This window comes from Nicotiana tomentosiformis, chromosome 5 (genome assembly GCF_000390325.3).
Source record: "Nicotiana tomentosiformis chromosome 5, ASM39032v3, whole genome shotgun sequence".
Taxonomy (NCBI): Eukaryota; Viridiplantae; Streptophyta; class Magnoliopsida; order Solanales; family Solanaceae; genus Nicotiana; species Nicotiana tomentosiformis.
Window position 1 is genome coordinate 102,241,743 of NC_090816.1, and position 72,089 is coordinate 102,313,831.

At 38.4% G+C, this 72,089-nt stretch overlaps 6 protein-coding genes across 6 annotated transcripts; 1 reads left to right on the forward strand and 5 right to left on the reverse strand.

Annotated features, from left to right (window-relative positions):
* Window positions 1-6,911: 6,911 nt before the first annotated feature.
* On the forward strand, window positions 6,912-8,890 carry LOC104106381 (uncharacterized). The gene is made up of 3 exons (XM_009614922.2): window positions 6,912-7,786; window positions 7,853-8,166; window positions 8,274-8,890. The coding sequence occupies exons 1-3, from the start codon at window positions 6,912-6,914 to the stop codon at window positions 8,888-8,890; spliced, it is 1,806 nt and encodes a 601-aa protein (XP_009613217.2).
* Window positions 8,891-12,468: 3,578 nt separating this feature from the next.
* Window positions 12,469-15,514, reverse strand: LOC104106380 (uncharacterized). The gene is made up of 5 exons (XM_009614921.4): window positions 15,261-15,514; window positions 14,541-14,767; window positions 13,736-13,816; window positions 12,780-13,130; window positions 12,469-12,682 (listed from the first exon to the last, which is right to left on the reverse strand). The coding sequence occupies exons 1-5, from the start codon at window positions 15,400-15,402 to the stop codon at window positions 12,581-12,583; spliced, it is 903 nt and encodes a 300-aa protein (XP_009613216.1). The 5' UTR covers window positions 15,403-15,514; the 3' UTR covers window positions 12,469-12,580.
* A 13,903-nt stretch (window positions 15,515-29,417) lies between these two features.
* LOC138892901 (uncharacterized) lies at window positions 29,418-30,191 on the reverse strand. Its single transcript, XM_070176655.1, has 2 exons — window positions 30,062-30,191; window positions 29,418-29,947 (listed from the first exon to the last, which is right to left on the reverse strand). Exons 1-2 carry the CDS (start codon window positions 30,189-30,191, stop codon window positions 29,418-29,420), a joined length of 660 nt encoding a protein of 219 aa, XP_070032756.1.
* A 36-nt stretch (window positions 30,192-30,227) lies between these two features.
* On the reverse strand, window positions 30,228-30,656 carry LOC138892902 (uncharacterized). The gene has a single exon (XM_070176656.1). It carries the CDS (start codon window positions 30,654-30,656, stop codon window positions 30,228-30,230), a length of 429 nt encoding a protein of 142 aa, XP_070032757.1.
* Window positions 30,657-33,812: 3,156 nt separating this feature from the next.
* Window positions 33,813-35,681, reverse strand: LOC138892903 (uncharacterized). Its single transcript, XM_070176657.1, has one exon. The coding sequence runs from the start codon at window positions 35,679-35,681 to the stop codon at window positions 33,813-33,815; it is 1,869 nt and encodes a 622-aa protein (XP_070032758.1).
* Window positions 35,682-40,396: 4,715 nt separating this feature from the next.
* LOC138892904 (F-box/FBD/LRR-repeat protein At5g56420-like) lies at window positions 40,397-47,748 on the reverse strand. Its single transcript, XM_070176658.1, has 3 exons — window positions 47,450-47,748; window positions 40,483-40,960; window positions 40,397-40,405 (listed from the first exon to the last, which is right to left on the reverse strand). Exons 1-3 carry the CDS (start codon window positions 47,746-47,748, stop codon window positions 40,397-40,399), a joined length of 786 nt encoding a protein of 261 aa, XP_070032759.1.
* Window positions 47,749-72,089: the final 24,341 nt, after the last annotated feature.

A 72,089-nucleotide genomic window follows, 5' to 3' on the forward strand; every position in this document is an offset into this window, starting at 1 on the left:
GGTATAGGTGATGAAAGCTCCGACCTGCCTCCCCCATACGTGCTGCCACCGAGCCGTATAGAACGAGCTGCCTTGGAACCCCAAGGGCCTGCCTAGATGTCTCAAAGGTGTGTCAAAGGTATCCACACGAGTTTGGGAACTCGTATGGGCGGCGCAATGCCTTCGGGCCTGCGTTGGGCATCAAAGTGGTGCTGGAGGCTCGAAGTGGGGAACGGCCAACCCCGCGGGCTGTCGAATGTTGGAACGAGACCTCCGTGCCGATTGGATACTTGACGCACCTGTCATAGGGGCATCATGTGTCGACTTGTGAGCATGGCTTTGGTTCAACCATGCAAGCAAGGGTCCGTTGGCCTAAAGGCGTAGGTGTGGGAGACACTGAACTACTTCGGAATGGAAGCGTGCTGTAAAACGGCTATGTATGGGCATGGCACGAAAGAGGCGCATGACAATGGCCAAGGGCTAAAGGTTGCCTTACTCGGGCGAGGCACGAGCTAGCCGCGGATGCACTAGGCGAGTGTCAAGCTTGAGGATTGGGATGTGCACGCGGGAGCGATGCTCAGTCTTGAGCTAAGGACAAGGCATGTCCTAAGCCAACCTCCCAGGGCGCGCATGGATTGTGATCCTAAGATGGAGCACCACGACATGCCTAGGGCCAAGGGCCTAGGCATCTTATGGGCGGCACAAGTTGGGGCGAGCCTACAGGCGAGTCCCACCGATAGGCACAAAATCGTGCTTGAGAAATCCTGGGACAGGAAGAAGGCTGGCCCGCGGCGAAGGGGAGTCGCGGGCGCCGTACGGGCGAGCAGGTGCCGCTACCCAATGTAAGGATTTGCAAAGGCACCAGTGAGTTGGAAGTCTACTTTGCATTCAACAGTTGCTTTGTCTACAACAGAGGCATAGTACATGGCTATTAAGAACCAGTCCTTGCTTTGTCTACTTTGCATTCACGAACCAGTCCTTGTTGGGACACATATGATAGCTACAAGCCGAGTCCATCAACCATATGTCTGATGATGTTGATAACTCTGTTGTAACTAATGAGAAGTCTGAATCATCACAATCAGCTACATTTGAATCCATAATGGCCTTTCCATTGTTATGTCTGGCCTTATTCTTCAACTTCGGACAGTCTTTCTTCCAGTGCCCCTTTTCTCGACAAAAGGCACATTCATCTTTGCTGGGTCTAGATCTCGACTTGGATCTTCCCTTCTTAGTCCTCGTTTGATTTTGAGGACGACCCCTCACAATTAGTGCTTCTCCTTCTTCGCCCTTCTGCTTTTCTCCCTTTCTTTGTTCATAGTTGTACAAAGCCGAACAAACTTCTCTGAGAGAAATTTCGTCATTTCCATGGAGTAGAGTAGTTTCAAGGTGCTCGTACTCATTAGGAAGTGACCCCATCAACATCAAGGCCAAGTCACCATCATCAAAAGTTGCATCCATATTTTGCAAATCTGTGACCAACTTATAGAAACTGGTGATATGTTCATTCATTGTGGTACCAGGAACATAGGTGAAGCAAAACAGTCTCTCTTCATGTACAATTTATTTTGATTGTTTTTCTTCAAAAATTTATCCTCCAGTGCTTTCCATAATATACTTGCAGAAGTTTCCTTTGTGTATGGATATTTCTGCTCTCTAGCAAGATAGGATCGAATGGTACCGCAAGCAACACGATTGATAATTTTCCAATCTTCTTCTCCAATAACATCTGGCTTCTTTTCTTCAATGGCAAGATCTAGCCCTTGTTGAAAAAGAACATCTAGAACCTCGCCTTGCCACATCCCAAAATGTCCTGACCCGTCAAAAATTTCTACCGCAAATTTCGCATTTGACACAATTCTTGTCATAAGCGAAGATGCCAACGATGACGTATTATTGACACTTGATGTAGATTCTTCTTGTTTACTGTCTCCCATTTTGACACAAATATTATTTAGTAGCTGACGACACAAATCAAGATTATTTCCTTTCTGGTGTGGAAGATCAGACTAAGCTGCAACCACAGAGCATACTCAGACAGAACCTTGACTCAGTTACCAAGATAGATCTTTTCTGATGTGGAAGATCAGACTATGCTGCAACCACAGAGCATACTTAGACAGTACCTTGGCTCTGATACCAATTGTTGCGGAAGCCAAATGTATATAGTGTGAATGAGTCACAACTACTATACCAAAAATTATGACAACCACTAAATAATAAACAAGACAATAAGACAACAATAAAAGAATACCAGAATTTACGAGGTTCGGCCAATTTTGCCTACTTCCTCGGACACAATCAATATTTTATTCCACTCCAAAATTACAAGTGAAATAATACTAAAGAGAGAAGGTACAAATGCCTTAAGAAGATAAAAAAGGCAAATGAGAGGTGTAGTTTAATCCTAAACATTAGGCCTCCTTTTATAGGGTGAAATTTCCATTCAAAATTATCATCCACCGATGTGGGACTTTTGACAATTTCAACAAATCTCCACCTCTCAAAAACTAACCCAACATCTACAGTACTATGAATATACCGTAGAATCCATTTCACAGCTTGCCAATGCTCCTTTCCTGGATTATGCATATATCTGCTAATAACTCCAACGGCTTGTGAAATGTCAGGTCTCGTACAAACCATTGCATACATCAAGCTACCAACAACATTTGCGTATGGTACCCTTGACATATACTCCTGTTCAGTTTCATCCTTTGGCGACATAGTAGTACTTAGCTTAAAATGGGGAGCAAGTGGCGTACTAATTGGCTTAGTCTTCTTATCTATGCCAAAACGCTGTAGTACTCTCTACAAGTATTCTTTCTGAGATAAACAGAGTGTTATCAACATCATCAGACATATGGTTGATGGACTCGGCTTGTAGCTATCATATGTGTCCCAACAAGGACTGGTTCGTGAATTTTCAAGAAGGAGAATATGGAGTCATCCACACAGCGGATAACAGCCCTCTTACCTCATATGGCATTGGTTCAATAAGATTAAGGAGCCATGATAGAATGATCAGAACATTAACAGATGTTCGATATGTACCGGGTTTGAAGAAGAATCTCATCTCTGTGGGAGCCCTAGAATCAAAAGGGTTCAAAATCATTGCTGAAAATGGAGTGATGAGAATATGCTCCGGTGCACTAGTGGTAATGAAGGCCAATCGGAAGAACAATAACATGTACCGCTATCATGGTAGTACCGTTATTGGGACAGCGACAGTGACATCCAGTGATGACAAAGAGGCAGAAGCAACCAGGCTATGGCACATGCGCTTGGGACATGCTGGAGGGAAATCCTTGAAAGCTCTATCTAATCAAGGATTTTTAAAAGGAGTAAAGACTTGCAACTTGGAGTTTTGCAAGCATTGTGTCAAAGGGAAACAGACAAGGGTTAAATTTGGTACAGCGATCCATAATACTAAAGGCATTTTGGATTATGTACACTCTGATGTTTGGGGTTCTTCCAAAACACCTTCATTGGGTAGGAAGCACTATTTTGTAACCTTTGTTGATGATTTTTCCCGAAGAGTGTAGGTGCATACAATGAAGAGGAAAGATGAAGTGTTGGGAATTTTTCTCAAACGGAAGACGATGGTGGAGAATCAAACAGGCAGGAGGATCAAGTGTATTCGCACAGACAATGGAGGTGAATACAAAAATGATCATTTCAATAAGGTCTGTGAAAATGATGGCATCGTCCTACACTTCATTGTTAGACATATACCACAACAGAATGGAGTGGCAGAACGTATGAACCGGACCTTACTGGAGAAGGTACGGTGTATGTTGTCCAATGTTGGCTTGGGCAAAGAATTTTGGGCTGAGGCAATTACATATGTATGCCACCTCATTAATCGTCTACCATCTGCTGCCATTGATGGCAAGACACTATTTGAAAAATGGTATGGAAAACCTGTTGTAGATTATGACTCTTTGCACGTGTTTGGCTCAGTTACATACTATCATGTGAAAGAGTCAAAATTGGATCCGAGAGCAAAGAAGGCTATATTTATGGGGATTACTTCTGGAGTTAAAGGATACCGCTTATGGTGTTCAGAGACAAGGAATATTATATTCAGCAGAGATGTTACCTTTGATGAATCTGCCATAACAGATAAGGCGACAGTTGAAGATGTCAAACAAACTGGTGGTTCATCAAAGCAGGTGGAGTTTGAGGGAAAATTTATTTTTCCTACGCAAGAAGCAGAGGAGGAAACAAATGAAGATTACCCTCTGGAAGAAGAGCCAGTAGAGAGGGAGATTCCAACTCAGGAACCTCGACAACAACTTGAATCAATAGCAACCAACAGGCCAAAAAGGACAATAACGAAACCTGTTCGTCTCATAGAGACGGTTGCTTGTGCAACCTCAATTGTAGCTGATGGTGTTCCTACCACTTATAAAGATGCAATCCAAAGTTCAGAAGAAGATAAGTGGAGGATTTCCATGAATGAAGAAATGCAGTCCCTTCATCAGAATCATACATGGAAATTGGCCAATCTCCCGAAGGGAAAGAAAGCAATTGGGTGCAAATGGGTATTTGCAAAGAAAGAAGGATTTTCTAACCAAGAAGATGTACGCTACAAAGTAAGATTGTGGCCAAAGGATATGCTCAAAAGGAGGGAATTGATTACAATGAAGTATTTTCTCCAGTTGTAAAACATTCCTCCATTAGAATTATGTTGGCTTTGGTAGCACAGTTGGATTTGGAACTAGTTCAGATGGATGTAAAAACTGCATTTTTACATGGAAACTTGGAGGAGGAAATCTACATGACTCAGCCAGAAGGATTCAAAGTTGCTGGAAAAGAAAATATGGTATGCAAACTTGAAAAATCGTTGTACGGATTGAAACAATCTTCTAGACAATAGTACAAGCGATTTGACAAGTTTATGTTGCGGCAAGGGTACCAGAGAAGCAAATACGATCATTGTGTGTATTTGCGCAAATTTAATGATGGTTCCTTTGTATATATTCTCCTATATGTTGATGATATGTTGATAACTTCCAAGAATTCGGAAGAAATTGATAAGTTGAAGATTCAACTGGAGGAGGAGTTCGAGATGAAGGATCTGGGTGAGGCAAAGAAAATTTTTGGCATGGAGATAATAAGAGATAGATGTTTTAAAAAACTCTGTTTATCTCAGAAAGAATATTTGAAGAGAGTACTACAGCGTTTTGGCATAGATAAGAAGACTAAGCCAATTAGTACGCCACTTGCTCCCCATTTTAAGCTAAGTACTACTATGTCGCCAAAGGATGAAACTGAACTGGAGTATATGTCAAGGGAACCATACACAAATGTTGTTGGTAGCTTGATATATGCAATGGTTTGTACGAGACCTGACATTTCACAAGCCGTTGGAGTTATTAGCAGATATATGCATAATCCAGGAAAGGAGCATTGGCAAGCTGTGAAATGGATTCTACGGTATATTCATAGTACTGTAGATGTTGGGTTAGTTTTTGAGCAGGAAGGCAATCGGTCTGTAGTTGGATATTGTGACTCAGATTTTGCGGGTGATCTGGACAAACGAAGGTCAACTACTGGTTATGTGTTTACTTTTGCAAAGGCACCAGTTAGTTGGAAGTCTACTTTGCAGTCAACAGTTGCTTTGTCTACAACAGAGGCAGAGTACATGGCTATTACGGAGGCTGTGAAGGAGGCAATTTGGCTTCAGGGGTTGCTAAAGGAGCTTGGTATTGAACAAAAAAATATTACAATTTTTTGTGATAGTCAAAGTGCTATTCAATTAGCGAAGAACCAAGTTTATCATGCAAGGACGAAGCACATTGATGTTCGGTATCATTTCGTACGAGAAATCATAGAAGAAGGTGGAGTCACGGTGAAGAAAATTCATACTACGGAGAACCCTGCTGATATGCTGACAAAAGTGGTGACTGCGGTCAAGTTTCAACATTGTTTGGATTTGATCAACATTGTTGAACACTAAAGATTGAAGATGAAGACACAACCAAAATTTGTTATTGAGAGAAAATTGAAGATGTGGAATTTTGCCAAGGTGGAGATTTGTTGAAATTGTCAAAAGTCCCACATCGGTGGATGACAATTTTGAATGGGAATTTCACCCTATAAAAGGAGGCCTAATGTTTAGGATTAAACAACACCTCTCATTTGCCTTTTTTTTTTATCTTCTTAAGGCATTTGTATCTTCTCTCTTTAGTATTATTTCACTTGTAATTTTGAGTGGAATAAAATATTGATTGTGTCCGAGGAAGTAAGCAAAATTGGCCGAACCTCGTAAATTCTGGTGTTCTTTTATTATTGTCTTATTGTCTTATTTATTATTTAGTGGTTGTCATAATTTTTGGTATAGTAGTTGTGACTCATTCACACTATATACATTTGGCTTCCGCAACATAACCCACATAAAAATCCTATTATATATTTAAAAAGTACACTCGCCTATTTCCTTCATGCAACTCTTTGTCATGGTTTGTGGGAGTCGTTAATTCAAGTTTAAGCAGAGTTCAATTATAAAAAGGCGGAAGGGCCTCTTTGCAAAACCCGAAAAATTTAAGGGTCGAGATTAGAATAGCCGATATAGATCAACGGCTCAGATCATCTTCAGCAGTATCAAATAACGACTGAAAGAGAGAGAGAGAGAATCCAACGAACTTTTGGTATTAGATTTCTCCTCTCTCATCTAAATCTATTTCTTCTCTTCCCTTTGCAGAATTGAGCTATCATCAATGGCGATTATCATTTAACTATTGTTGCTCATTCTATATTCTCATTTTAGATTGTAATATTTCAATTCAGTCAATAAAATCAAAAATTGTCCCAAAAATTACTTGTTGTCTTAATTAGCTGTAATTGTGGATTTGAGTTGGTTTGAGCTCAGATCTTGACAATTGGTATCAGAGCCTTATCGATTTCACACCAAAACAGAGGTGCTAATGGTTAAAGAAACTCGCATGAAAGTGATGGATGAGAAATTAAACCACCATGACGAGCTGTTGGCTGAGTTGAAGGATGGGCAACAAGCTTCGAAGGACACCCAAGCTGGTATTCAAGGTACCTTGGAACAACTGTTAGAGAGATTAAATAACATGGATCATAGGCCACCTAGGCCACCTGAGCAAATTCCCGGAGTTGGAATTGGACTACTACCATTACCTGCTGAAAATGGAGTAGCTAAGCCACAACAAGGGCATGTTCCTAATCCTAAATGGGAATTACCAAGTTTCAATGGTACTAACCCTAAGGTATGGATTCGAAAATGTGATAGATTCTTCAATTTATATAAGGTAGCTGAGGATCTTAAAGTAGAAGGGACTGCTTTATATATGAATGGCAATACTGAATTATGGTACAATTCACTAATACTAAGTAGAAGAGTGATTACCTGGGAAGAGCTGAAAGATGAGGTATGCAATAGGTTTGGGGAAGTGTTAATAAAAGATGTGGTGGAGGAATTTAACCGACTACAACAAAAAAGTAGTTTCGAAGATTATATGGTGAAGTTTGATGACCTTAAGGCTCAGATGATAGTGAGGAACCCTGCACTAAACGAGGCACATTTCCTTTCTAGTTTTGTAGGGGGCTTGAAGGATGAAATCAAATATTCAGTGAAGCTGTTTAAACCTAAGACTTTGAGTTGTGCCATTGAACAAGCTAGGATGCAGGAGAAGGCAATTGAAGCTGCCTTAAAGAAGAACCAGCCAGTAGCAAGGTTGCCCATTGCTGCTAAGGCTTTAATTCCCGCAGTAGTGCAGAGCCCAACTGCAGCTGTTCCATCCAAACCTAGTCTTTTGAGACTGACTCCAGAGGTGTATGAGTATAGAAAGGCCAATTAACTATGCTTCAGATGTGGGGAAAGGTTTGGTCCTGGTCACAGGTGCCAATTCAAACAACCGCAATGCTTGACTGGAGAAGTGGAGGAAGTGACTACTATACATAAAGAACTACCACTTGAGGTAGAGATTGAACTAGACATAGGACCAGAAATACATAAGGCTGTTTACTTTAATGCTTTGTCTGGTACTAATATGGGAGTCAATACTATACTAGTGAGAGGAGTGTTTAGAAAGAAAGAGCTAACTATATTGGTGGATTCAGGGAGCATACATAGCTTCATTAACGAGATTACTATCAATGAGACTGGCTACACACCAGTGTTTGCTAATAGACTAAGAGTAACAATGGCTGATGGTAATTACATGTATACTAACTCTATTTTTCCTAAGTTTAGCTGGAAGAGGGTGGAAAATTATTTGAAGAAAACTTGAGGATATTACAGTTATGATATTGTGACATAGTCCTTGACAACGATTGGATGAAGAAGTTCAATCCAACTAAGCTTGATTATGAAAAGAACTGTATTACTATTGGGAAAACGGGCAATAAGGTGGTGTTGCAGGGCATCAACCAGCAAGGGCAATTGGGATTTACTAGTGGAAGTACTATGGGAAAGTTGATAAAGAAGGAGAAAACTCTCATGGCACACTTGTTTTTGGTACAAGCAGTGGCAGCAAAAGAAGCAGTGGCAGCAAAAGAGGAAGAGTCAACTGATTCCTCCATCCAGTCAGTGTTGATCACCTATCAAGATGTGTTTGCTGAGCCTAAATCCCTACCACCTATAAGGGCCCTAGATCATGGAATTCTACTCAAGTCAGGATCTGCACCTGTCATCCTGAGGCCTTACGGATATAATTTTTTTCAAAAGGAAGAGCTAGAGAAACAGGTGAGGGAAATGATTCTTAATGGGATCATTAGAGATAGTCAGTCACATTTTTCTTCACCAGCTTTACTAGTAAAGAAGAAAGATAGGACTTGGAGATTTTTTGTGGATTACAGGGGGCTTAATGAGATAACCATCAAAGATAAGTATCCAATTCCAATAGTGGATGACCTGCTAGATGAGTTATATAGGTAAGTAATTTTCTCTAAAATTGACCTAAGGGCTGGTTACCACCAAATTAAGATGAGGAGTGAAGACATTTACAAAACTGCATTTATGACTCACTTAGGATATTATGAATTCAAGGTTATGCCATTTGGGCTAACCAATGCTCCATCAACATTTCAAGCACTGATGAACCAAGTTTTTCAGTCTATACTCAGAAAATTTATGTTGGTATTCTTTGATGACATCCTCATATATTGTAAATCCCTACATGAACACCTAGCACATTTAGAAATAGTGTTCCAAATCCTGAGAGCTTAGACCTTGTATGCAAAGAAGTCTAAGTGTTCCAAATCCTGAGAGCTCAGACCTTTGGAAGGAGTTTCTACTGATCCTGAGAAGGTCAAAGTTATGGTGGACTGGCCTACTCCTGCTACCTTGAGAGGGTTGAGAGGATTTTCGGGGATTAACAGGCTATTACTGGAAATATGTGCTCAATTATGGAGTCATTGCTAAACCACTGACTAATTTACTTAAGAAGGAAGCCTTCAAGTGGAATGAGGAAGCTACAATTGCCTTTGAAGCTCTGAAACAAGCCATGGTTAACACACCAATTTTGGCTTTACCTGATTATTCTCAAGATTTTGTACTTGAGACTGATGCTAGCCAGAATGGTATAGGTGCTGTGTTATTATAGAAGGGGAAACCCATTGCTTACCTGAGTAAGGTACTTACTCCTAGACACAGAGGAAGATCTATTTATGAAAAAGAATACATGGCTCTTTTAAATGCAGTAGAGAAATGGAGGCACTACTTGCAGTACAAACATTTTATAATAAGAACTGATCATCACAGCCTCAAATTTCTTTTAGAACAAAGAGTAACCACTGTCATTCAACAGAAGGGGTTAACTAAGCTACTGAGGCTTGATTATGAAGTTCAGTATAACTAAGGGGCAGAGAACAGAGTTGCTGATGTACTCTCAAGGCTGCTTAAAGATCAAGAAGGTGAAACCTTGCCTGGTGCAACTGAGTTCATGGCCATTAGTGTAATAATTCCTACTTGGATGCAAGAAGTCAGTAATAGCTATAAAGGAGATATACATGCAGCTGCCATAATCTCTGAGGTAACAATGACTACTCAAGGACCTCATATATATCATTACACAACTGAGGTTTTTAGAAAGAAAGGCAAAATTTACATAGGGGATCATGGTTCACTCATGCAGCAACTATTGACAACCTTTCATGACTCACCAATTGGAGGGCATTCAGGACAACTTGGCATTCTCAAAAGGCTTTCACAATTGTTCTATTGGCCTGGTATGAAACAAACGGTTATAGACCATGTGTCTGCTTGTGATGTTTGCCAAAGAAACAAAGGAGAAAATATTCCTTATCCGGGCCTACTGCAACCTCTACCCATTCCAGATTAGGTTTGGAAACATATCACCATGGATTTCATTGAAGGACTACCAAAATCTAAGGGCAGGGAAGTGATATTTGTGGTAGTTGATAGGAGGTCAAAATTTGCTCACTTTATGACACTTGCTCATCCTTACAGTGCAGTGAATGTGGCTAACAAGTTCTTCAAGAAAGTGCATACCCTGCATGGGTTACCTGATTCTATAGTTTCTAATCGAGATAAGGTGTTCTTAAGCAACTTCTGGTAGGCACTATTCAGGCTGGTGGGCACTCAACTTCACTTCTCCACTGCCTATCACCCTCAAAGTGATGGCCAAAGTGAGGGTGAATAAATGTATTGAGAATTATCTTAGGTGTGTGACTTCTCATAGGCCAGTACAATGGAAGCAATGGTTACCGCTAGCTGAGTGGTGGTACAATACCAATTTCCATACCAGTTTAAGTTGTACTCCCTTTGAAGCCTTGTATGGTTTTACTCTACCACAGTTATCAGTTGGGTCACTGTTAGATACTACTGTCCAGGCTGCTGGTGATGCTGTTATGAGGAGGCAACAAGTTCAACAATTGTTGCAGGATAACTTGATTAAAGCTCAAGAGAGGATGGAGTTATATGCAGATCAAAGAAGAACTGAAAGGGAATTTCAGGTGGGTGACATGGTGTTTCTCAAGCACCAGCCTTATAGACAAATATCCTTAGCTCACAGAAGAAACCTCAAACTCATTTTCAAGTTCTATGGGCCATACAAAGTAATTGCCAAGGTGGGGCAAGTTGCTTACAAACTGGAATTACCTCCTACCTCCAAAGTACATCATGTATTTCATGTTTCTCTATTGAAGAAGAAGGTAGGGTCTAAGATCACTACCCAGACTGCACTGCCCCAGACTGGGAATGATGGCCAGTTTTTGGTTGCTCCAGTTGCCATCTTACAAAGGCAAATGGTTAAGAAGGGAAATGCTGATGCCGTTAAGGTCTTAGTGCAATGGTCGAATTTAGCTCCTAAAGATGCCACTTGGGAAGATTATGCAAATTTGAAAGCCAAATTCCCTCATTTTGATCCTTGAGGACAAGGATAATTTTAAGGAGGAAGGGAATGTCATGGTCTGTGGGAGTCGTTTATTCAAGTTTAAGCAGAGTTCAATTATAAAAAGGCGGAAGGGCCTCATTACAAAACAAGGAAAAGTTTAAGGGCCGAGATTAGAATAGCCGATATAGATCAACGACTCAGATCACCTTCAGTAGTATCAAATAATGACTGAGAGAGAGAGAATCCAACGAACTTCTGGTATTAGATGTCTCCTCTCTCATCTGACTCTTCTCCCTTCAATCCAAATTCTTCTCTCATCTAAATCTACTTTTTCTCTTCACTTTGCAGAATCGAGCTGTCATCAATGACGATTATCATTTAACTGTTGATGCTCATTCCATTTTCTCATTTTAGTTTGTAGTATTTTCATTCAGTCAATAAAATCAAAAATTGTCCCAAAAATTACTTGTTGTCTTAATTAATTGTAATTGTAGATTTGAGTTGATTTGTGCTCAGATCTTGACACTCTTTCTTCTGTCCTCAGGTGGAAAGGAGTGGGACTGTAATTTATTTTGGTAGGATGTGGAAGACTTGAAAATGACAGGGAATACCAATAATAAGAGAGATCGAATGACAAACAATACTGGCCCGATTTTATACTAAACAACCCAAATTGAATACTTTGCAAAAAGAAGACAATCATTGTCTTAACGGAAATAACCCAAACAGAGGGTTATTAGAAAAAAATGAAAGTGAGAACGAAGCTTAATGGAGAAAATTGCTAGTGAGAGAAAGAGAAACCATTATCGGAAGATTGGAGAGAGAAGGGGATTTTAGTACTTAATGTGTTTTGCCCTAGACCTCTTATATGTTTTAGTCGGGAGAATAATTGAGATTAATATTTAAAATAAGTAATTAAGTTATTTTTTTATTAGGCTAATTAATATCCATGTGGAGTGCGATATGGCACATTTCTTACAAATTACGAAAGTGTATCACACATACCATTAAAAATGCGACAGGGGTGTTTAAATATGAAAGAGGATATAGTTCAGGGGGATTTTGGGGACAAACGATAATTTAGGTAGGAAACTGACAAAAAAGTGATAGTTTAGGCGGGTTTTAGGGTATTTACTCTTAACTAAAGGAACAAAAGGTATTTAGCACACGAAATATATTTTGATATGAAATCTTCCTCAAGTATGTATTTAGATACAAACATCAATTAATAATTACAATTATACAATCTTATAGCAATTTGGGAAAATGTCTCATAAAGTTGTTTTCAAGAACTGTACGACAAAATATATAACTGCTAGGAGCAATGCAATTTGGTAGAAATCCCTTTGGAAGCTGTCATCCCTTTGAAAGAACTGCATCATACAAGTACACAATTTTCATCAGATTACACTAAAATAATTTCATGAATAGAATTCAAGATTTGAGACTTAAATTTTGAAAAAGAAATACCTTTGCTGGATCACCATAAGGATCAGGATAGACATCCATGTTTTTATTATCTGAAGTAGACTTAGAATTCAAGTCGTTCACAAAATCAGCAACATCTTTCCCAGCTTCAACTGTGGCAAAGAGACGTCGCGATGCCCAGAAATAAGCTTGAGCGACGATGGATGATCCAGATAAATCCCAGAGCTCTTCATGCTCAACTACTTGCCCACTAATTTGGTTCAAAGTGAATTTTGAGTTCACTTTGATGATCAGATCCCCTCCTATGGCAGCAAGTATAGACTTTGGCTTTCCTTTAATTGTCCACTTAATGTTCAACACGCTCGTTGATAACATCACCATTTCTTGCACACTCTGCATAGCAATATGATTGAAAATGAAAAACTGTCTAGTATATGTCGTCGACGACTAAAGGAGTGAGTATTCTCATGTAAGGAAGGGGGTGCAACACAGAGGTAGATCAATGTATACCTATAATAATATTATACTCATTCTGAATTGACTGACTCGAGATTCTGAATTTGCTCCTACTCCTACTACCACCTAGATTCAGCTATTAAGCCAAGTATCTTGCATATGTCCTCTTTTATATGTTGTTAGAGGCTATAGAATAGGTAATATCATGATACTGGGAGGAGGTGCAACGGAAGACACTTCTGCACTCGATGTTTACACTACACCAAATAATTTAATCTCAAGAGTAACAAGTTAAAGTGAGAGTACACTTGAGTGATAAAAGTATATGGAAAAAATGTCTTGCATTCATTCGTTTGATGCAAACACTGGATACAACTAGACTTTATCCTGTGCGACGACAAAGGCTCATCTCATCTATTAGCACAAGTATTTTGCCTGTCCTCTTTTACATTAAAAGCTTGCAAGTCCAAAAGTTGAAGTATTAGAAAACCTATAACCTTATAGAAGTCAAACAAACATCAAAAAGCTCCTTAATATGTTACCGTTCTAGCATTCTGCAGTGCGTCAGTTATCCATAGTGGTCTCTTGTACTTCTCTCGCCCCGTGAAACTTCTGACTGGATCCTGCATTTGATTGTTTGGAAATAGATTGAGATACTGAAGGATGAATACAATCCAGTATATTAGTCCATATATATATCTAAGTACTTCCAAATATTGGTGAAGTAAAAGCAAATCCCCAAATAGGGCATGGGTTCTTTTATACTCTTATCACTCGAGATTAATACTACGGAAGCAACTTGCACTTTGTACATGAAGTAAAAAGAAGATACACCAGCACTGAACTAGTATAGGCATAGTTGACGCAACATAAGTTGCAGACATGAATCATAATTCTATAATAAGTGAAATTCGACACAAGTGATTATTTGCAGAAGTTGTTTGATTGATTTGGCAATTTGGCAATGTCTCATCAAATTAGTTTGAGAACACCTAAAAATGGTGGCAAGGGATTTCAGGAAATACAAAAAATGCTACACTTAGAATTCAGACCCGCAACTTAAAGCAATTTTTGAGCTAACTTTGTTGTTACACTAGAAACTTTCCTTATATTAAGGAGATTCAACATTGTATATACAAAAATATCTGAATAATTTTTCGGCGAAGAAGATTCAATTGAACCGTTGCCGGACCATTAGCTACGCCCCTAAATCTTTTAACACTAATATGCTAAAACCATCCAATTATCCAAAGAAGTAACCAAAACCAAATTCAACATTCGAATACAAGATATTAGAAAATGTACTAATAGAGCAAGTGAATAGTAGATGAACAAGCGATGGCCAACCTTGTATTTGACAGAAACAGCAAAGGTCCCAAGGGCACGATTGCCTTCACGAAGCTCAAGAATATCTCGAACAAGTTGCCTAGCTGTAGCTTCAACAGAAGGGCTGCTAATACATTCAAATTCATCGCAAAGTTCCCCAAAATCCATTCCATCTACAAGCTTATCGCCATCCGATTTTTCCAAAGTTGCATCAGTCGATAACTCTGTCCTATTGGAGTCATTAACAACTGCATACATTCAAAAAAAAAAATCATCAGATATTAATACACATTCAGTTTTTTTTTTCTTTTTGTATGACAATCAGCTATCTATCTGGTCCCATTGGTCCGACTAATTCAGACTCGTGCAACGTAGCATCCATTTTAGAGGGAAGCATTTTAAGAGACAAGCACTCTGTACTAGGGATTTCTCTATTCCCAGAACTCGAATTTCAGACCCTTAGTTAAGGATGGAGGGAGTCAACATCCTACTACACTACTTGGTCGTTACATATTCTAGTGGCGGAACTAGGATTTTCACTGATGAGATTCAAAATATAAAGAAGTAGACACGAAGAAGCCGAGGGAATTCAACATGCGCTATGTATACATTAAAAATATGACCTATCTACGTAATGTAATTTTTTCGACAAAGGAGTATCAATTGACTCCCCTCGCACAAAGGTAGCTCCGCCCCTGACATATTCAGTTCATATACAATAAAAAAAAGAGGGACATGCACCTCGCAAGGAGAATCTACGAATGGAATAAAACTTTGAGGAGACGCCATTGATGTTGTGGAAGGAGAAAAGCTTATTGTGATTGGTGGGAAGAGAAATGGTAGTAGAAGAAGAAGAAGGAAGAAGAATAGTAGAAAGGCTCATTTCGTTTGTATCCCCATGATTACTAGCTAGCCGATGGGGATGAGATGGAACCTCTCTTACTTTGATTCTCTATATTTGGATAAGGTACGATTTTGTCTATGTGGTTCTTGATTTTTAGTCCTTCATCTTTTTTTAGCTGTAATAGTTCATGAGTATTTTGGTAGGGACAGCTTATTATCTGGGCAAATTCTTGGTTATTATAATTTGCAGTATTTTCTACAACTTTGTGTGAGGGAGAAGTTACTAATTTTCTGAAAGATTACTAGTACACTTTATTAACTCTTACTTCCTTGTTACTGTTGATTTTTATATATTTTTACTTTAGTTCTATCTTAGTAATACATGTATTTGCTTTTTTACTTTTATCCATATTTTTTACGTCGTACCTAAAAGGATCTTTTGTTACTTTATTTAAAAAAGAATGATATCTATTGGAAAATATTTTTTATTTTAAATCTCCCATACTATTATACTTTTATACTTACGGAAATATCATGCTATATTTAACTCACAAAAAAATATTTTTTTTCCTTCTAAAATTTGTGCACAATCAAACACTACTAAATAAATTGAGACGAAATGAGTAATCAAGTTGACTGATATAAACTTTTTTCATGAAAAATCTAACAGAGGAAAATGCAGCCAGTCAATCTATAAGAACCTATAAAATTAGAAAATACTACTAAAAGAAAATGCTCAATAAGTTACTCAAGGTGTTTACCAAATTAGTAACTTGTGCTTCTTTTAACTCTTTAGAATTGGATTAGTAACTTGTGCTTCTTTTAACTCTTAAGAATTGGATAAGCACGAATTTTCAACTATTTAACTCCTACTTATCTCTTGGCAATAGCATATGGAAACCTCTCCTCGGGCTTAAAAAGTTCAAAAGAAATGAAGAATTCTGGGCAGTTTGCAATTTTGTCGTCTATGTACAATGATTTAGGAAAGTCTTTCAAGAAAATAAATAAATATTTTACTCAAATGAATTTTTGTGATGTAAACTTTCCAAGAGGAACAATCTTTTCGTCTTATACACTACTAGAAAACTGTCAAAAAACGTCCAAAAAACCCGACCGAAATCGGTCGGAATCGAATAAAAATCGAACGACTTCAATTCGTCGAAAAAGCAATAGTCGCTAATGCGAGGTGATCGCTGACAGTCGAGATTTCCGATCAAAGTCGGTCGGTAATATTCAACGCACTTTGACCAAATAATCTGACACAAATTAAATTTACCGACCAAATTCGGTCGGTATTCTTGAAAATAATTTTTAATTATTTTTAAAATAGCGACCGATATCGGTCGAAATCTTAATTATTCATTTTTTTGAAAATTGTTCATTTCCAACCGAAATCGATCGGTAAAATTAAAATATTTAAAATAAAAAATAAAAAATTCCGACCGAAGTCGGTCGGTATTATTAAAATATTTAAAATAAAAAATTCCGACTGAAGTCGGTTGGTAAATTTAAATTTCTGGGAAATTCAATTGAACATTTCTGAACGTCTTCGGTCGTTAGACGGTTGGTTTTCTTGGTAAGTTTTTGGCAGAATACAACTGTTTTACAGCAGCACCACCTGCCAACAACCAATCAACTCTAATGACAGCATTACGTTGTTGACATTCAACCAATAACAATAACAACTATCAAAATTATATTAACAATATTTATAGAGTTTCAAAATATCCAACAACAAAACGTTTCACAAGTTAAAAGTTCAAACATCATTCAATGAGTATTTTGTACTACATCATCTCCATCTCCACTACTAGAAGCTTCATCGTCAGCATGGTTCGAAGAATCACGACGAGAAGTAGCATCTGGGGAAGACTCACGAGACCGGGGAATCGGGAAAGCACCACTAGCAAGGAGATTGACCAGGTGACCTTGAAGGACATTAAATTATTCGTCCCTCTTTTCTAGTTGACTTTGAAGGGTATCAAATTGTTTATCTCTCTTTTCTTCTCTAGCCTTTGCTTCTTCAAGCTCTGCTGATAGCTTTGCGATCTTCTTCTCCATAGCCGAGAGAGTCGACCTATCAAGTAGCTCGCCTTGGGCGGAAGTCCCTATACCTTGCAATCCAACCTTGTAGCGCCGAAATGATCTCTCTGGAAAGCCGTATGCTATCCCCTTTTTAGGACTACCGACAACATCCAACCATATCTTCTGCGCTTCTTCATCTAAAATGGAAGGTCGCTTGCCTTGCTCATTCGGTGACAAGCTCTGAGTGTACTCCTCCACAGTAGTCTTGTACCGACCCTTTAGTTAGAAGATAGAAAATTATTAACTATATAATATTATAAATATTAATTTCAAGTTATAATAGTTATGAAACTTACATATGTAGTTTTCGCCCAATCCTCGAGCCATCTAGTTGGATGTCGGTGCCTTCTTCTTCTGGATTTGAGTCTCCACGAAGAACTCATCATGAGTCATCTTTCTCCTATGTTTTTTCCTACAAATATAATAAACCATATTAACTAAATTAAATATATAAATATAGTTCGATAAAAATAGATTTAAATATTTTAAGCAATTACCAGTAGTCTCCTCGCAGTCCCCATGCTCTTTGCACCCACACAGTGCAAGGAGCCACCATTCTCAGATGCTCAGGCCTTCTTTCCCTGTTCATTCTTCTTCTCGAATTTCTCAGTGGCCCACTGCCTCAACAGATCCTCCCATAAATGCAGTAGAATCCATGAAGGCTTCTTGCTCTTCTTCCGAGCATAACATAAGGAATCAGATAGTCTCTTATGACATTTGAACTCAAAATTTACAAGAATGGCACTGTTATGCCGGTCCTCCCATGCACACTTAGTCTGCAAATGAAGTGTGTAACATTAGATAAAAATATTATAATATAATGCTTAAATAGATAAGAGTTGTATTAAAACCTTAAATTGATTGAAAATTTTCTCGACGAGCTCCGGTGGGAATTCACTCCAAGTCGCATATGGTGCATTATACAACCAGCCAAGAGTTTCAGTGATTATTTTTATAGTCTGATGACTAGGTATAAACCTGCAATATAGCAATTACATTAAATAAACAAGACTAGCTATTATAATTCAGCAAAAATAAAGAAGTAATAAATAAATCTTACTGATTGCTCTCAGGCCTGATTATCATCCTATGATAACGATCATACCGCATTTCCTCTGGATCATCATCCTCCGGTGAATCTGAAGCAAGCGTAGAAGTGGAGGCATCTGGCTCAGCGCTACTATCTTGAAGGCGAAGTCTAGAAATGCTAGGAGACGAACTCCGTGGAGAGGGAGACGAGGTCGTTGATGAAGATGGATGTGATATAGACCCCAGCTGCGATCCAAACCACTGCTGCGATCCGGGTGGCTGAAATTTAGATGGATGCAATCCAGCTGGTGGAGAAGCAAATAGAGCAGATGACAAGCATTTAACCACATGGCCCTGTGACTGCTGACTCGGTGTACCCATGTAACTATATGTAGGATTATCTGGAGGAAGCGGGGTATAACCCTGTGGTGGAGAATGGTAAGAATACTGTTGGGAGGGCGAATTATAGGTAGTCTGATGAGTAGATGGATGTGGTGGAAAAGATATGTGCCTAGAAGATTGCTGCCGGCCATCAGCAGTGGAGGGATGCAAGTATGGAGTGGAAGGAAGGGAGGGTGTAGCACTATCCTTATGATAAATAGGCCTCTTATCCTTCCTAGACCTACCTCGACTCCTACCGGTCATTTGCATAAATTAAAGAAAATATTAGAATTGAAAATATAAATCTATATAATTTGAGAGCGGTTGAAAACACTAACATGCTAGTCGTCTTCGAAATATCCTTCCTCGTCCGAAAATTCTTCCTCTTCACTTATTTTATTTTTATCATGTGATTCTTCGTCCTCATTTTCTATGATTGTTATTTCCTCCATATCAACTTCTTCTAATATGCGTTGAGGATGCTCCAATTCATTTTCTAACTGATCATCCACCATTTAGTTAACACTTGAGGTATTATTTTGGTAAGCAACATCTAGCACATTCTCAACTTCCACCCTACTAGCAGGCTTAGTTTTGATTACAACCAACAAATCAGTCTTATCCCTCTGCAATGGATATGGAGCATAATACACTTGTCTGATATTTTTTGTAATTATAAAACGATCATAGCGATCATACTCCCTCTTTTTATTAACCTCAATTATGGTGTAATGTGAGTGTATATTTGTACCTCTTCTAGGCATTGGGTCAAACCACTTGTATCGGAAAGGTATGATCTTCTTATTTGGCCAACCTGAATATGATAATTTTAGAATCTCTTTGATAATACCGTAATAATTATTTTTCTCATCTTGGTTGCCTTCACCACATTTAACACATACACCACTGTTATTGCTGCTTTTATACTTGGAGCATTCCCCGGTGTGAAATTTGTAACCATTAATAAAATACTTACACATAGTTATAACCGTAGGTGCAGGTCCCCAAGATCTATCTTTCAAAAATTGATTAACACCGTTGTTTGGATTATTGACCTACATGTAGTGTTAAAAAATTCACAAGTGAGCAAGTATATTCACAAGTGACCAAGTATGTATATTCACATGTGAGAAAGTATGTAAGCTGTACTTACACACTCTTTAAACCATGCCTCAAATGGTAGAATATACATCATCATGGCCAAATTGACTCACGAAGTTACTGAGCGACACATTGAAAATTTTGTTAGTTGCATCATCCTAATTAAATAATAGTCCATGTAAATTAATTTTACGTCAACACTTACTTAAGAAATGGTTGAACTTCCGGACAATTTAGCAACACATGATTTGAAGCTGATTTATACTCCATACTACTTAGGCCCCCTTTTAATCAATCTTTAGAACCTCGTCCTGGTTGATTGAATATGGACATTGATGGATATAATGGATCGTTCTCAATCACAACATTGTGTCGATTGGGCCTATTTCTAGCATATGGCACATGACTGTCGAAGTAGTAAGAACAAAAATGGACAGTTTCCTTTGCAAGATAGGCTTCGCATATGGATCCTTCAATCCTATTCCTCTGTTTAACAAATCGTTTACACTTGCCGATAGTCTTGCACATTATCATATTAGACGATAACATTGATGTCACGCCCCGAACCTGGGAGTCAGACCGGCACCCGGTGCCTCACCTAACCTAGCGTACCAAATTGCGACAAAGGGACTCTGAATATATAATGTCATAATTTGACCATGGGGCCACCTTGCAAGACAATTTGTGAAGCAAAATATAAAACTGAATGGAAACTAGCACTGACTAAACATCAATATAAAGTTGGGCCGACAAGGCCGTCATAACTACTACAACTGACAAACCACCAAAATATACATACCAGGCCTGCAAGCCCAACATAGTGCACTAACTGACAGGATATGTCTACAAGCCTCTACTGATGGATATATTGTGATCAGAACAGGGGCCCGACCTACCCATAACATATATACATACATACAAAAGATGTACACGAAAACCTAGACCCGATAACTCCAAAGGACGTGGAGCTTACCGATCAGGCTGAACTCTGGAAACACCTACTAAGGAGGTCTACCCGTTTATCTATCTGAACCTGCACGCATGAAATACAGCATCCCCAGAAAAGGGACGTCAGTACAAAATAATGTACCAAGTATATAAGGCAATAACATAACTGAAAGTTGAAACTGAACTGATAATATAATAACTTAAAGTAACTGAGAGTCAAAGATGATCTAGAGATATACTTACCTGCTGATACTGACTTAACTCCTTCAATATAGTAAGTAAAATAATTGTACGGCCTTATAAGGCTCGGTATATATAACTGCTCTGCCGTAGTAGGCTCGCTCACAGGCGCTCGGTCATACTAGGCCATGTATCTCGGCCATGATGGGCTCGCTCATAGACGCTCGGCCACAGTAGGCTCGGTATATAACTTACCATTTGATCAGAGGTTTACCAATAGGGGCCTGCCCATCGATTATAGCTCGATGGTAATGAAAATGCTGTAATACTGTATATATAGGCTCTCTGCTCTCTTGACTGGAAGAAGATAATACTCAATTGAATATGAAGTCCCGATAAGGAGAATACTGTAATTCATGAGACTAGGATAATGTATATAAATTCGGGAGTATGAACTTCTCTTTATGCCTCGTTATCAAACATATATAATTACGAGATCATGCCAACATGAAGGAAGGGCTTAGCCTTAACATACCTTATCACAATCTTTCCAATCACCAAGTTGAACTCGCTTCTTCTCACCTTAATCTACAATAATTTAAGTTACGAAAGGTACAACTATCGCACAACGAACGACAAGCTTATTTTGTATAAAAACGGACAACATCTCCCCTATAATCCTTACTTCCTCCAAATTCAAGATAACACCAACAATACCAAAAACAACAACAATAACATATATACATTATTTTCCAACCTTATGTACACCACACAATACTACAAAACAACCCAATACGCCTCAATCTCTTCATACACAAAATGACCATCGTAGTAGTGTCAACAACCCGAAAATATTACGATGATTGACCAGCCCAACATCCTGCATTTATGTGGTGTTTCTCCACACCCTTCCTCCTCCAAAACTCCACAAAACAATAGTAAATCACGCAGCCCAACAACAACACCAAACAGTCCATAAAATAGTCCACTACAAGTGAATAACTCGAACTCACGGCTTCCGATCACCGTCCCATGAGTTCTTACAAATATAGAACAACTTACTATGCATCTACAACAGAAAAGAATGGATGAAAGAGAGCAGTAAACTTACCTTATTTGTTGGATAACTCAGCTCCTATCTTGGTTGTAACGACCCGGCTGGTCGTTTCGGGAGTTATAACCCTGTTTCCCCCATTTCTATTTCCTTTATGCTCTTAAGCTATATTATGATATACCGGGTTAGTTGGTTTGGGTCCGGAGTAGTTTCAGAGTGGAATGAGACACTTAGTCTCTTATTTAGAACCTTAAGTTGGAAAAGTCAACTGGATGTTGACTTGTATGTAAACAATCTCGGAATTTAATTCTGACGATTCCGTTAGCTCCGTAAGGTGATTTTGGACTTAGGAGCACATCCAGAATAAAATTTGGAGGTACGTGGTAGAAGTAGGCTTGAATTGGCGAAATTGGAAATTTGGCGATTTTTGGTCGGCAGTGAAAAATTTGATATCGGGGTCGGAATGGAATTCCGAAAGTTGGAGTAGGTTCGTAGTGTCATGTTTGAAGTGTGTGCAAAATTTGAGGTCATTTGGATGTGGTTTGGTTGGTTTCAGCATCGGTTGCCGAATTTAGAAATTTAGAAGTTCTTAGGCTTGAATCCGAGGGTAATTTGGTGTTTGGATGTTGTTTTGAGTGATTCGAAGGTTCGACTAAGTTTGTATGTTGATATATGACTTATTTGTATTTTTGGTTGAGGTCCCGAGGGCCTCGTGGTGATTCTGGGTAGTTAACGGATTTGTCAAAGTTGGAAAATGCAGCTGAAGCTGCTGCTTCTGCTATTTCCGTACCTGCGGAAGGAAGAGTCGCGGGTGCGAGGCCGCTGGTGCGCATGGGAAGTTCGTAGGAGTGGGAAATGCTGGGCTAGGCAGGATGCAGGTGCGAGTTGGAGGTCGTATCTGCGAGCCCGCAAGTGCGAAATCTGGGGCGCGGATGCGAAAAGGGGGACGCTGGGCAGGCTTCGCAGAAACGGAGGAAACGCACAAGTGCACCTTCGCAGACGCAGGGTTTTGGGCTACAGATGTGGAACCTGGGCTCCTAAGTGAGTTCCGCACATGTGATGGATTTTTCCGCAGGTGCGATGGCGCAGAAGCGTGAAATTTTCCGCAGGTGCGAAAAACCTTGGTAGAAACCATAAATAGAACCCTTCGTGAATTTGGTTCATTTCCACCATTTTCAAGTCGGTTTTTGGAGCTTTTGGAGTGATTTTTGAAGGGTGATTCAAGGGCTATCAGTGAGGTAAGTTTCTTGAGCCCTAATACTCGTATATATATATGGTGATTTCCCGTTGTTTAATCATGTAATTAGTGGAAGGTTAGGGCTTGGGATTTTTGGAGAAGTAATTTAAGGATTTGAAGGACCAAATGATGTCGGATTTTGATGAATTAGGTATGGTTAGACTCGTGAGTGAATGGGCTTTCTAGTTTTGTAAATTTTGTCGGATTTTGAGACGTGGGCTCGGGGGCCGGGTTTGAGCCAATTTCGGGTTTTGGTCTAATTTTGTAGTTTTTCTTGTGGAATTCATTCCATTAGTGTGTATTGATGGTATTGTACTGATTGTGAATAGATTCAGAGCATTTAGAGGCCGAGTCAAGAGGCAAGAGCATCGCAGAGTAGGGATTTGATCAGTTTGAGGTAAGTAACGATTGTAAATCTAGTCCTAAGGGTTTGAAACCCCGGATTTTTGAATCATTCTACTATTTTGAGGTGACGCACAAGCTAGGTGACGGGCGTGTGGGCGTGCACTATTGGGGATTGTGACTTGGTCTGTCCCATATCAACTCTAAAGTTGCATATTTTGTGAAAATTATATGATACTTATATGTTTTAGAAAGAGTTTCTGTAAATTGGGCTGAATGCCATGTTTGGGCCTTGTGCCAATGCTGTTTGGACCCTTAGGGGCCTTTTCTTACTATCCTCTCACTGTTTTCGATTGAAAATCTATACTTAGTCATGGTTATACTTGTTTACTTCATAACTCAGTTTTATGACTCTATTTTGATGCATATAAATGCTGTTTTGGGCCGAATGCCCTGTTTTTACTGAAATGCCCGAGTGGTTTGAGAGGTTTATGACTGAGTGAGGTCGAGGGCCTAATTTGTGAGGATATTTATGGGATCGGGCTGCACGCCGCAGTATGTTTGATATAGGCCGAGGGCCTGAGTAATTTATGCCATGATTTGGCTTGATATAGCGCTTGGGCTGAAGGAGCCCCTCCAGAGTCTGTACACACCCCCAGTGAGCGCATGTACCTACTGAGTGCGAGTGCTGAGTGCTGAGTGACTGCGAGGCATGAGTGATTGTGAGTTATGCCCGAGAGGCAAGAGTGATTGTGAGGTATGCCCGAGTGGCACGAGTGACTGTGAGGTTTGCCCGAGGGGCTGTATATGAGTGATGCTTTGCCCGAGGGGCTGTTTATGATTTCATCAATTTTGCTCATCTTTTCATTGAGCCTTTGTTTGAAAAACTGTTGAAAAATATCTTTAAATGATTTTTTTTTACTGAAACCGGGTTTAAACGAGATGATTTGATTCAAACACTGATTTTTAAAGCATGTTGTACTTTACTGAATTTTTGTGATATGAACTTGATATGCTTTATTGCTCGTCACTATTGCTCAGTCTTTATTTATTGTTGTTACTTACTGAGTTGGTGTACTCACATTACTCCATGCACCTTGTGTGCAGATCCAGGTGTAGCTGGGCACGGTAGTGGTTGTTGATTATTCTGGTTGTAGATTTTCTCGGGGATAGCAAGGTAGCTGCTTGGCGATCGCAGCCCCTGCTCTTCTCCCTCTTATCTTCCTTTAGTTGTATTTAGCTATTTTCCAAGCTGAGTTATCCTTGATATTATTAGACAGATCATAGTAGATACTCATGACTAGTGACACCCCGATGTCGGGCTTTTCTTTTCCACACTTTTGTTTTGATTTGAACTCCTTTATGAAGGTTTTTACGCTAAATAGCCTTGAAATTATCCTTGAAATGAATATATCGGTTGGTTTTGGAATGAGTCGGCTTTCCTAGTACCACGATAGGCGCCATCACGACAAGTTAGGTATTTGGGTCATGACAGTGGTTCTTCAAACTCTAGGCTCTACCTCCAACTAGAACTTGAAAGGGAGAGAAAATCAATTGGGGTTTGCGGGAAATGTTTGGGAGAAGTTTTGCAGAGATTAAGTTTGGTTATTTTGCCCTATTATCAGCCTAATATATGAAGGGGATAAGCATTTAAAAAGGCCTCTTTTAATGACCCGAACTGGCCCATTGTTGGATGACCTGAACTGGCCCAATTTTGGATTCTCGTTTAAGCAAGTAGGTGACAGTCTGCGCAGCCTCGCAAAAATATCCATATCTCTCTTCTCCGATATCGTATTGACAAAAGGTTTTATGAGTTGGAAAATAGACTCATAGATCTTTAATTTGATGAGTGTAACACCCCATAACTCTAAGTATATTGGGATAAAATTGTAGTTACATTTGACCCAAAGTTTTAGTAAAACTTATGAACGTAACTTGTGATGACTTTCATCGACTTTTGTTCCACCACTCGCTTGACTTTAAAACATAACACACGACTATCATACTAATAACATAACTCATAACATAACCTACTTATCATGTTAAACACCCTGGTCTCACCCCAAAAGTACATGCTATAACATTCCCAACTTGTCGACTTTCGACGAAACATTATTTTCTTCAATTCTTTTAGCTTCTGAACCTTCCAACCCTCTTTGTAATTGTTGTTCATGATCTTCAATATTTGTAACTTCAGAGGTAACATGATTAACTTGCTTTATATATTTTCAAATATGATCTCATTTTTGGGTCCTACATTAGTTTGCTCACGACACAGTTGTACGTACGAAAATATAGGGTGTAACATCATTCCCCCCTTGGGAACATTCATCCTCGAATGTTTACTTTTAGAGACTTTGGAAAAATTTTGCCAGAGTTTCCTCCGTACACTAGACTATAACCAACCTGCATGCAGCCAGAAAACATACTATGCATGCCACACGTGGCCAATGTCTATAAATAACAACACTTTGCCTCACACAGTCGTACATCATAAATACTGAAAGTCAGGAAATAAGAGCTTACCTGATGACCTACTAGCCTGAATAGAGTTGTGTTGTAGCATCCCATCTTGAGCCATATCTTTAGTTTGAAATAGTTGGGGGTATTTATACTTCATTTCTTCTTCCGCTTCCCATGTCATCTCTTCCACATTCTTGCTTCTCCATAAAACTTTCACGGAGGCTACCTCCTTATTTCGTAGCTTGCGGATTTGTCGGTCTAGGATAATAACTGGAATTTCCTCGTATGACAAGTCCTCCTTAATCTGTACATCATCCGTGGGCACCACTATGGTAGTATCACCAATGCACTTCCGTAACATAGATATGTGAAAAGCCGGTTGGACTAACTCCAGTTCTGAGGGCAATTCTAACGCATAAGCTACTTGGCCTACTCTCCGAATGATCTTATAAGGCTCAATATACCGTGGGCTAAGCTTGCCTTTCTTTCCAAACCTCATCACGCTCTTCATTGGGGATACCTTTAAGAATACCCAGTTATTAACCTCGAACTCTAAGTCTTATCGCCGCACGTCAGAATATGACTTATGACGACTCTGAGCTGTCAACAGTCGTTCTCGGATAAGCTTTACTTTCTCTATGGCCTGCTGAACTAGGTCTGGCCCATGTAACCCAGATTCTCCAACATCAAACCACCCTATCAGAGATTTGCACTTACACCCATACAAAGCCTCGTACGGAGCCATCTGGATACTGGAGTGGTAACTATTATTATATGCAAACTCGACAAGAGGTAGATGTTCATCCCAACTTCTTTTAAAATCCAACACACATGCTCGTAACATATCCTCGAGCGTCTGAATTGTGCGCTCGGCTTGCCCATCAGTCTGTGGATGAAAAGCTGTGCTGAGATTCACCTGAGTCCCTAGACCTCTATGAAATGACCTCTAAAACTGTGATGTGAACTAGGCCCCACAGTCAGATATAATAGATACTGGTACTCCGTGTAGCCGAACTATCTCCTTAATATATAACTTTGCATAATCTTATGCTGTATATGTAGATCTGACCGGTAGGAAATGAGCTGATTTTGTGAGCTTATCGACTATCACCTATATAGAATCAAACTTACGATGAGAACGAGGTAAACCCGTGACAAAGTCCATGTTTACCACCTCCCATTTCCACGTCGGAATCTCTATAGTCTGCATTAGCCCTCCGGGCTTCTGATGCTCTGCCTTCACCTATGGCAACTAGGACACTGGGCGATAAACTCAGCGATGTTCTTCTTCATATCGTTCCACCAGTATACATCCTTAATGTCATGATACATCTTCGTCGACCCAGGATGAATGGAGTACCACGAATAATGTGCCTCTGACATAATCCTGTCTCGTAGCCCAGCTACATCTGGAACACACAGACGACCCCTGTATCTGAGAACCCCATCTCCCTTGAGCTCTAACAACAGATTCTTATGCTGCGGAACTCGCACTCTCAACTCGACCAACTCTGGGTCCTTGTACTGACTTTCCTTGACTTCAGCTATGAGAGATGATTTTGCAGTGTTTTGGAGTACAACTCCACCATCGTCGGAATCTACTAACCGAACCCCCAAACAAAGCCAATTGATGAATCTCTCTAGTTAATTGTATTTTCTCGGCCTTTACATGTGCTAAGCTACCCATAGATCGGCGACTTAAAGCGTTTGCTACAACATTAGCTTTCCCTGGATGGTAGAGAATGTTAACATCGTAATCTTTCAATAACTCAAGCCATCGTCTCTATCGCAAATTCAACTCTTTTTGCTTGAATATATATTGCAGACTTTTATGATCTGTAAATACATCAATATGAACACTATATAAATAATGCCGCCATATCTTAAGTGCATAGACAACCACAGCTAACTCGATGTCGTGGGTTGGATAATTCTTCTCCTGCTTCTTTAACTTCCTTGATGCATACGCAATTACCTTCCCATGTTGCATCAGGACACATCCTAACCCGACACCTGAGGCATCACAATACACGGCATAACCCTCTGGACCCTCTGGAAGTGTTAGAACTGGCGCTGAGGTCAACCTGTTCTTAAGCTCTTGGAAACTCCGCTCGCAAGCCTCCGTCCACTGAAACTTAGTTGCTTTCTGTGTCAACTTCGTCAATGGTGTCGAAAGGGAATAAAAACCCTATACAAACCTCTGGTAGTATCCTGCTAAGCCTAGAAAGCTACGAACCTCTGTCGGAGTGGTAGGTCTAGGCCAAGATTTCACGGCCTCAATCTTCTGAGTGTCTAGCTTTATACCTTCATCGGATACAATATGCCCCAAGAATGCTACAGACTTTAACCAGAACTCACATTTAGAAAACTTAGCATACAACTTACGATCACAGAGGGTTTGGAGTACCGCTCGCAGGTGGTCCACATGCTCATCTTCTGAACTTGAATAGACCAGAATATCATCAATAAATACTATCACGAACAGATCTAAAAATGGCCAAAATAGGCTATTCATCAAGTCCATAAATACGACGGGTTCATTCGTCAACCCGAAGGACATGAAAAGGAACTCGAAGTGGCCATATCGGGTCCTGAAGGCTGTCTTCAGAATATCTTTCTCCCGAACTCTGACCTGGTGGTATCCCGATCTCAAATCTATCTTTGAAAAGAATCTAGCCCCCTACAACTAATCAAACAAGTCATCGATACTTGGAAGTGGATACTTATTCTTAATAGTTACCTTGTTTAGCTGCCTATAATCGATACACATCCTCAACGAGCCGTCTTTCTTCCGCACAAAGAGTACCGGTGCACCCCAATGTGAGGTACTAGACCTGATGAAACCTTTCTCCTGAAAATCTTTTAACTGCTCCTTCAACTCTTTTAATTTGGCAGGTGCCATTCTATACGGGGGGATGGATATTGGTTAAGTTCCTGGAAGCAAATCGAAGCTAAAATCAATCTCTCGCTCTGGAGAAATACCTGGAAGCTCATCTGGAAACACATCTGCATAGTCTTTGACTACGAGAATAGACTGAAGTATAGGTATCTCAGCATCTGCATCTCTAACTCGCATAATATGATAAATGCACCCTTTTGCAATCATTTTCCTCGCCTTCAGATAGGAAATAAACCTACCTTTGGGTGTCGCTGTATTACCTACCCATTCAAGGACTGCCTCACCCGGAAAATGAAATATTGCTCAGCAATCAACTGTGGCATAGCAAGCTGCCAATCAGTCCATGCCCATGATAGCATCAAAATCCAACATCTCTAGCTCAACTAGGTAGGCTGAGGTCTGACGACTACAAACTGTCACCGTACAAGCTCGGTAAACTCGTCTAGCAATAATCGATTCTCCAACTGGTGTAGACACCGCAAAAGGATCACTTAGTATTTCAGGTACTATAACAAACTTCCCCGCGATAAATGGGGTAATATATGATAACGTAGATCCTGGGTCTATCAAGGCATAAGCATCGTGAGAGAAAATGGTCAATATATATGTCACAACGTCTGGTGAAGTCTCTTGGTCATGTCGACCCGCTAAACCATATATACGGTTATGATTAACACCTGAACTGGAACCTCTACCTCTGTCTTGACCTCTACCAGCCGAAAACTGAGACTCGTGCCTTGAAGTATGCACAGACATAGATGATCCTATTGCTGAACTTGCTGGTTGTGCCATACCCCTAGAATCTCTATTTGGGCAATCTCGAATCATATGCCCTGGTCGCTCAGATGTATAACAAGCATCAGAACCTGCTCGGCATTGGCCCAAGTGTCCTCTACCACAGATGTCATACCGCGGCGGAAATGACTATGTCTGCCTTGAACCTCATTGTCATTGCAAACCCGATGCCCATAATCTCTCACCTGGTTGTGACTCAGTATAGTGGTCATACCTGTAACCCTGTAACTGAGGTGGCGGAGTCCTAGGTGGCCGTCTGAAGTACTGGGGCCTATAACTACCCTGAGACTGCTCCTGAGACCTGGGAAATCTCATCCTCTTATGTTGCCCTTGCTCAATCTTCTCTGTACCCTATTGTCGACGCCTACCCCTTTCTATATTCTGAGCGAATGCCTGAATCTGGGAGATATCCATACTATCATGCAATGCAGCGGTGGCACATGCCTCGGTCAACTTTGGGGCTAACCATGGTATAAACCTGTGGATCCTGTCACGCATAGTAGCAACTATGGATGGTTCATATCTGGCTAATGAGTCAAAACGAAGACTATACTCTTGGACACTCATATTGCCCTGCTTGAGGGGTAAAAACCGATCAACCCAAGCCTGTCGGATCTCCTGCGGTAAGTACTGGTCAAGGAAGGCATCTGAAAAATTCTCCCAACTAGCTGGAGGTACATCACGTGCCCTGGACCTCTCCCATCCCTCGTACCAAAGGATGGCTATATCTCGGAGTCGAAAAGCTGCTAGCTCAACTGCCTCCTTCTCGGTGGCATGCATAACCCGAAAGATCCTGTGAAGTTGATCTATGAAATCCTACGGGTCCTCCCTCTGATCTGTCCCTGTGAACGCTGGGGGACTCAAAGCAATAAACTCTCGGACCTTTGAACTCCCAGACCCCTCAGAAGATCCTGCACTAGCTGATGCCCTAGCTTGTTGTTGGGTAGCTACCAATTGTGTCAACAAATTCACCACACTCCTCAAGTCCTGATCTGATGGAAGTGGAAGGGGAACTGGATGTGCGGTATCCCTAGGAATCTCCTCAGGTAGTGGAGGAGCCGGTAATGGCTGAGTAGGGGTCTCGCCTTGGGCCTCAGACTGGGACCCATCTACTGGGGGTACCCTGCTGGTCCCCTCACCTGTTGTTGTATCTCCCCTCTAGCTAGCCATAGTCTTCCTAGTCACCGTCATCTGTGTATGCAAACACCAACACGTAAGTTTAACTCAAATTTCCTATAACTGAGTTCTACAACACGATTTAGATTTGAAAGAAGAGTAACCAACTCTTGAATGCCCTGTAGCTCCCTACTTATATAATGTGGTGCACAACACATCTATAAACAATATCCTACTAGACTCGGCTTGTAGACTCCCTAGGACAAAACTGCTCTGATACCAAGTTTGTCACGCCCCGAACCTGAGAGCGAGACCATTACCCAGTGCCTCACCTAACCTAGCATACCAAATTGCGACTAAGGGACTCTGAACATATAATATTATAATTTGGCCATGGGGCCACCTTGCAAGACAATTTGTGAAGCAAAATATAAAACTGAATGGAAACTAGCGCTGACTAAACATCAATATAAAGTTGGGCCGACAAGGCCGTCATAACTACTACAACTGACAAACCACTAAAATATACATACTAGGCCTACAAGCCCAACATAGTGCACTAACTGACAGGATATGTCTACAAGCCTATACTGATGGATATATTGTGATCGGAACAGGGCCCCGACCTACCCATAACATATATACATACATACAAAAGATGTACACGAAAACCTAGACCCGATAACTCCGAAGGACGTGGAGCTTACCGATCAGGCTGAACTTTGGAAACACCTACTAAGGAGGTCTACCCATCTGTCTATCTGAACCTGCACGCATGAAATGCAACGTCCCCAGAAAAGGGACGTTAGTACAAAATAATGTACCAAGTATATAAGGCAATAACATAACTGAAAGTTGAAACTGAACTGATAATATAATAACTGAAAGTAACTGGGAGTCAAAGATGATCTGGAGATATACTTACCTGCTGATATTGACTCAACTCCTTCAACTCGCTCATAGGCGCTCGGTCATACTAGGCCATGTATCTCGGCCATGATGGGCTCGCTCATAGATGCTCGGCCACAGTAGGCTCGGTATATAACTTACCATTTGATCAGAGGTTTACCAATAGGGGCCGGCCCATCGATTATAGCTCGATGGTAATGAAAATACTGTAATACTGTATATATAGGCTCTCTGCTCTCTTGACTGGAAGAAGATAATACTCAATTGAATATGAAGTCCCGATAAGGAGAATACTGTAATTCATGAGACTAGGATAATGTATATAAATTCGGGAGTATGAACTTCTCTTTATGCCTCGTTATCAAACATATATAATTACGAGATCATGCCAACATGAAGGAAGGGCTTAGCCTTAACATACCTTATCACAATCTTTCCAATCACCAAGTTGAACTCGCTTCTTCTCACCTTAATCTACAACAATGATAATAATACTATCATTAAGTTACGAAATGTAAAACTATCGCACAACGAACGACAAGCTTATTTTGTATTAAAACGGACAACATCTCCCCTATAATCCTTACTTCCTCCAAATTCAAGATAATACCAACAATACCAAAAGCAACAATAACAACATATATACATTATTTTCCAACCTTATGCATACCACACAATACTACAAAATAGCCCAACACGCCCCAATCTCTTCATACACAAAACGACCATCGTAGTAGTGTCAACAACCCGAAAATGTTACGACGAACGACCAGCCCAACATCCTGCATTTATGTGGTGTTTCTCCATACCTTTCCTCCTCCAAAACTCCACAAAACAATAGTAAATCATGCAGCCCAACAATAACACCAAACAGTCCACAAAACAATCCACAAAACAGTCCGCTACAAGTGAAAAACCCGAACTCATGGCTTCCGATCACCGTCCCGTGAGTTCTTACAAATATAGAACAACTTACTATGCATCTACAACAGAAAAGAATGGATGAAAGAGAGCAGTAAACTTACCTTATTTGTTGGATAACTCAGCTCCTATCTTGGTTCTTCAAACTCTAGGCTTTACCTCCAATTAAAACTTGAAAGGGAGAGAAAATCAATTGGGGTTTGTAGGAAATGTTTGGGAGGCTTTTTGCAGAGATTAAGTCTAGTTATTTTGCCCTATTATCAGTCTAATATATGAAGGGTATAGGCATTTAAAAAGGCCTCTTTGAACGACCCGAACTGGCCTATTGTTGGATAACCTGAACTGGCCCAGTTTTGGATTCTCGTTTAAGCAAGTAGGTGACAGTCTGCGCAGTCTTGCAAAAATGCCCATATCTCTCTACTCCAATATCGTATTGACAAAAGGTTTAATGAGTTGGAAAATAGACTCATATATCTTTAATTTGATGGGTGGAAAACCCCATAACTCTAAGTATATTGGGATAAAATTGTAGTTATATTTGACCTAAAGTTTTAGTAAAACTTATGAACGTAACTTGTGATGACTTTCATCGACTTTTGTTCCACCACTCGCTTGACTTTAAAACATAACACACGACTATCATACTAATAAATAACTCATAACATAACCTACTTATCGTGTTAAACACCCTGGTCTCACCCGAAAAGTACATGCTATAATATTCCCAACTTGTCGACTTTCGACGAAATATTATTTTCTTCAATTTCTTTAGCTTCTGAACCTTCCAACCCTCTTTGTACTTGTTGTTCATGATCTTTAATATTTGTAACTTCCGAGGTAACATGATTAACTTGCTTTATATATTTTCAAAGATGATCTCATTTTTGGGTCCTATATTAGTTTGCTCATAACGCAGTTTTACGTACGAAAATATAGGGTGTAACAGTTAAAGAATGGATATATCCACCTGCATTGAACCGGCCCTCCAAGTCACGCCTCGTGTACAAGGTGAATTGGAAGGTGTTCTATCACATGAAAGAAACCACATGGAAAAATTCTTTCCATCTTATTACTGATTACATGAATGTTCCGATTCATTTGAAATATGTTTTCTTCCTTTAATGTGGTAGAACATAAGTCTTTGAAGAATAAACTTATCTCTGTGATGGGTTTCCAGATATTTTCAGAAAAATCACAAAATGCAGTAGGGATTAAAGTTTTCATGAAGATATGACAATCATGACTTTTCATATGAGTCAGCTTTCCTTCAACCATATCAACACATTTTTTCAGGTTCGAAGAACAGCCCTCAAGCATCTTTAGATTTGTAACCCACTCACAAATCTTTCGTCTTTGTTCCAAAGTAAATGTGTAGCTGGTCTTGGGTTTGAACACCTTACCATTGTTCGTAGACTGCAAATATAATTCAGGTCGCCTGCAATATTCTTGTAAGTCTAGTCTAGCTTTCGGGTTATCTTTTGTCTTATTCTTATCATCCATCACTGTGTTAAACAAATTGTCAAAATAGTTCCTCTCAATATGCATGACATCAAGATTGTGTCGGAGAAGAGTATCCTTCCAATATGGAAACTCCCAAAATATGCTATGTTTTGTCCTGTTATGAGTAACACCATATCCAGAAAATCTAAAAGGTAGGGCCTCAGTAACTTTAGTAAAGTTCTGAATCCTCTCCCAAATTTCCTTACCGGACAAAATTGGAGGTGACAAATCATGTTCAACTGTATTCTTTTTGAATGTATTCATCATCCTTCTGAACTCATGATCAACTGACAAGAACTGACGATGACAATCAAACCATGACTGCTTTCGGAAGTGTCTTAAAGTGAACGCTTTACCATTTTTCATGCAGTAAGGACATGCTAACTTTCCAGCAATTATCCGCCCAGACAACATTCCATACGCAAGAAAATTATTAATGGTCCACATTAAATTTGCATGCAAATTGAAATTTTGCTTAGTTGATATGCCATATGTCTCAACTCCATCATACCACAACTGTTTTAGCTCATCAATTAGAGGTTGCAAATATACATTAATCAAACTCTTTGGATTGCGCGGACCGGAAATAACACAACTTAAGAAAATATATGAACTAGTCATACACATTTCAGGCAGAAGATTATACGGCGTAATAAAGACTAGCCAGCATGAATATGGTGTTGCAGAAACAAAAACTGGCGTGAAACCATCAGCATACAAACCCAACCGAACATTCCTCGGTTCACTAGCATAATCTGAATACGTCCTATCAAAACGCTTCCAAGCTTCCCCATCTGAAGGATGACACATAACACCAGGCGACCTTCTATTTTCATAGTGCCATCTCATATGAGGAGCGGAACTCATCGATGCGTACAACCTCTTTAATCTAGGAATAAGAGGTAAATAATGCATCGACTTCATAACAACCTTCTTCCTGCTGGAAACCCGCTTAAAACGAGGTTTCTCACAAAATTTATAACTTTCTAAATCTGCATCACCCTTATAATACAACATGCAACTATCTTCACAACAATCGATTCTCATAGATGAGAGTCCTAACTTATAAGCCAGTCTTTTAACCTTATAGAAATCTTCAAGTATGTTGAAAGTTGGGTCAACTAAATCACTCATAATGCCAATGAAAGAATCCATTCCCGCTTGAGAAATATTGGTATTTGTTTTGATATTTAATAATCTAACCGCAACAAAAAACTGAGAGTACATACTCCCTTCACTTAGTGCACGACTACCGGCCTCTAACTGTTCATAAAAATATTTTGCCTCTTCGTTAGGAGTTTGTTCAACACTTTCATGGGGTTCAAATTCGAAGTGCATCCCAAAAGCATCTGCAACCATTTCATGGTACCTAGGATGTTGAACGTTATTCCCTACCGACCTACTACTTTGACCAACATCTATTTTATGAAATACACCATCAGTACCATCAACCTCTCCATGACTTGTCTACACAAAATAATTATTCATAAACCCCTTTCTATAAAGATGAGTCTTAACATCTTCCGATCCCAAAAAAATCCAAACATTTGCACATCACACAAAGACACCTAATCATCCCTCCAAACTGAATGGGTTCAAGTGACGTTGCATGCCTAATAAATTCATTAACCCTTCTATAAATTCCTCCCTAGAAAATCGACGATTAAGATAATTCCTATTATACATCCAACTACGATATTTCATTTACACAAAGAAAAAATAAATTGCATGTTATATTAATTTGAAAGTTCACATATATTCCTAAATAAGTTCTTTTAAAATTCAATTAAACGAAGTAATTTGAAAGTTCACATATATCCGTAAATAAATTCTACTTTTAAAGGATTTATAATCTAATTATCTTTGTCTTAAGTCATGCATATAACTTTGTTCTTAAAATAAAAATTTAAATATTTAACGAAATATATCATAAGTTGTAACCCTAGCATAATCTTAATCTTCTAACATAGAAATTCTAGTATAAACATAATCAATAAAAGTAAATCCTAAATTTAATTAAACATTAACTAAACCCAAATTTATACAATTAAAATAATTTAAAAAATACTTAAATTTAAAAATGTAGATAACTAACCTTGAAATGCTAGGAGAGGAGGTTTGATTTTGGGTGGTAGAGGATGACCAGTGTGCTATGGGTGCCGGCGGAGCAGTGGTGGCGGTAGAGACAGTGGGTGCCGACAGAACAATGTCGGGGGAGGGGAGGAAGACTTCTAGGTGCTTTGTTTTTGGGTGAGGAGGGAGATAAGAGTTGACTTTGGGTGGGGATTTGGGGGAATCACGACTGTAGGGAGGAGAAGAAGAGATATGGAAGAGAGATAGAGAAAAGAGGGAAATGGGGAAGAACCCGTCTGTGGCAGATCTAATTTGGAAATTTCCGACATCGGTCGGAAATTTCGGTCGGTAAATTTAAGTGACCTTTGACCGTTTGACCACGACCATTTCGACCGAAATCGCTCGGTAATATAATTTTAAATTTTAAAAAAATATTTAATTTAACAACCGACCGAGATCGGTCGATTTTAGCCAAGATATAAATTAATTATAGGTACTATATAATATACAATTAATTATGTATGTATATATATGTATATATCCTCCCTCCCCCCCTCCCCCCCCCACACACACACACACATATATATATATATATATATATATATTCTCCAGCCGTGTGATTTGACCGAGTATATATTTTTGTTGCTACAACTTAAGTTTTAATATAGCACTACATCTTATAGCACTATACATTTTGTTTTTAAACATGTTATAGTGTGTTGAATTCCGATACTTAGATTCGATTGCTCCAGCATTAAAACTCAATATATATTTAATTTACTAAGGCCGTCATTACGTCCGAAGTCGGTCGGTTTTAGCCAAGATCCAAATTATAAGTGCTATTTAATATTTAATTAATTTTGTATACACACACACACACACAGATATATATATATATATATATTCTCCAATCGTGTGATTTGACTTAGTATATTTTATTGTTGCTACAACCTAAGTTTTAATATAGCACTACATCTTATAGTACTATACATTTTGTTTTTAAATGTGTTATAGCATGTTGGATGCCGATACTTAGACTCAATTGCTCCAACATTAAAACACAGTATACATTTAATTTACTAAGGCCGTCAGTATGCCCGAAGTTGGTCGGTTTTAGCCAAGATCCAAATTATAGGTACTATTTAATATTTAATTAATTTTGTATGTATATATCGGGCGTACTGATGGCCTTTGTATGTATGTATGTATGTGAATGTATGTATACACACATATATATATACATATATATATACACACACACACATACATACATACATATATACATACATACATACATATGTGTGTGTATATACATACAAAATTAATTAAATATTAAATAAGACCTATAATTTGGATCTTGGCTAAAACTGACCGACTTCGGGCGTACTGACGGCCTTAGTAAATTAAATATATATTCTCCAATCGTGAGATTTGATCGGGTATATATGTGTGTGTGTGTGTGTGTGTGTTTATGTATGTATATACATACAAAAGTAATTAATTATTAAATAGTACCTATAATTTGGACACACACACACATACATACATACATACATACATACATACATACATACATACATACATATATATATGTGTGTGTATACATACAAAACTAATTAAATATTAAATAGTACCTATAATTTGGATCTTGGCTAAAACCGACCAACTTCGGGCGTACTGACGGCCTTAGTAAATTAAATATATATTCTCCAATTGTGTGATATGACCGAGTATATGTGTGTGTATTTATGTATGTATATACATACAAAATTAATTAAACATTAAATAGTACCTATAATTTGGATCTTGGCTAAAACCGACAGACTCTGGGCGTACTGATGGCCTTAGTAAATTAAATATATATTGAGTTTTAATGTTGGAGCGATCGAGTCTAAGTATCGGCATCCAACATGCTATAACACATTTTAAAATAAAATGTATAGTGTTATAAGATGTAGTGCTATAATAAACTTAAGTTGTAGCAACAACAACATATACTCGGTCAAATCAAACGGTTGGAGAATATATATATATATATATATATATATATATATATATATATATATATATATATATATTAGGATTTTATATATATGTAGATTGTAAATAACAATAATCTATAAGCGTTTGACCATTTTGACCAAATCGATCGGTAACTTTATAATTATATTAAAAATAATTTTTTATTATTGAAAAGATAATTGATCCTGGGCGGAAAAGAATAAATTGAAATTTTCGACCGACATCGGTCGGTAAACTATAATTATTTTAATTAAACTTTGTAATTATATTAAAAATAATTTTTTATTATCGAAAAAAACAATTGATCTTGGGCGGGAAAAAATAAATTAGAATTTCCGACCTACATCAGTCGGTATTCTATAAATATTTTAATTAATCTTTTCTTTGGTAGATAGTATGCAAGTCTGACGAGGCTTTGGTCAAAGATTGACCATTTTTCGACAGCAGTCGGTCAGAATTTTTAACTGTGTGAGATAAAGTAAATTTTCTTTGCTGTGAGACCACATTTTTCGACTGACTGCGGTTGGTATATTTATGTACAATTTGTTAATTAAATATTTTGACCAATTTCCTTTGTTTTCGACCGGCACCAGTCAGTTTTTTATTCCGATCAATTTCGGTCGGTATGCTCTGGAAGGATTTTGACGGTTTTCTAGTAGTGATATACTCCATCGTTTCATGCTATGTATCATGAGACGGAGTACAAAATCAAATTTACTTAATTTCCGGTATGAATTTGGATATATAAGCTTTAAATTTGTTAATTTTTTTTTTATATATTTAGAAATTATATAAAATGTATTATAAGTCATACGTAATAGTTAACTATTCAAAATATTAGTATAATATTTGAAAAAAAACACGATAATTTGTTTTTTGTGTCACATAAAGTGAACAAATGGTGTTATTTATTTCAAAATGACGTTCCCGAGCAATTTTCAGTCGATAATGTATACTAATTACATCTAAATCTCAAGCAAATTAAGGTTAAACGTATGAATTCTCACTATTCAATCGCTTCATTTAAATTCGTCAGTATAATGCATGCATGATATTTGTGTGCGAGAACATGATTTGCCCTCTTCATTTTTGGAACATTTGCACTTGGTTTTGAGGGATGAGATTTGTTAAGCAAACCAGGTAAATATTTTGGAAAATCCCAAAATATTTGTGTGCGAGAACATTTGCCCTCGGCCATTTATCAAATACTTTCGCAAATCCCAAATGGAGATGGAGAGCTGGTTTATGGTTGAATTAGACACAAAAAATCATGAAACTTCTGCGTAAAGTAAATTTATTGAAGTAAAATCTTGGACTCAAAGGCTGCATTTCTTGGGAACGAATTTTTGAAAAGATAATTTCTCAGCTCCTGTTGCTCCATACATGTAAAGTTATCCATTTCGACATCCTTTAGCTTATTCTTCCAACATTTTAAAGGTAGAGATGCACAACATGTTATCTCATCTTCATCTGATACATCTTCATATATAAACTTCAGGGTACACTTCAAGCGTAGACTACGTCGAACAAAACATAGGGTGTCCAGCCGAGGACAGATCCAAAGCAAACTATCAAGAACGTCCTAAACTGAGTAATTCTCTGCAGCACTTCTAAATTCTATATACAAACAATCAGTATCAGAGAGTGGAGGAACCAAGTTTTTTCTCGTGTTCTTTGGTATAACTATCGCCTTTTCACTGTCGCACCCTAACACAATACCCTTTGATTGCTTGAAGCATCCAAGAAATCTCATGAGCTCGGAGTACCAATGACTATCAAGTGTCTCTCCCCGGTACAAGAATAGTTGCACTTTTAGAAAGGCTGAAGCTTTCAATTTGAGTGTAGGCAGCTGATTAATACAATAAGCATAAGAGAAGCTTGTTAAGTTAAGAGTATCCAGTTCAATATCAATCAGATTAGAGCAAAATGATACATCAAGATTCTCAAGCCGGTCACTTGAAATCTTGATTGTCTTCAATTCACTGCAACTGAGTAAGCACAAGTCTTCAAGATTGGGTAGATCACTTGAAAATATGTCCTGTAACACTTCATCGGTAACACCCACATGATGAAGGTACAATCTTTTCAATGATTTGCAAGCAGTTATTCCAATTACTTCCAACATCCAATCAATGTGAAGATTTTCAAGATTGGATGCTACAATATCAACCATCTGTAAATCATAAAGACAATCCAACCAAACACTCCTCAGTTTGGATAAAGTTCCTCCAATTTGTAAACTGGCTAGTCCGCGACATTCATTTATCTTTAAATCCTCTAAGTCACTGCAACTTTCACATACAGCTCGAATAAAGTGGTCGCTCAAAAGTGTCTTAGAGAGGTGTAACACTCTCAAAGACGAAAACTTTATGCCATTGTGGGGCAATTCAAGCTTAAATCCCTGTAAATTAAGAACATTTAGTTCTTTTGCAACAAAGATTGCTTCAGGCAAAGTGTTGTAACCATCGTCAGGTGTATCAATACTTAAAGTCAACTCTTTGATGTTAAGAGATACAAGTGTATTAATCCAACCATGGATATAACTGTTGAGGTTTTTTGTTATTTAAGATGAAATAGTCTTAAAATGAGGGTGAATGGGAAATGGAGGAAAAATAAAATTTTTGAGTAAAATTTTAAGTTTCCCCCTCTTCACAATGAGACATTGTCCCATATTGGAAGAGGAAAAGATTTTTGGTGGGTATATATATATATATAATTGCTCTTCTTGTAGCTCTTAAAGAGTTAAGAAGAAAGCAAGCCTCGCGCCGTCGTCGTCGTTGCTCGCTCGGCTCGGCTTCGGCTTCGGATTTTTTTGGACCAAATTTATTTATTAATAGTAAATATTAACGTAAGATTATCCGCATTTGTAACGGATATGTTCCAATCCGTGTATTGACCACCAGCTGCAATAGCAGCCGCCTAATGCTCTTCCCACCATGGCCAAGTGCTTGCTCCACAAACAAGCTAGTGCATGCTCCACAATGGAGGGTGGAGGGTCGTTCATCTTCAAAGCTGACTGCTATAAATATGTGCAGCAGCTGTTGAAGAAAGACACACAACACAAAAACTGAAAACGCTCAACTTTGGCTATACATTGTACTCCTTCCTCTCAGCATTTCCATACGATTTTCTGAGTTTCTACTCCTTTGTTCTGCATTGTTTTAACTTCAAATAAAGCAACTGTAAGTGTGATTTGCTATCGAACTTTGTGTTCGCTGAAATACTGGGGCTTGAAGTACCGCTAAACCAGTGTGTGATTCGTTCTATCCTGGGAGGAAATAATCTATAACCTTGGGTACTAGGAGGGGATTAAATTCCTTAAGGAAACACTGTGAATCCAGTGGGCTCGAATTAATTACTGTTTCATTACGATAACTTATATTTTACAGAATTATTATTTACAAATACATCAATATTGGCGGGACTAACAATCTTAAGGAATTTAATATTTATTTCTGTATTTGTGTTATTCTTATTATTCTGCAAACTAAAACCTTTGTGGTTTTGTGTACTCTCATTTTGGAGAGTAAAGCCTTCGTGGCGTTTTGTTGGAGATTAAAATCTACATGATTTTTACTCCAGTTTGAAAATGTTTATTAAACATTTGTTTGTGTCATTCTTTTACAGAAAAAATGACGACTGAAAGCGAAAACCAAGCTGTTCCGACGGTGACTGCAATGCATCGACAAGCCGAACACCGGCGTTGGCACCGGCAGAAAAACCCGAAAAATTTTTCGGGATTGATTTCAAGCGCTGGCAGCAGAAGATGTTCTTCTACTTAACTACGTTATGTCTACAGAAGTTCATCAAGGAAGATGTTCCTGATCTGCCAGATAAAACTCCAGAGAATGAACGCTTTATCGTGATTAAAGCGTGGAAGCATTCTGATTTTTTATGCAAGAATTATATTCTTAGCGGACTGGATGATAATCTGTATAATATATACAGTAGCGTGGAGACCTCAAAAGAATTGTGGAATGCGCTTGAAAAGAAATATAAAATTAAAGATGCCGGGATGAAGAAATTCGTTGCCGCAAAATTTTTGGACTACAAAATGGTAGATAGCAAGTCTGTTATTACCCAAGTTCAGGAATTGCAAGTGATTATTCATGATCTACTTGCTGAAGGTCTTGTCATCAATGAAGCATTCCAAGTAGCAGCAATGATTGAGAAGTTGCCTCCGTTGTGGAAGGACTTCAAAAATTATTTGAAACACAAACGAAAGGAAATGTCCCTTGAAGATCTCATTGTTCGGTTGAGAATCGAAGAGGACAATAAAGCTGCTGAAAGGAGAGGCCGTGGAAATTCAACAATAATGGGAGCAAATATTGTTGAAGATAACAAAAAGAGGAAGAAGGCTTCTGGTCCGAAATACAACCCAAGCAAGAAGCAGTTCAGTGGAAACTGCTACAACTGTGGGAAAATCGAACACAAATCTACGGAGTGTTGTGCTCCGAAGAAAGACAAGAAAAGGGGTCAAGCAAACATGGTAGTAAAGCATGATGATGTTGATAACTTGTGTGCCATGCTTTCTGAATGTAACTTGGTGGGAAATCCTAAACTGTGGTGGTTTGATTCAGGAGCCACTCGCCATGTTTGTGCAGTTAGAGAAGCTTTTGCTACTTATGCTCCTGCTGGACCCGGAGAGAGTTTATATGGGAAATGCTTCAACAGCAAAAGTTGAAGGATATGGGAAGATATTTCTGAAAATGACTTTGAACAATGTCCTTCATGTTCCCGAAATGAGAAAGAATTTAGTCTCTACTGGACTTCTTGTTAAGCACGGTTTTAAGTGCGTTTTTGTGTCCAACAAGGTTGTCATAAGTAAGAATGAAATATTTGTAGGAAAAGGTTACCTCACCGAGGACCTTTTCAATCTAAATGTAATGGTTGTGAAAAACAATAATAATATTTCAGCTTCTTCTTACTTACTTGAGTCAAATAATTTATGGCATGTACGTTTGGGTCATGTCAATTATAAAACCTTGCGGAAAATGATTAACTTGGAAGTACTGCCTAAGTTTGAATGCGAAAAATCAAAATGTCAAACATGTGTGGAATCTAAGTATGTTAAACATCCTTATAAGTCAGTTGAAAGGAATTCAAATCCTTTAGACTTAATTCACACAGATATTTGTGACATGAAGTCAATACCATCTCGCGGTGGAAAGAAGTATTTCATAACTTTTATTGACGATGGTACTCGATATTGCTATGTTTACTTACTGAATAGTAAAGATGAAGCAATAGACGCATTCAGGCAATACAAAAATGAAGTTGAAACGCAACTTAACAAGAAAGTAAAAATGATAAGAAGTGATAGGGGTGGTGAATATGAATCTCCTTTTGAAGAAATATGTTTAGAATATGAAATTATTGATCAAACAACAGCCCCTTACACGCCCCAATCTAATGGGATTGCGGAAAGAAAGAATCGCACATTAAAGGAGATGATGAATGCGTTGTTGATAAGTTCTGGTTTGCCACAGAACTTGTGGGGGGAAGCCATTCTTACGGCTAATCGAATATTAAATCGAGTGCCCCATAGCAAAACACAATCCATTCCATATGAAAAATGGAAAGGAAGGAAGCCCAACTTGAATTATTTTAAAGTGTGGGGGTGTTTGGCAAAAGTGCAAGTTCCTAAACCCAAAAGGGTAAAGATAGGACCGAAAACCGTTGATTGTGTTTTCATAGGATATGCGATAAATAGTAAAGCATATCGATTTCTGGTTCATAAATCAGAAAATTCTAACATTCATAATAATACGGTTATAGAATCAGATAATGCTGAGTTCTTTGAAAATATATATCCGTATAAAAAGGAATGTGAGTCTTTGGTGAAGGATCTAAATGACCTCGGGAAGAAACAAAAGAATGTACATGTAATCAGAAGGATCCAAGACGTAGTAAACGTCAAAGAACTTCTACTTCATTTGGACCAGATTTTGTGACTTTCTTATTGGAGATTGAGCCTCAAACATTTAAAGAAGCTATGACTTCTTCCAAATCATTATTTTGGAAAGAGGCAGTCAATAGTGATATAGAATCCATATTGAACAACCATACATGAGAATTGGTTGATCTTCCTCCTTGAAATAAACCTTTGGGTTCTAAATGGATTTTTAAGAGAAAAATCAAAGATGATGGCACTATTGATAAATTCAAGGCAAGACTCGTAGCCAAAGGGTATAGACAACGAGAAGGTCTAGACTACTTTGATACATACTCTCCAGTTACAAGAATTACGTCCATACGGATGTTAGTAGCATTAGCTGCAGTGTATGATCTTGAAATTCATCAAATGGATGTTAAGACGGCCTTCTTAAATGGAGAGTTGGAGGAAGAAATTTACATGGAACAACCTGAAGGGTTTGTGGTTCCAGGTAAAGAAAATAAGGTATGTAGACTTGTTAAGTCTCTTTACGGACTAAAACAAGTATCCAAACAATGGCATGCGAAATTTGACCAAATAATGTTGTCAAATGGTTTTAAGATAAATGAATGTGATAAATGTGTGTACATTAAAAATGTTCCAAATCACATAGTCATTGTTTGCCTATATGTGAATGATATGCTGATAATGAGTAATGACATTGCCAACATAAATGCTACTAAGCGTATGCTCAATAGCAAGTTTGATATGAAAGACTTGGGAGTTGCTGATTTAATTCTGGGAATTAAGATCCATAAGACTCCTCAAGGTCTAGCATTATCACAATCTCATTATATTAAGACAGTACTTGAAAAATTCAAGCACTTGAGCTTTAAAGTTGCAAAGACTCCAATTGACGTGAATCTTGCATTAGCAAAGAATAAAGGCCAAAGCATATCACAATTGGATTATGCTCGTGTGTTGGGATGCTTAATGTATATCATGAATTGTACACGACCAGATATAGCTTGTGCTATAAGTAAACTGAGTCGATATACGAGCAATCCAGGCCAATCTCATTGGATGGCAATGAAACGAGTTTTGGGATATTTAGAACATACCCAGAACTTTGACTTGCACTACAGTAAATTCCCTGCGGTGATTGAGGGATACTGTGATGCAAATTGGATCACCGGTTCAACTGATTCTAAGTTCACAAGTGGATATGTATTCACTATTGGTGGAGGAGCGGTATCTTGGAAGTCGTCCAAACAAACATGTATTGCCCGCTCTACAATGGAGGCTGAATTCATAGCCTTAGATAAAGCCGGTGAAGAAGCTGAATGGCTCCGGAATTTCTTGGAAGACATTCCATTTTGGCCCAAACCGTTGGCACCAATATGCATACATTGTGATAGTCAAGCGGCAATTGGAAGGGCTGGGAGCGTTATGTATAACGGTAAATCTCGTCATATACGACGAAGACATAAAACCGTTAGGCAATTACTCTCTAGAGGAATTATCACGATTGACTATGTAAAGTCAAGTGATAATGTGTCGGATCCACTTACAAAAGGCCTAACTAGAGAAGTAGTTGAGAAATCATCAAGGGGAATAAAGTTATGGCCGAGAACAAGTCATTGTGGTGGTAACTCTACCTAGAAAACTGGAGATCCCAAGATCTAGGTTCAAGGAGATCAAACAAAGTCATTAATGACGGTTCAATATTGTCAAATAAAATTTTAGTCCGTTCTCGTGATGAGACAATGTTCAGTACCAAGGATAAAGCATTAAGGCTTTTTAATGATTTCTAAATTTGATACGGTGTATATTAAATAGTGTATCTACAGGATGACACGTTTAGGAATCACCTATGTAAGTGTGAAGTGTTAGCCGCTTCAAGGAGAATTTTGTAAGGCCAGTTCTCTACGCACTTATAAAATCAGGCGGTGTTCATAGTTGAAACGAACACAACAATGAGAGCCAAAGACGGTTAAGGGTCGGTTGTGTGACTTATGGTTGTCTAGGTATACACCAAAGTTTGACGGTTCAAAGATATCAAATCTACCGATTGACCGAGTATATCCGACATAAGTTCACTACGGAAAGTTCAAAGGAAAACCTACTTATCCAGATGCGATTAATCCTTGCTTGCAAATCACACAGTTTTTCCATGCATACTTCCGTGATATAGCCATTCCCCATTCATGTAGGGGATTGTTGAGGTTTTTTGTTATTTAAGATGAAATAGTCTTAAAATGAGGGTGAATGGGAAATGGAGGGAAAATAAAATTTTTGAGTAAAATTTTAAGTTTCCCCCTCTTGACAATGGGACATTGTCCCATATTGGAAGAGGAAAATTTTTTTGGTAGGTATATATATAATTACTCTTCTTGTAGCTCTTAAAGAGTTAAGAAGAAAGCAAGCCTTGCGCCGTCGTCGTCGCTCGCTCGGCTCGGCTTCGGCTTCGGCTTCGGATTTGGTCAAATGATCGATTGGTTGATTAATTTTTTAGACCAAATTTATTTGTTAATAGTAAATATTAATGTAAGATTATCCGTATTTGTAACGGATATGTTCCAATCCGTGTATTGACCACCAGCTGCAATAGCAGCCGCCTAATGTTCTTCCCACCATGGCCAAGTACTTGCTCCACAAACAAGCTAGCTCCACAATGGAGGGTGGAGGATCGTTCATCTTCAAAGCTGACTGCTATAAATATGTGCAGCAGCTGTTGAAGAAAGACACACAACACAAAAATTGAAAACGCTCAACTTTGGCTATACATTGCACTCCTTCCTCTCAGCATTTCCATACGATTTTCTGAGTTTCTACTCCTTTGTTCTGCATTGTTTTAACTTCAAACAAAGCAACTGTAAGTGTGATTTGCTACCGAACTTTGTGTTCACTGAAACACTGGGGTTTGAAGTACCGCTATACCAGTATGTGATTCGTTCTATCCTGGGAGGAAATAATCTATAACCTTGGGTACTAGGAGGGGATTAAATTCCTTAAGGAAACACTGTGAATTCAGTGGGCTCGAATTAATTACTGTTTCATTACGATAACTTATATTTTACAAAATTATTATTTACAAATACATCAATATTGGCGGGACTAACAATAACAACTCCAATGAGAAGACAGTGATGTTAACCAGAACTTTTGTATAGAAATCTTCTGATTCTGCCGATTTACTAGAATTTGATCCACAATATTCACAAGCTCCGTTATATTTTCTGAAAGTATCCATTGGTCATCATCCCCTTGATGATAGAAAAATTTAGAACTAAAATTTAGGTAGGAGAGGGAACTCCAAGCACTATTCAAAGACTTGGACAATGTACTCAATTGTGCAACATCTTTAGCAAGAAAGGAAGAAAGAATTTTCTGCAAAACTGGCACTGGCAGTTTTGATATGTGATCCACTGGTGGATCCATACTTTTCTCTTCCATCGTTTATCAAAAACTTTAATCTTTTGTCACAGAATTTGTGGCGACCTACACGCTCTCAGAATATATAAATAAACATTTATGTTACCCTAGACGCAGCAGCCTTAACCAATTTGACGATGGATTTAACAAGTACTATTAAAACCAAACGCCAAAAGGAAAAGAAAAGTTTGTCTTAGGTTAGGAAAAGTTATAAAAGGAAAACTTTCTTTCTCAATCATATATTTAGCATGTGTATGCTACTTCTTCTTTTAGCAGATGAATTTAGGCAATGAATACTTTCCTTTATTTATTTACTCGTAAAAATATAATTAGAAGTAGTCCTATAAGTTGACATAGAAGAGATTAAAACACTTCACTTATGCAATAAAAATTGATTATCTACGTTTCAAGAAATCACAATACAAAAATTGGAGCTTGGATAAATACATTTTACACTATCAAAAATTCTTTTGGAAAGGAAGAAATAGGAAAAAATTTAAGCAAAATGTCTTTAAAATATATGTATACATACATCTTTTGGTGGGGAAGAGGTAAATACATGATTCTCTTAGTCTAATATATATCAAGGGCCTATCTAAAAGTGTTTTAGTTTGTTCCTTTCAATAGATAAATTACTTTTGTTTTTGTAAAAAAAATTCTATTCAAATTTAGAAAAAAAAAACATGAAATGAGAAGTAAAGAGACGTTCTCACGTTGCATCCCTAAGAAAAAATGAAGAAAATAAAGACACATAAAGAAAGGGGGGGAAAGTGGCAATGCAAGTTGTTGCGTCTGTCCATTAAATTGTATTTCTTATATATTTTTTTCCTTTCATTGTTTTTCTAAATCTTTTCTTTTCTATTCATTAAATCTCTCCCCATCAATTCTCCACTCTTTAAGAAGCATTAGTGAGTGGGCATATTGAACCATAGACCTCGACACTCGAGTCTCGTTACAGATAGTTGGAGTTAAAAATAGTTAAATAATAATGTGCTCGTGATTTAATTAATAAATTACTCTACATAGATAATATGCGGAGTTGTGTTGATATTGTTCTCCTACCTTAACCTTTTGCTCGTGCATGAATTCAACTTCAAATATTTATTTGTGGCTGTAAAGGTTGGCCAGTTTGGGCCACTATCTACACTAGTATACTCAGCGCGATTAGCAGGGGCGGACGTTGGTCGACGGGTTCAATTGAAATCATAACTTTCGATATAGAGTAAAAATTTATATGTAAAAAAATTTTATTAAAATTGCAAAAATTAGATATGAACTCATAACTTTAAATATATAATAAGTTCAATACTAAAAACTTCAAAAGTTGAACCCATATGATTTAAATCCTGAATCCGCCTTTGGATCGATTAGCCTTTTCCAAAAGTAATTATTGCGTGCCATTTATTCTTGAATATTGTGCGTTACCAGTTAATAGCAATAAAGGCTACTTGTGACATTAGTGCATTACTCTGGCTAACTGAAAATGTGCATATCTGTAAGGTAAAATATTTACGTATATTTTTACATTTAGATCACACAAAACTGACTTTTAACATTCAAAAAATCATTTAACTAAAATTAGACCTTATACTACTCAAAGTAATATTTGTTACTAGCAAAAAAGTTTCTAAGAAAGAGGACATTAGATTATCAAATGCAAGAGTTCTTCTTAGTTTTTGGAAAAATCAATTGAAGATAATCAGTGAAAGAATTTGGTGAAGGAAAATAAGTTGACATAAAAAAAAAGCAAATAAAGAGCTACTTGCATTGAACAAAGATGTGGTCATACAACTACTTCAAATTAAAAAATAATACATGAATGTGGATTACAAAAGCAAGCTTCGATGACAGACATATAAAAAAAATTGCTTCATCATTTGTAATATCTATCCAAACCGATTCATTAAGTAACTCTTGGATAAACTATTAAATTAAATAGAAAAGTAAAAACACTAAGTTCATTAACCATTAAAACGGAGATAATTCAAATGGAGAAGGAAAGTAGATTTAAGCAATAATAAAAGAGGCAATAAAATAAAAGCACCGCTATAGAAGCAGTTTGTATTTGGCTAATTAATTTGAAAAGCAATTCTAAACATCAGTTAACGTTTGCTTCTAATAGCATGTTTGGTCAAGCTGAAAAAATCAGTTTAATTTAAGAAGTGTTTTTTCCAAAAGTTCTTTTCAAAAAGTATTTTTGGGGAGAAACCATTTGTTTTTGGCTAATCAATCGAAAAAGCACCTTTAAACAATAATTTGTATTTGGCCGAACATTTTTAAAAAGTGCTTTTAAGTATCAAATTACGAATAAGGACGTAAAGAGATTTACTTAACAGATAATATTATATAAATAAATAAATAATTTCAAATATTTATTAATAAAGATAATAATTAAGTTTTTTTCATTTTATTTAAGAAAAACATGAAAATTAAATTTAAAAAGTACTTTAATTCTTTCAAGATGATTTAAATATATAAAAATATCATTCAACATATTTGTACAATGGAAGAGTTCTCAAATAATACAATCTCTAATTCTAAGTATTAAGTTTAAAATAAGTAAGATCATTTTGGTTATATTTTATATTTTGCAAAGGCTATTTTTGGTAAGAAGAAAAGTCAAAACTACTTCTGCTTCTAGGAAAAAACTACTTTTTCTGCTTCTCTAAAACTGTTTCTGCTTCTTTCCAAAAGCATTTTTTCCCCAAAAAAGTTTGGCCAAACACCTCAAGTTAAGAAAAAGGTGCTTTTTGGAAGGAAAAAAAAGCACTTTTGGCATTGGGAGAAGTTTGGTCAAACATGCTATAAGTGCATTTTTTTCAAAAGTATTTTTAGGGAGAAACTATTTTTTCTTGCTTCTCCAAAATTATTTTTGTTTCTACTCAAAAGTATTTTTTTCTCTTCTAAAATCTTGGCCAAACACTTCAACTTTAAAAAAAGAAACATGTTATAAATAGTATTTTATTTATGGTAAATGTCTATATTTTAGAGAGATTTTAGGGTTGTTACTTGGTGGCTAAGTCACTTTTTCTCTATAAATAGAAGGGTTCTATTTCATTGTAATTGATCCCAAATCAATAAGAATTCTCTCTCCCTACTTTTCTCTACAATACTCTTCTTCTTCTTTTATTGTTTTATAACATGTTATCAGCATGAGACTCAAACCAATTGAGTAGAAACTTTGGGATTGAGCATAATGATTGTCAATTGTTCCATAAACTTCCTTCATGATTAAATTCTGGATTTAAAGTAAATATTTTACTTTATTTTTTTCTTTTGAATTCTTGAAATTCTATAATTTGATTTTAAATACAAGCAAAGACAATAAATTTTGATTATAACTCTAATGGAGTTTGTAAGAAATTATAACCACCCGAAGTGGTAAAATTTATATGCCTTGTCATTATCAAATTCATGTACAATTGTGGGCAAAGAAGTGAAAACACGTCCCATTGAATTTGCTTCATTCTCATTCCCTTAAGAGAATATGATAGCAGTATGTGATAAGTCTGAAAGAACACAAAATTATTACCATAAAGATATCAATGGATGTGGATGTGGCAATAGACGAAATTAATCGTCATCATTGTAATAATGAGAATAATAAGGATTCTCAAAATAATCTTTCACTCTGTGAGAGTAATATTTGTCATCGATTTGACATGAGATTTTGTAAAGTACATATAGATGATTATGGTCCATTCATGATGTGAATGTGACAATATCTGATTTATGAATACATATTCATTCTTGAAAGAATATGAACATGCTAGTGGTAGTGAATATACCACACTCACCTCTAGAAGAAGGTTTGAGATGAAATAAGAAAATAATATCATTATTATGGCATAAATGGTCATTGGTCACATACTTATTGTACGCCAAAATATTTTGGCAATGTGATTATTAAAAGATAACGGTAATGCAAGAAACATATCATGCATATAATTTTGACCATAACCATAATGGTATAACTTTCTCTTTAAAATAGATATTCACCATATAGATATGATAAATATATGGTAGTACAAAATTAATTGAGAGCTCTTGTAGAGCCAATTATTACTATTTTGGAGGAACAAAATTGATTATCAATAAGGCATTATGTTGTAGTAAGTCTCAAAGAAACTTATTTAGTTTCTAAAGTATTCGCGAAAGCGATTGGTTATATTGAGACTATAAAGAAAGGAAAGATTTAATATCTTTTATTACTACAACTTGTAGGGGGTAATATATATGTGAAAAGCTACCCGCTTTATTCTTCAATTTGTACTACACAAATAAAAGAATGTCACAATAAAGTAGAAGTTTATTGATATAAAAACTCATATCATAATAAACTTGGAGTTTATTCATAATTGCACACGTCATAGTGTAAACCTGAAGTTTATCAATATTGATAATTTATTCAATTGGCATAATTGGTTTAGTCATGTTAATTTAAGTATGATGTGCAAAAAATAAAATAAAAGAGAATTCACATGGGTAGATATTAAAGAACTAGAAAGTTCTTTACGAATTCTCTTATGTTGCTTGTTCTGATTAGTTAATAGACCAACTAAAATTGGGATTGAATCCCTTGAATTCTGAAATTTATCTAAGGTGAATATGGGCCCATTCACCTGCCATGTATACCACATAAGATGCATCTATGAGATGGTTACATGTGCGATTATTATTAACCCGCAACCTGGTGTTTGTGAGGTAACTTGCTCAATAATTTAATTTAGAGCATAATTTTCAGATTTTTTTTTCAAGACAGTTCATCTTGATAAGTTGGTTTACATCACAGCTGGTTTAGCAAAATGATTTATTGAGTGCCTCCACTTAATAGTTAAACTATTGCTTATGAGAACAAAGTTATCTATATTAGTTTGATATACGTTATACACGAAAGTAAATTACATTCTTCCCTCACAAGTGGTTTAGGGTCAGGAACCAAATAATTTTATCTTATTATTATTGATGTACGGTGTATTGATTAACACCATAATGCACAAAGATGAGTTCCCAAAGTTGAGGAAGCAAGTTAGTTTTTCTAACATGAGGGGGAGACAGGATAAACAGTTGAGAAAAAGTTACGTGGAATGAATTATCATTTCTACATCTATATCCTCGAATAAGATAATATGAACTTGAAGTTTATAAAAAGATAATTCATCTGCAATATATTACAAAGCATGCAAGACGCATTTGTTGACCCAAAGAAAGTAACTATATTCTCACTGAAAATGCTCCTATTAGAATAAGTCCTAGAAGGACAAAGTCTATGGCACGTTTAAAGCATACAGACAAATCGGTTTTCAATAAATTTCTTGATAAAGAAGATGAGCAAATGATCAAAATGATCATGTTAAGGAGGCAAGTGATCTAGAAGATCATATAACATAATACTTCATAAAATCTCAAGAGAAGTTCAGGTACTTGAAAATATGAATGAAGAGGTCTCTATGTTATGTCTTTATGAAAAAATATTGAAACCGATATAAAACATTCGTCGACGACACCTATCATAGCGCTAAGTATAGATGAGGATCTTAAGTCTGTCGAATACAGACACAAAAATATTGGCCGAATGAAAGAGACACAATTCGAATAGAATTGGTTTCATATGAAAGACATGTAGTTTTGGACATGCAGTTCAAACACTTGAAAGTATAAAGTCAATAGTGTGTGCAATCACTTTATCTATCTTATATGTCTAGCATGACATAAAAACTTGATATGCATCTAAAGTCTATTCATATGGCTTATATGACTATACTTATATGACAATCTTTGAAGGGTTTAAATTGCTTAAAGTATATACAATTCTTGGTCCTGAAGTACCACATCCTAAGTACAATTTGTGCACATATGCACCTTGCTATAACTATAAGTATGGTAATATGATAGTGGGAATCTTTATGAAAATATTGAAAAAGTCATTCCACGATATTATATGAAGATATTACATATATATCAAGAATGATGTTCATTCAAGTTAATATGACTGATTTGTGTATCAAATCTCTACCAACGATATTTTGAAGATGGTGCACAAGATTGGAATGCGAAGGCTCAAGGATGTGAAATAATGCTCTCATCAGGGGGAGTTAATACGCGTTGTACTCTTTTTCCCTTACAAGATTTTGTTCCACTGGGTTTTTCTTACAAGGTTTTTAACGAGGCAACCAAAAGATGTATTTCTAAACATGTTTACTCTTTTTCCTTCACTAGAATTTTTTTTCACTGGGTTTTATTTTAGTTAAGGTTTTAACGAGACACATTATCTATTGAATAAACATTCAAGGGGGGAGTGTTATAAATAATATTTTATTTATGGTGAATGTTTATATTTTAGAGAGATTTTAGGGTTGTTACTTGGTGGCTAAGTTACTTTTTCTCTATAAATAGAGAGGTTCTATTTCATTATAATTTATCCCAAATCAATAAAAAAATCTCCCCCCTACTTTTTTCTGCAATACTGTTCTTCTTCTTTTATTGTTTTATAACAAAACACTTAAAAAAAGTGTTTTTGGCCTTGATAAGCTTGACCAAACCGGCTATAACACAAGGATGGCCAAAGATGACGTATAAATAAAAAAAAAATACCATATTTGGGAAACATCTTCCCAGCCTAATCTCACTGTCAGGACAAATGCCGTGAAATCCCAATAAAACGGAAAAGAAGTAGAGTAAAAAAATTCAGAGGAATCCAATGCTTGGACTGATACTCTGCAAAAAATTAATGTACGAAGCGGGTAAAAAAAATTTAGTAAGGAGATACATGATCAAACATGAAGAATTTTTTACAGAAGGTAATTGCTTCTCCTCAATTATTTATTCCTCTATCTTTGATTTCTTCTCCATCTCGGCTGCAATTGGAATTTGGAATTGAAGACCTTAAGGTTTCGGTTGAAACGCTAATGCATTTATCTGGGAAGTTTTTGCTTTAGTAAAAACAAACGGCCGCTCTATTAGGGAAAAGAAACGACGCTTACTAGAGAAACGGTTTAAAAAGATAAAACTTTGGAGGATTTTTCTCACCCTAAATGAGCGTTAATGTCTCTTCCAGAGGACTCTTGGCAATGATTTATTTATTTGGTTATCTTTTTGCCTTATTTTTTTCTTGCTCATTTGGTTTATTTTTTTCCGTATGACTTATATTATACATTTGTACATATTTTCCTTTTTGGTACAAAATTGTTTTACCTCTTTTATATCAATAAAATTTGCAAAAAGAAAATAGTTGACCGCGCGAAGCGCGAGTTAATTATCTAGTTATGAAATAAAAACCAAACAAAATACCACTTGATCAGGAAAAAGCTTAGCGACCGTTTATTTTTTGTTTGGTACTTGTGAATATTTAATAGGAGTACTGCTTAAGTAAACAACCTGCAAAGATTTTGTAAATTACCGTGTATGCTGGAATGAACCTTTTCTGTATCTTGCATAATAATTGTGACTTCGTTTGTAATTTATTACTTTCTGATATCAGGCACGAATCAAAATGCATCCAGAAAATTGTGGAATGTGTTATAGAAGCTGTGGAAGGTATATGGCTGGACTTATCTATTCTAAAAGACTTAAAGCCTTCAAATATACGAACAATTTACACTATTCAAGAACCTTAAGACATTATCTTTTCATGGATGTAAAGGAATGGTATCTCAACAAATTAATAGAGGAATTTTTTGCAGATAATTAATTGTGCGTCCCTATTGATTGATATGTGAATATTGACCAACTACAAGATGTTGCAGAGGAATGTCACTCACTAATTAATTTTGCTGGACTACTTCAGAATCAGCAGATCTGTACCTCATTGTGGCTTTACCTATTCAAGGTATTTACCCCTTCCTCTTTGTACCTTCATTCTTTCCTATAGCTATCTTTATATGTCCTTTATTTTCATACATTCAAGAGATAGAGATAGCGCTAGAAATAGTATCGCTATCTTGATAAATCCATTAGCATCAACATTTTTAAGGGGAATATGTAGTGGAGTAGTACATAATCTTTTTAAGAGATAGTATATGATCTTTACAGCCATTTCCATATTCTAGTCGCGTTACTCCTTAGTCCTTACTTACTAGAGATGGTTCAATCAACAATAGATAGATTCTTAAACCAATATGAACAATTTGACTTTGTGCAGCAGCAATGCGTTGTTAATAGTGATAATTTAAGCTTCATCTTCTTCTTCACCGACTCTTCCACCAGCAACTGCTACATCATCTCCACCAGCCGCATCTGTCCGAGAAGAGGATGTTCTTCTTCCCCAGTCCCCAGTTCATGGGAACTTTGGGCAAAATTACGCCGCCCCAGAAGACCCGCAAAGGAGGAGGAGTGTTACTCTATCGGTCTCTACCAAGTGCAATCTGTTGTCCCGGCCGGTGGAACTTGCTAACTATCCGGGCTTCAGAGAAAGATTGGGAAAAGATACAAGCTCTCTCGGGAGATTGCTTGTTGAATAATGCTATGCACAATGCCGCAGCGGTATACTCTTCATTTCCTTTGTTATCTATTCTATTTTTGATTTAGTAGTATTTTGAGTTTGCCTTTTTTTGTTTCGCAGGTCAATTTCCTTGCTTCCGAAGGCCTCCAAAGGTTGATTTGGGATATGGAGGAACTTAACTCCGAGCGGGATCAACTTTTGACCGAGAGGGACTAATTGTTGCTCGCCTCTCAAAACTGGAAGCCAAAGCTGCTAATGTTGTTGTGTTGGAGGCTCGTTTGTAGCAAAACGAGCAAGAAGTAGAGACCCTTAGCCAAGAGATCGCCCCGCTGAGGGTTCAATTTGAAGAGGCTAGGACCAAATGGGCTGAAATCCATAGTGCCATTCTTGCTACATCTGATCGCGAGGCTGCCTCCACTGAAAGATTAAATAATTTATAGGGAGCCTTGAACTCCAAAACTGAAGAGCTTGCTGTTGCCGGGGTGAAATATGCCCAATTGGAAGAGAAGTATAAGAGGACCATTGAGCATAATAGACTTTTTAGCTCTACTATCCGTGATCTCGATGTTAGCCTCCGGTCCGTTAGATCTACACAGAAAAATCTTTCTGCCGAGGTTGACCAACTTAAAAAAGAACTCAAGTGCCGATCGACTTCCCTCGTTGTTGAAAAAATACATGTTATGTACAACATGAGGAGAAAAACCTTGGAAGAGGCTAAAGCGGGTGTCATTGACTTTGATGCTGAAATCGCTAAAGCCCGTGAGCTGGAGTCAACTGCTAAAATGGGTCTTCCGGCCAGGCCTGATTCCTCTGGTTCTTCTGGTTCCGGTTTTGAATTCTCGGGAACTGAAGAGGAGCCGGAAGGCGAAGATGTTGAAGGCCAAAATGATGAAGGCCAAGATATTGTGCCGGCGGCGAATCTACCCACTTCTCCTGGGGGTGCGGATGCTTCTTTTCCTCCGGGTTCCGGAGATGCAGCAACTTAGCTTTTCATTTCTTTTCCCAACTTTTGTACTTGTGCCATTTTGGCACATTTATTATAAATAAAAACACCTTTTGCTCAAGTATTATATGAGTTTTTCTGTGTTCTTTTGTTTGAATATTTATGCAAGTTTAATCTTTGCATCCTTTCTCCTTTAAGTGTTTTGTGTAAGTTTTATTGTTTGCGTCTGATTATGTAATGCTTTGGGTGTATTTTTCCTCAAAAACATTTGGATTTCGGGCACAAGTGCTTTCGAAATAAACCCTTTATCGTGAGAATTTTCATAAGAGAGGGCCCTCTTATGTTTACGGTGCTCTTGAAGAGGACGTCTCCTATTTATTACAGCACTAGTATTTGAAGTGCTTGTTTAACTTTCAAATGACAAAATCAATTCATCGTTCAGACAAGGAAAAAGATAGAAATAAAAGGATCTTACTTTATTCCTTCCATTTCCAAAAAGTACATAAGCATTCGTTATGCTAAAGGAAATTGCCATTTCTTGTGGCTAACTTGTACAACTTGTTTCTACGGGGCTTGCCACACAGTTTCCGATCTCGATGACATAACTATTCTTTCCCCTTCTCCCCCAGTGTTCGAATGCGAAGAATGCGAATTGGAACACTGGAAGTTTAACACCTTCGAGGATTCTACAAATGAATTGCTAGATACTCTTCAGTTCGGTAACAAACATCACTTCCCCTTAGGAATTTATGTTGTCGAGCCAAAGACTATCTAACAATCCCGTAGTGGCTTACACTTGTGAACGGTTGGGTAATCCTTGTTCGATAGCAAACTTAACTTCCCAGTGGGAACTTTGCTACCGAGCAAAATATTATCTAACTGCCCCGGAGTGGTTCTTCGCTTGTGTGCCTTGTTATTAAAAGGTATTATTGCTACTGTTGAAACCTTCTTCGTACTATGCATTCCGTTGGTGCCTCGTTAAACACCTTACCAGAAAAATCTAATTGGAACAAAAACTGGACTAAGGGAAAAAGAGTGCAGCACATACTTTCAGTATAGGTGATTTTCATCAGCAATAGTATCTCTTGAGATGCGCCACGTTCCAGTTGCTTGGCAACTTTTCTCCATTTTGATTCTCCAACTCGTATGAACCTTTCCCGGTGACAGCTGAAATCCGGTAGAGGCCTTACCATGTTGGACCTAGCTTCCCTGCATTGAGTTCCTAGGTGTTTTGAGTTACTTTCCTTAGAACCAAGTCTCCCACTTTGAAATAGCGGAGGTTGACTCTTTGATTATAATATCTTTCTATACTCTACTTTTGAGCTGTCATCTTTATATACGCCAAGTCCCTGCGCTCATCGAGCATCTCCAAATTGACCAAAATTGCTTCGTTGTTTGGTCAATTTGGAGCAGCTCCAAACAACGAGGCAATGTTGGTCAATTTAGAGTTGCTCGATGAGCGTAGGGACTTGGCGCATATACGGATGGCAGCTCAAAAGCAGATAATAGAAAGATATTATAATCGAAGAGCCAACCTCTGTTATTTCAAAGTAGGAGACTTGGTTCTAAGGAAAGTACCTCAAAACACCCGGGAACTCAATACATGGAAGCTAGGTCCAGCATGGGAAGGTCCCTACCGGGTTTCAGCTGTCACCGGGAAAGGTTCATACGAGTTGGCGTATCAAAATGGAGAAAGGTTGCCAAGCAACTGGAACGTGGCGCATCTCAAGAGATACTATTGCTGATGAACATCACCTATACTGAAAGAATGTGCTGCACTCTTTTTCCCTTCGTCTAATTTTTGTCCCAGTTGAGTTTTTCTGGAAAGGTTTTTAATGAGGCAGCAACGGAAAACATACTATGAAGAAGGTTTCAATAGCAGCAATACGACCTTTTAAAAGGCACACAAGCGAAGAACTACTCCGGAGCGGTTAGATAATCTTTTGCTCGATAGCAAAGTTCCCATCGGGAAGTTAAGTTTGCTATCGAATAAGGACTATTCGATCGTTCACAAGTGCAAGCCACTAGGGGATTGTTAGATAGTCTTTGGCTCGATAGCATAAATTCCTAAGGGAAAGTGAAGTTTGTTATCGAACTGAAGAGTATCTAGTAATTCATTAGTGGAATCGTCGAAGGTGTTAAACTTCCAGTGTTCCAATTCGTATTCGAACGCTGGGGGGGGATAGTAATGTCATTTAGACCGGGAATTGCGTGGCATGCCCCAGTAGAAATAAGTTGTACAGGTTAGCCACAAGAAATGGCAATTTCTTTTTATCATACCGAATTCTTATGTACTTTTTGAAAATGGAAGGAATAAAGTAAAATCTTTTTATTTCTAGCTTGTTTCTTGTCTGAACGATGAATTGATTTTTTCATTTGAAAGTTAAACAAGTACTTTAAATGCTAATACCGTAATGAACATGAGACGTCCTCTTCAAGAGAACCGTAAACATAAGAGGGCCCTCTCTTATGAAAACCCTCACGATAAAAGGTTGATTTTGGAAGAACTTGTGCCCAAAATACAAATGCTTTCGGGGGAAAATACAACCAAATTCTTGGATAATCAGACGCAAACAGTAAAACTTGTACAAAACACTTAAACGAGAAATGACGTAAAGATTAAACTTGCATAAATATTCAAACAAAAGAACACATATAGACTCATGCAACACTTGAGCAAAAGGTGTTTTTATTTACAATAAATGTGCCAAAATGGCATAACTACAAAAGTTGGGAAAAGAAATGAAAAGCTAAGCTACTGCATCTCCGAAACCTGGAGGAAGAGAATCATCCGCGCCCCCATGAGTAGTGGGTAGATCTGTCACCGGCTCGATATCTTGACCTTCATCATTTTGGCCTTCAATATCTTCAACTTCCGGCTCCTCTTCAGTTCCCGAGAATTTGGAACAAGAACCAGAAGAACCAGAGGCATCAGGCCTGGCCGAAAGACCCCTTTTAGCAGTTGACTCCAACTCATGGGCTTTAACGATTTTAGCATCAAAGTCAATGCCACCCGCTTTAGCCTCTTCCAAGTTTTTTCTCCTCATGTTGTACATAACATATATTTTTCAACAATAAGGGAAGCCGCTCGGCACTTGATTTCTTCTTTAAGTTGGTCAACCTCGGCAGAAAGATTTTCCCGTGCGGATCTAATGGACCGGAGGCTAACATCGAGATCACGGACAGTAGAGCTGAAAAGTCTATTATGCTCAATGGTCCTCTTATACTTCTCTTCCAATTGGGCATATTTCACCTCGGCAGCAGCAAGCTCTTCAGCTTTGGAGTTCAAGGCTACCTCCAAATTATTTTATCTTTTAGTGGAGGCTGTGTCGCTATCGGATGTAGCAAGAACGACACTATGGACTTCAGCCCATTTGGCCCTAGCCTCTTCAAATTGAACCCTCAGTGGGGCGATCTTTTGGCTAAGGGTCTCTACTTCATGCTCACTTTGCTGCAAACGAGCCTCCAACACAACAGCCTTAGCAGCTTTGGCTTCCAGTTCTGAGAGGCAAGCAGCAGTTTGGTCCCGCTCGGCCAAAAGTTGATCCCGCTCAGAGGTAAGTTCCTCCTTATCCCAAATCATTCTTTGGAGGCCTTCGGAAGCAAGGAAATTGTCATGCAAAACAAAAAAGGCAAACTCAAAATACTACTAAATCAAAAATGGAAGAGATAACCAAGAAAATGAAGAGTATACTGCTGCGGCGTTGTGCATAGCATTGTTCAACAAGAACTCTCCCAAGAGAGCTTGTATCTTTTTCCAATATTTCTTTGAAGCCTTTGGCTTCAGATAGTTAGCAAGTTCCACCGGTCGGAATAGCAGATTACACCCGCTGCGGGTCTTTTGTGTGGGCGGCATAATTTTGCCCCAAGTTCCCATGAACTGGGGAGTGGGGGAGAGGAACATCCTCTTCTCAGACAGATGCGGACGGTGGAGATAATGTAGCAGTTGCTGATAGAAGAGTCTGTGAAGAAAGATATGAAAATGATGGCGTTGAAGGATGAGAAGTGGCTGCGGCAAGCACAGTGGTGGGTGTTGGTTTCTCATCAACCAAAGACGGAATGGACCCGGTACTCAGCCTCATAGTACTAGGCACAACAACTGGGATTCAGAAAACGGGAGTTGGCATTTTCCACCATCTCAAACTCCCCCTAGACCGACGAGGCATCATCCTCAGTTGGTGTAACTAACTCAACTGATTGAGCAGGTTGTTGAGTTGAGGAAGGTCATTGTCTTCTGTGTAGCGAAGCCGCCTCCTCGTTGGCTTCCCCATCATCATTAATCATCACGGTATCTTTGGCCAGCCCGGGCGGGGGGCTTGTCACCACAACTTCCGGAGATGACTCAAGGGAGGCATTCTTCGTCCTCTTATTTTTCCCCCAGCCGCGGAGGAACGCCTTCTTTTTGGTTGCTTGTTCTCCTGCCGGGGACTCTAGGAAGAAGCACTTGCACCAGAAGCAGGCCTAGAGACGCATGTATGTGTAAATGCCTCCTGCAGCAACCTCGCCGCATCAACATGATTAGCCAAAACGTCCTCCTCGAGGACGAAAGCCGAACCTTGGGGTAGACCTGAATTCAACAGGAGAGAAGTGTCACGACCTAAAATCTGCATGTCATGATGGCGCCTATCTCAATACTAGGCAAGCCGACAATCTCAATAAACCACAATTTCTTTTAAGTTTGAAAACATAATATTTAAATTTAATAGAAAATCCCACAAATATTGTTACAAATACACTCCCAAAACCCGGTGTCGCTAAGTACATTAGCACGAGGTACAGAGTGTAGTATGAGTACAACCAACTCAATAAGTAACAAGACTAACCTATGGGCTGAAAGTAGTGACGAGCTCAGCAAGTACAGTCCAGTATAAAAATAACAATACAGAAAAGTAGGCATGCTTTCAAGTTCAACAATTAAACTAAGTACAGGTAAAATAGATCGATTCTGAACAATATGAGGAATATGGCATCTATGTATCTACATGCCAATGTAATACTGTATATGATGCACCTTAGTGAAAATTTCGTGCACTCACAATCTAAAAACACTCGATCACTCAGTACTGTATATGGCCAATCCAGCCCAGGGAAGATCCATCATATATATATATGTGTGTGTGTGTGTGTGTGTGCGCACATCAACTTACAGTCGCTCAGTACTGTGGCCCAGGGGAAGATCCATCTCCGAATATCAATGATTCGGACAAGATCCATGTCCAAGAAAAATCCATCCCTCAATATAAATACTTCGGGCAAGATCCATGCCCAGGGAAGATCCATCCCTCAATATATATATATATATATATATATATATATATATATATATATATATATATATATATATATATATATCAACTGCGCTCACTGTGGGGGTGCAGACTTCGGAGGGGCTCCTTCAGACATCTATCTATCTACATGCCAATGTACATATTGTATATGATGCACCTTAGTGAAAACTTCGTGCACTCACAATCTAAAACACTCGATCACTCAGTACTGTATATGGCCAATCCAGCCTAGGGAAGATCCATCATATATATATATATATATATATATATATATATATATATATATATATATATATATATATATATCAACTGCGCTCACTGGGGGGGTGCAGACTTCGGAGAGGCTCCTTCAGCCCAAGCGCTATTATAGCCAGATCTAGGCATAAATAAATTAACATTAATATCACTCAGAATCTCTAGTCTCTCGGGCTCTCAATGACATGAAAATCAACCCGACATGATGATATGATGTATCAATAAATGACAACAGAGACTGAGATATGATATGCAAGTGATAGATGTGACTAAGTACAAAATTATATTTCAAACAAATAGTTCAACAATAATACGACCCATGCGGGTCCCAAACTATATCGGTGTGTAGCCTAAACATGATCTTTAATATAAGTCTCAGCTCAATTTTTCTAACACGTGGAGGATATGCGGATAATGACATTTATTTAATTATGCAACTCCACGGAATCAATTAAGTCACAATTCCTATGATGCACGCCCGCACGTCTGTCACCTAGCATGTGCGTCATCTCCAAATAATTCATACAACATGTAATTCAGGGATTCACCTCAGAACCAAGTTTAGAAGTGTTACTAACCTCAAATCGTGTAATATCATACTCCGCTATGCCCTTGCCTCACGAATTGATCTCCGAAAGTCTCAAATCTAGTCATAATTAATTTGATTTAATCAATACAGTTTATTGGAACTAATTCCATAAGCAAATACTAATTTTCCAACAAAATTTAAAATTTAACTCAAAAATTGCATGTGGGGCCCACGTCTTGGAATCTGACGAAACTCACAAAATCCGATAACCCTTTCAATTATGAGTCCAAGCATACTAGTTTCACTCAAATCCGACTCCGAATCGACATTCAAATCCCAATTTTGTTTTTATGAAATTTCTACGATTTTTCTCAAATTTCCATCTCAAAATACTAATAAAATGATGAAAACAATGATATATTTATGTATATTAACCAAATCCGAGTTAGAATCACTTACCCCCGATGAATTTCTTGAAAATCTCACGAAACATCGCCACAAAGCGAGCTCCCAAAGTCCAAATATGACATCCCATTGTGCTGACCGCACAATTTTATTGCGGTCCGCACATTTCCAAGTTTCGTGGCCGCGATCCAAATTGTGCGGCTGCACTTCAGTGTGAATACACTACCAGGCTTTAGTAAGTTGACCATAACTTCCTATACAAATGTTCAAACGATTAATGGTATATCTTTCTGGCAACTAGACGCAAAGGGCAGCAACTTTCATTTTTGAATCATCTCCAAATTCCTTGTAGATTAAAAGATATAAGCTTCCGAATTCGCACCGTCAAATCTTTAGAATCTCCTTTCTGCGTCCGCGAGAAAAATTCTGCAGTTCGCACATTTCTTCTGCGGTCCACACTTTTACTTTGCCTCAGCACTCCAAAATGTGCCCCCCGCACTCCAACTGTTCCCAAAACATCATTAGAGTGTCAGAATAATATCAGAGTGTCGAAATGCCCAGACTCGCTCAAAACTCACCCCGAAACACACCCGAGCCACTCGAAACCCCGTCCGAATGTACCAACAAGTCCTAAAATATAATACAAAATTAGTCGAGCCCTCAAATCACATCAAACAACATTAAAAATACAAATCGCACTCCAATTCAAGCCTAATGAAAACTAACAATTTCCAACTTCTACATTTAATACCGAAACCTATCAAATCAAGTCTGATTGACCTCAAATTTTGCACACAAGTCATAAATGACATAATCGACCTATTCCAATTTCCAAAATCGGATTCCAAGCCCAATATCAAAAAGTCAACTCCCCGGTCAATTTTCCAAACTTAAATTTCTATTTTAGTCATTTCAAGCCTAATTTAACTACGGACTTCCAAAATATTTTTCGGGCACGCTCCTAAGTCCAAAATCACCATACATAGTTATTGAAATCATCAAAACTCTATTTCGGAGTCGTTCACACATAAGTTGATATCCGGCCAACTATTTCAACTTAAGCTTTACATCTTGGAACTAAGTGTTCCAATTTCATTCTGAAGCCTCTCCGACAAGTCACATATTTATAATTGAACACAGGATAAGCAGTAAATGGGGAAACGGGGTTGTAATACTCAAAATGACCGGCCTGGTCGTTACATTCTCCCCCTCTAAAATAAATGTTCATCCTCGAACGGGTTTAGAATTATACCTGGAGTCTTAAATAGGTGTGGATATTTGCATTGTATCTCCCGCTAAGTCTCCCAAGTATCTTCTCCGACTGGCTGGCCTCTCCACTGTACTTTCACTGAAGCTATGTTCTTTGATCTCAATTTTCGAAACTGCCGGTCCAAAATGGCCACCGGCTCCATATCATAAGTCAAATTACCATCTAATTGCACTGTACTGATATCCAAAAATATGAGACGGATCTCTGACATACTTCCGGAGCATAGATACATAAAACACTGGATGAACACCCGATAGATTAGGTGGCAATGCAAGTTCATAAGCCACCCCTCCAATCTTCTTAAGTATTTCAAAAGGTCCAATATACCTAGGACTCAACTTGCCCTTCTTTCCAAACCTCATAATACCCTTCATAGGCGAAACTCGGAGTAGTACCGTCTCTCCTACCATGTAAGCAGCATCGAGAACCTTCCGGTCGGCATAACTCTTCTGTCTAGACTACGCCGTGCGAAGTCATTCCTGAATAAATTTAACCTTTTCCAAAGTAACCTAAACTAAATCAGTACCCAATAACCTAGCCTCACCCGGCTCAAAACAACCCATCGGAGACCGACACCGTCTCCCATATAAAGCCTCATACAGAGCCATATGAATGCTCGATTGGTAGCTGTTATTGTAATAAAACTTTGCAAGTGGTAGAAGTTGATCCCAAGAACCCCCAAAATTTATAACACAAGCGCGTAACATATTTTCCTAAATCTGAATAGTGCGCTTGGACTGTCCGTCCGTCTGAGGGTGAACCGTTGTACTCAATTGAACCTGTATGCCTAATTCTCGCTGTACTATTCTCCAAAACTATGATGTAAACTGCGTGACCCGATCTGAAATGATGGACACTGTAACACCGTGTAGGCGAATAATTTCGCGAATATACATCTCAGCCAACCGCTCCGAAGAATAAGTAGTACCAACTGGAATAAAATATGCGGATTTGGTCAACCGATCTACAATCACCCAAACAACATCAAACTTCCTGAAAGTCCGTGGGAGTCCAACTACGAAGTCTATGGTAATACGCTCCCACTTCCACTCTGGAATTTCAAGTTTCTGTAGCAATCCGCCCGGTCTTTGATGCTCGTATTTCACTTGTTGACAATTTAAACACCGAGATACAAACCCAACTATATCTTTCTTCATTTTTCTCCTCCAATAGTACTGCCTCAAGTCTTGGTACATCTTAGCGGCACTCGGATGAATGGAATACCGCAAACTGTGGGCTTCTTCAAGAATCAATTCACACAGCCCATCCACATTTGGCACACAAATACGACCTTGCATCCTCAATAACCCATCATCTCCAATAGTAACATCTTTGGCATCATCATGCTGAATTGTGTCCTTCAGGACAAGCAAATAGGGATCATCATATTGGCACTCTCTGATGCGGTCATATAAAAAAGACCGAGAAATCACACAAGCTAGAACCCGATTGGGCTTCAAAATATCTAATCTCACTAACTGATTGGCCAAGGTTTGAACATCAACTGCAAGAGGCCTTTCACCAACAGGAATGAATGCAAGGCTACCCATATTCACCGCCTTCCTACTCAAGGCATCGGCCACCACATTGGCCTTTCCGGGATGATATAGAATAGTGATATCATAGCCCTTTATCAGCTCCAACCATCTCCGCTGCCTCAAATTCAGATCCTTCTATTTGAATAAGTGCTGAAGACTCTGATGATTTGTAAATACCTCACAAGACACACCATAGAGATAGTGCCTCCAAATATTTAACGCATGAACAACAACTACCAATTCTAAATCATGAACAAGGTAGTTCTTTTCAGGTGGCTTCAACTGGCGTGAAGCATAAGAAATCACTCTATCCTCCTGCATCAAAACACACCCAATTCCAATCTAAGAAGCATCACAATACATTGTATAAGGGCATGAAGGTAAAGGCAAAACTAGAACTGGAGTTGTGGTCAAGGCAGTCTTGAGCTTCTGAAAGCTCTCTTCACTCTCAACTGACCACCTGAATGGAGCACCTTTATGGGTCAATTTAGTCAAAGGCGATGCAATAGATGAGAAGCCCTCCACAAAGCGGCGAGAATAACCAGCCAAGCCAAGAAAACTCTGAATCTCAGTAGCTGAAGATGGCCTGGGCTGACTCTGAAATGCCTCTATTTTCTTCGGATCCACCTTAGTTCCCTCACTGGACACTATTTGTCCCAAGAATGCTGCCGAACTAAGCCATAACTTGCACTTACAGAATTTGGCATAAAGTATCGCCTCCCTCAGCCTCTGTAATACAATACCCAAGTGTTGAGCATGCTCCTCCTGGTTACGTGAGTACACCAGGATATCATCAATAAATACTACGACAAATGAATCAAGATATGGCTGGAATACACTATTCATCAAGTGCATAAATGATGCTGAGGCGTTGGTTAACCTAAACGACATCACGAGAAATTCATAATGACCATAACGAGTCCTGAATATCGTCTTTAAAATATCTGAATCTCGAATTTTCAACTGGTGATACCCGGATCTCAAATCAATTTTGGAGATACCCTTGCTCCCTGAAGCTGGTCAAATAAATCATCAATACGCGGCAAAGGATACTTATTCTTGATTGAAACTTTGTTCAACTGCCTGTAGTCGATCCACATCCGCATAGTAACATCTTTCTTTTTTACGAACAGAACCGGTGCACCCCAAGACGACACACTAGGCCTAATAAACCCTTTATCAAGGAGTTCCTGAAGCTGCTCTTTCAATTCTTTCAACTCAGCTAGGGCAATACGATATGGATAAATAGAAATAGGCTGAGTGCCCGGCACCAAGTCAATACCGAAATCAATATCCCTGTAGGATGGCATACCCAATAGGTGTGCAGGAAATACATCTGAAAAATCCCGCACTACCGGTACAGAATTAATAGTAGGAGTATCTACATCAACATCTCTCACAAAGGCCAAATATGACAAACACCCCTTCCCAACCATACGTTGGGCCTTCAAATAAGAAATTACCCTACTGGGAACATAATCTAGAGAACCTCTCCATTCGACCTTCGGAAACCCCGGCATTGCCAATGTCATGGTCTTTGCGTGACAGTCCAGAATAGCATGACATAGAGACAACCAATCCATACCCAAGATTACATCAAAATCAACCATACTAAGTAATAAAAGATCAATTCTAGTCTCCAGTCCCCCAATAGTTACCACACACAACCGATACACACGGTTAACTATAATAATATCGCTCATCGACATAGATACACGAACAGGTGAAACTAAGGACTCACGAGGCATATCCAGATAACGTACAAAATATGATGAAACATACGAATATGTGGAACCAGGGTCAAATAATATAAAAGCTTCCCTATGGCACACCGAGACAATACTTGTAAGTACTGCATCGGAAGAAACAACATCTGGCCTGGCAGGAAAAGCATAGAATCGGGCCTGACCGCCACCTGATTAGCCTCTCCCTCTTGGGTGACCTCTAGCTGACTAAGCCCCACCCCGAGCCAGCTGGGCTGGTGGTGAAGCAACTCGTGCTGAAGTCGTAGCCTGACTTCTCTGCTGCGTTGAACCTCCCGTAAGGCAGGGGCAATATATCTTTATGTGACCCAAATATCCACACTCAAAATAACCCCTCTCTGAAAATGTTAGCAAATTCTGAGGCGGGCCTCGAGAACTAGAATAACTACCAGAAGGACCTAGTATAGATGAACCCTGAACTGATGGTGCACGAGATGAACTTTGACCTGGAAGTGCACTAAGAGAAGGCTGACTCTGCCGAGCACTGTATGAACCATGGCTAGCTGATGCGCTACGATGAGCTGGACGAGCCATCTGAGCGGGCCTATAAGGACGACCCCTGTTGTGATAGGGTTGTCCTTCATAAGGAACACCGCTGGGATTACCCGGACCACTAGACCTCTTGGCCCCCCTATCCTCATGCTCCTGAGTACAGACCATCTCTAGCCGTCGAGCACTGTAAACCACCTCATAAAATCTAGCACCAGCTAAATTCCCCAGAGTCATAACAAAACGGAACTGGTGGTTGAGGCATTAATGAACCTGCTGATCCTCTCTCAGTCAGAACCAACCAAACTGTATGACGGGCCAATTCTGAAAACCGCATCTCATACTGAGTCACAGACATGTTCTCCTGATGTAAATAATCAAAGTGCCTGCACAGTTCCTCTCTATGGGTCTGTGGCACAAACTTCTCCAGAAATAATACGGAGAACTCATGCCATGAAAGTGGTGCTACACCAACTGATCTTCTCCTCTCATAAGCCTCCCACCATCTGAAGGCTGCTCCGGTCAGCTAAAAAGTAGTAAATGAGACCTCATTGGTGTCCAGAATACCCTCTGTACGAAGCATCCGCTAGCATCTGTCCAAGAAATCTTGAGCACTCTCTGACTCAACACTGATAAATGATGGAGGTCGAAGCCTCCCAAATCTCTCAAGTCTCATCTGCCCATCATCAACCATAACGGGGACTACAGAGGCCTGAGCAGCTGCAACCAGCTGGACAGGTGGTGCCCCCGGTATCTAAAGTCCCTACACTATCTGCTCTGGAGTACAGGCAACAGGGGTATGAGTACCTCCCCCAGCCTGAGAAGTGGCAGGTGCGGCCTGAGCCGAAACCACCTGAGCAAGGCCAGTGCAAACAGTCAAAATCTGAGCTAAAGCCTCTTGAAGGTCTGGAATCACAATAGGCACGACCGGTGCCTGAGCTGGTCCTGTCGGCTCAGCTATGTCTAGAATCTGCTCCTGAGCTAGAGCAACTGGTAGTGTTATAAGTGCTGCTCCAACTGTTGTACGAGCTACACCTCGACCTCTACCTCGTCCCCGGCCTCTCGCGGCCCTAACTGGTGGCACTGGTGGCTGACAGTCCGATCTGGTAGTACGTGTCCTCACTATTTGTGAGAGAATAAAATAATAGAAATTTAGTTTCCGGAATCAACAAATTCGCACGATAGAATACAAGAAAGTGAAATTTTCCTAAGGGTTCGGCAGCCTCTCGAAGATAAGTACAAACGTCTCTGTACCGATCCGCAAGACTCTACTAAACCTGCTCATGACTCGTGAGACCTATGTAACCTAGACTCTGATACCAACTTGTCATGACCCAAAAACCGCATGTCGTGATGGCGCCTATCTCAATACTAGGCAAGCCAACAATCTCAATAAATCACAATTTCTTTTAAATTTGAAAACATAATATTTAAATTAAATAGAAAATCACACAAATACTGTTACAAATACACTCCCAAAATCTGGTGTCACTAAGTACATTAGCATCTAACTAATAACCATGCCTGACTGATAAGAACACTGTCTGAAAATATAGAACGGTACAATAACTGAAAGGAAAGAGAGTCAAGGTCTATGGACGCCAAGCAGCTACCTTGATAGTCTCCAACAAATAAATTCTCAAATCTGGCAACCGCCGTATCCGAAAGTACCTGGATCTACACACGAGGTGCAGAGTGTAGTATGAGTACAACCAACTCAATAAGTAACAAGACTAACCTCTGGGCTGCAAGTAGTGACGAGTTCAGCAGGTACAGTCCAATATAGAAATAACAGTACAGAAAAGTTGTGATGACCCAAAATGTCATCTTTAAATTTAATAAGTAATTCTGTGTTCTAAGACCTTAAAAAGCACTATTTATCATTCCTCGACTTGCATGCACAGTCTGTATAATTTTTCAAAACGTTTTTGTGTGAAAAATAGATTAAAATGTGAAATAGATCTTTAAAACTCAACTGAGTTGACTTTGATCAACATTTTGAGAAACAGACTCGGATCAGTATTTTGACACTTTTGGTAGGTCCGTATCATGATTTGGGACTTGGACGTATGCCCGAAATCGAATTCCGAGGTCCTTATCCCGAGATATGGAGTTTTGATGAAGAATTAAAAGTTTGAAAGCTTAATGATTTTTTAAGAATTTACTGATGTTGGATTTATTGATACCGGGTCCGTATTTTGGTTTCAAAGCTCGGTATAGGTCCACCATAGTATTTATGACTTTTCTGCCAAATTTGGTGAGAAACAGAGTTGATTTGACGTGATTCAGACGTTCGGTTGCAAAAATATAAGTTTTAAAGTTTTCTTGAAAATTTCTTTTGATTTGGTACTTGATTCGTAGTTCTAGGTGTTATTTTGGCGATTTGATCGCGCGATCAAGTTCGTATGATGTTTTAAGACTTGGGTGCATATTTGGTTTGGAGCCCCGAGGGCTCGGGTGAGTTTCAAATGGTTAACGGGTTGAATTTTGGACTTGGAACTCTGCTGGAAATTTTCTGATGCACTGTCTGGTTTCCTTCTTCGCGTTCGCGATAGAGGAATCGCGTTCGCAAAGAGGAACTTGAGGCAGGTGAAGTTTACTCTTCGCGTTCGCGAAGAGGGGGCCGCGTTCATGAAGGGTAAAGTGCAGTGTTCATCGTGAAAGCGTGGAAGCGTTCGCGTTCGCGTAGAAGGCGAGGCTTGGCCGGGCACCAAGCGTTAAAGCTTTGCGTTCGCGAAGGACAAATTTGGCAAGGCTTCGCGTTCGCAAGGTTGCCTTCAGGTTCGCAAAGAGCAAAGTTATGGCAACACAAAAATGTGCTTCGCGAACGCGAGGGTACTATCGCATTCGCGAAGGGTAAAAACTCGAGAAAACAGAAGTTAAGTTCTAGAAAATGGGATCCGTCCCATTTTCCATTTTTGAGCTCGGGTAAGGCAATTCTTGGGTGATTTTCACGAAAAAATATTGGGGTAAGTATTCCTTATCATATATTGACTATATTTCATGATTCCATGTTCATTTATATTATGAATCCGTGAAAGTTTGGGAGAAAAATCAGATTTTTATAAAATCTTCCAAAAACGAAAATTTAAGATTTGAAAGTCCATTTGATATCAGAAATTGATAATTTTTGTATGGTTGGACTCATCTCGAAATGAGTGTTCGGATTTCGTAAGTTTTTCCGAGATTCGACAATGAGCTCCACTGTCAATTTTTAAAGTGAATTTCGGATTTTATCTGGCAAATTAGTAAATTCATATAGAATTTATTCCTATGATTCGTATTGAGTATATCAAATTGTTTGTGAACAGATTTGATGCTTTTGGAGATAAATTCAAAAGGAAAAGTTGTGGTCGAGTAATTGATTGAAATTGCAAAGCGAGGTAAGTGTCGTGGTTAACCTTGACTTGAGAGAATAGAACCCTTAAATTATTTGTTATGT

Coding starts and splice junctions, on each gene's coding strand:
- LOC104106381 (XM_009614922.2), top strand. CDS start 6,912: ATGGTTAAAGAAACTCGCATGAAAGTGATGGATGAGAAATTAAACCAC. Junction 7,787..7,852: donor TTGAGACTGACTCCAGAGGT/GTATGAGTATAG, acceptor TCCTGGTCACAG/GTGCCAATTCAAACAACCGC. Junction 8,167..8,273: donor AAGAGTAACAATGGCTGATG/GTAATTACATGT, acceptor ATTGTGACATAG/TCCTTGACAACGATTGGATG.
- LOC104106380 (XM_009614921.4), bottom strand. CDS start 15,402: ATGAGCCTTTCTACTATTCTTCTTCCTTCTTCTTCTTCTACTACCATT. Junction 13,817..14,540: donor CTGTTTCTGTCAAATACAAG/GTTGGCCATCGC, acceptor AATCAAATGCAG/GATCCAGTCAGAAGTTTCAC. Junction 12,683..12,779: donor CTTATGGTGATCCAGCAAAG/GTATTTCTTTTT, acceptor TGTATGATGCAG/TTCTTTCAAAGGGATGACAG.
- LOC138892901 (XM_070176655.1), bottom strand. CDS start 30,191: ATGAGATTTCCCAGGTCTCAGGAGCAGTCTCAGGGTAGTTATAGGCCC. Junction 29,948..30,061: donor CTATACTGAGTCACAACCAG/GTGAGAGATTAT, acceptor AATGCCGAGCAG/GTTCTGATGCTTGTTATACA.
- LOC138892902 (XM_070176656.1), bottom strand. CDS start 30,656: ATGCATGCCACCGAGAAGGAGGCAGTTGAGCTAGCAGCTTTTCGACTC.
- LOC138892903 (XM_070176657.1), bottom strand. CDS start 35,681: ATGGTTGCAGATGCTTTTGGGATGCACTTCGAATTTGAACCCCATGAA.
- LOC138892904 (XM_070176658.1), bottom strand. CDS start 47,748: ATGGAAGAGAAAAGTATGGATCCACCAGTGGATCACATATCAAAACTG. Junction 40,961..47,449: donor ATTTCTATACAAAAGTTCTG/GTTAACATCACT, acceptor AAACCTCAACAG/TTATATCCATGGTTGGATTA.